Below are 72,089 nucleotides of genomic sequence, written 5' to 3'. Positions count from 1 at the left end.
CAGATGAAGTGTTATATAATTGCGTTTGGGAGACAAAGCGGTCTGGCAGACTCACAGTAATGTGTTCTGAACGATTTGAGTCACTTTCTGATTTTCGAAAGCTGCATTTCCCTTGACTAATTCAATGGTCACAAGAATATGACCCTTAAGCAGTCGCTGTCAGATCTTCACCTCGGACAGTGGAGATCTGATTGCAATCAGTTTGCAATAAAAGTGTAACATACATTAAAACGGAACAAATTTTTGAGTGCACCCCTCCTCTAAAATCAATGAAAATATAGAGTTAGTTTCCCTTTAATGGCCACTATAAAGTTATGCTTCAGCCTTTAGATTTTCTTGATGGCCTCGACACGTTTTAACTGCCATATTGTTTTCTTAATCATTATGTAGGTCATCGCAAGGGTCCATCGTTTTCTGTGCAATAGAGGATTTATGGGAAATCTCTGCATGTGTTCTGAGTAACACAGATAAGAGATATCAGGCAAGTAAAATTATTGGTGATATTTTAGAGATTATTGTCTACTTAATTACAGAATTATAAAAATACATGTAATTATCATCATTGCTATTATTGTTCTTGTTGTAGTTTCAAGTTCTCATCTATCGCTCGCTCACAGTTCGAATAATGATACCTTTAAGATGAACTTCACTATGTTCTCTTATTGCTCCAAGTCCACATATGCAAAGATATGTATTGAGTTTTGACGGTGCTTTTGACTTGGTATATATTTTATTTTAGTCTCTGCTCAGCCGTGCTGGTGTACTTAGTTGTCGCCGTGTGACGTCATCATTCATACAACAGCATAGCAGAAGTCCATGCTCGCTTCGACAGAAACAAGATGGCAGACACATAGAACCGCCATCTATAGCAGTTGTTAAAGTACTGAAGCAAGCTGGAAGACATGAGGTCTCCATCGTTGTTTCTGCTGAACCCGTTTTTGCACGTGAACAAGACCAGGTTTCTATTAAAGTAATTCTCGGGTCGGAACACACACCTCTATTTGAAGCGACAAAAGACAACATTAACAAAGGAAAGCAAAGTTGATAACCGAGGACGAAACATCACTCAATTTACCGAACATCGAATTAACTTAATAAATTTGTACATACTTGTAGGTTTCCAATTATATGAACCATTATATTTACTTCAATATATTTGTTTACTTTTGTGTTTTTCTTTCTCAAAGCAAAACAACTCCCCCAATACCCACCCCAAAACCCCACAACATACAACAAAAAGTTCCCAAACCAAAAAGGCACAAGAGGAATTGATACTCATCTGAAACTGTTCATTTTATTTGCCCTGGTAGTAGATTGTGATCTAGATCGCCATACTGACTGAATATACCGAAGTCGAGAAGACCCCGATCGGTCGAGTGGTCTAAAGCGCTCACCGTTAAGGATCACTGTCGTCTCAACTCTGTATGCATGGATTGAGTATCGGGCTCGGCCAATGTGGGTATGTGAGGAGGCTTGCCGGTAGTTTCTCGTGGGTTTGTGGTTTTTTAGGGGTTTTCCCGGGTTCTTCCTCCACCATTTATACTAGTCGCCATGTTTAGCCCTATCTTGTGCTGAAAATGGCGTTAAACCCTGTAACAATAACAATGACAAGACCCTCACATATCGAATACAACTTTTATTGTTGGCTATTTCCATATTTGAATACTCCTTATAACCAGAATCAAAACAACACATTTTAGTGAGATCAAGCTTTTGACAATTCCTTAATTCTCGAAAGTCTTTTTTTTTTATAACCTGATCTATTATTGTTGTTTAACACAGGATATAAATATTTCGAATAACCAACATCTTGACTGATCCACTTTCCTTTTCTTTTCTTGTACTCATATATTTTGACTGATAATGATAAATAATGAGGCCCAAGCTTCTGCGTTGAAAAGAACAGAAGAAAACTTTTTCAAAAAGTCAAACTATTCATACCGAGTCAAGCAAGGTCAAAGTTCTATTATGTAAGAAGTCATCACGTTGTTACATCAGTAAGAGGGTGAAGAGGGAGAACGAATGGAAACATAAAATCAGAGAGAGAGAGAGAGAGAGAGAGAGAGAGAGAGAGAGAATAATATAACTTTAGATTAAAGTTCTTCAAGATGTACATTGTTAGAAGATACGGCAATTGTTGATTGTATTGACTAGAAAAAGGCTTAGCAGGCGAAAAGTATAGTATATGTATTTTTGCTTCTCTGAAACTTCAGGTCGTATAAAACACAGAAGGGCCTGAAACTCTGTATCACACATGTTCGAAATCCTGACTTTATTCCTTAACGTAGCAGTGAATATCAGTTTCAACATATTTTTAAGTAACTTATTCCCACGCCTGCTGTAATTATTTCATAACCTTGTAAATATAGTTGTTCTATAAATATACTTACTGCATGTGTTTTGTTTTTTACATTATCATTAAGAAGGAACCTGCTTGTCTTGCATTCCATAGACTGAATTTCACGTCAAAACAGTTCTTGTTGAATACTTCAACCACATAAACGTTTGTTTCTTTCTTTCTGTTTGTCGTAAACAGACATAACAAACCCTTGTCGTAGTTACCCAATGTAGGCACGAAGGAGAAATGTTATTTCCTCCTGGCCCGTCTTAGTCATATTGATACCGATGCTGTCTGTCTGTCTCTCTTCCTTTCAAATTTGCATCCCTCTTTCTTTTTCATGCATTTGCAACTCTTTTTCGTTTTGCTGCATTTTCAGCTGCGTAATCCCGACAGCTGCAGATGTAAATTTCATACCTTTATCTGTATAAACTCTACAGTGGTAACGTTTCTTAGTGTATTCATCAGTGGCCTAGCTAGGGATACATACAGACGAACGCGCGTAACGTGAAAAACAATGAGGTTTTTAATTGTATCATTATCTTCCAAATCATGTCCATTATTTAGCCTAAATCACACGAAACTGCCTAGCTACAGTTTACATTTATATACTGTTGTGCATCAAGCGGTAACTTCGATGTTCTTTCGACCGCTCCGGTGGCCTAGTGGTTAGAGCATTCGCCTCGGATGCGGGAGGTCGTGGGTTCTATCGCCGGCCGAGACTTACAAAAATGGTACTAACAGCTACCTCGCTAGGCGCTCAGCATAAAGAGGTTAATGTTTGGACTGGTCGGCCTGGTGTCAGGATAATGTGACTGTTAGGGACATCATGCTACATGTTTGCAGCATGATGCCCCAGTGCTAGACATCACTATAAACTGCCACACTGCAGACATCGTAGCGATATAACTGAAAAATTGTTAAAGTTACGTTAAAAAAATCCAAATCACACACACACACACACACACACACACACGATGTTCTTTCTCAATAAATGATATATTGCATAAATGTGTTTGGTGTGCTGGTTAATGATTTGTCCTAATATCCCGGTTTTTTCCATGCTATTTCCAATGCCCAGTTTGAAGAAATTAATGAATGCAGTGAGTGATACATATAAAATTCTATAAGGCTATAAACGGACGCCATACTATTTATACCGCAGATATATTATCAAGAACACTGGAAGATTATGAATTGCGTGTCATAATTCTTTTCAAAGTTTATGCTACAAGAATAACATGGCATCGTATAGTAAAAGAAATAGATCGAGTGGCTAAACGACGAAAAGTTTTTTCTGCACTTTTATCATTAAAATTTGAAAATAGCATTGATTACAATAGTGTTTTTAAGGCACGGAATTGTATACACTGTATTGGTTGTTTCATTCCATCAGTTGCCATTCATATCATGAACAAGGAAATTTTAATGAAGAATTAACACGATGTTATTTCTGTCCTCACATTTCCAAGAAATCTGCATGCATCATCATGCCCTGGCTTAAGGAGTATCTTTCTGTGAAATCAGCCGCTACGCCTGTTACTGTAGTTTCCTGCATCCAGCCAACTGCAGTCAATCGGGACATTTCGCACATGTACAAGCTACTGAACAATGTCTAGGTGCTTCGAAGTTTCAAGATGTACATTACCTGTAGAAGGAAAATATCACAAAACCACACACCTGAAAACAAAACAGATGTTTGTAGGTATATAAAAAAAATGGCCTGAGAAACGCATTTAATGTTAAGTTCTCATACTATCGGATAAAACTGGTCTCTAGCATTATATGAACGACAAAATATCACGGCCGGATCGGGGTGGCGGGTGGGGGTTGGGTTTCCGGACCCCCACGCTAAAAAAATCCGCACATACACAAACGTATTGTCACTTGTGACTTGACATTTGGCCATCGGTGTATTCTTGCGCGAGTTGTTGGGTATTATGTACACTTTGAATAAATAGACACTGAATTTTGCTTTGATGCCCTTTCGAGGAAAGTCAGGGCCCTTTAAAAGTTTTGACACCCCCAACACTTGATTTGATCCTGTCCTGAATAGTATTCTTGCTTATTTTCCCAATTAGAGCCTAGCCGTTTAACTTAAATTGAGATAAAAGGTCTAATGGCCTTACTGAACGCCTAAACGGTGCAGTACACAAATACCTTTATCAGTCGACTTAGAATATGGCTGATTGTTTGAGAGTATCATAATTCTTTTAATATGCCTAATTCGTGTACACAAGGAACGCTCCGGTGGCCAAGTGGTTAGGCGGGAGGTCGCGGGTTCGAATCGCTGCCTCTCCTGGCGCTCAGCATTAAGTGTTAGTGTTAGAACTGGTCGACCTAATGTCAGGATAATGTGACTGGGTGGAACATCATGCTGCATGTCTGCGGCATTTTGCCCCAGTGGTAGACATCGCTACAAACTGCCACACTGCAGACATAGTTTCGATATAACTGAATTTTTTTAAAGCTACGTTAAAAATCGCTGGAAACCGATTGTATCCTTTTTAGGACAGTTGGATGAGGTGTAAAATTGAAATAGCATATACTCCTAATAAGAATTCGTATATACTGTCACTCAACATCCACGTTTGTTGCTGATTTGTGTACAGATCGAATGAACTGAAATTGAGGAAACATTTTCATGCATCAGCATTCAAGAAAACAATCTGAAGCAAATTTCTTCTCTTAATTATGTTCGTTATCGTCTGCAGTTTATGATTACTCTGTTAATGCGAATTATTCTTGTCTAGAGAGGAAACAGCCATATTGGCAAACTTGGCTGTGGTGTCGTGTGGCTATAACCGTATTGTCCAAGTTCAGATTCTTTAATTGCGGAAATTGCGTACAAACTGGAAGTGAATCACAAATCTCTGAAGTGGAAGTAAAACAAAGTAGGAGAATTTAGTAGTCGCCTGAATTTGAACGTGTTGACTTGAATAACTAAATGTTTACTTAGTAGGGTTCCATACTCCGATGATGTCATTGGAGGGATTATGGAGATAAAGGAGGCAGCAGAAAGATTGATTAAAAGCAACATTAACAATGCTTCTTAAACGTTATTTTCTTTCTTTCCATATCGCCTGCGTTAGCGAATGGGAAACACATGTAAACCATTTCCGACTGCAAGTGCGAAAAAATAAACATTATATATCATGTTTAAGGCTTGTACCACATTATATTTTAAGTCGGAATAGCGATGTACATGTTCACAGAAAGCTGTACAGGCGAAGCCCGTGATTTCGCAGAAACCACTTTTTAAATTGGAAGGCGAAATACTACGTCACTGAAACATTTAACAAGTTGTCTGCCAAGTTCATCTGTATGAGGTGTCTTTGGTTAGCTTGATGTTATCTTCTCGGGCTGTTTGTTTGTGCTACGCAACTCCGGCACACACTACCTTTGACATCATTTGTCGATGTTGATTTTTATATTATTTTGTTAAGCATTTCATTTATTTTAAAGAAATCTGTTTAAGTGATCTACATATAATCTGAAGGCGATACAATTGTTGCTTATACATCAGTCTGAAGTATAAGTGGTTGATAAACGAAATGGATTCTAAAAAGATGTAGTATGTGTGGAGACATTGGAAACAAATTAACTTAGATTTCCATCACTATTGTAAACCTTGTCAGAATGAATACATTAAAAATGTAATAGAAGAAAACAAAGAACTATGAAAAAAATCGAATATAAGCAACACACAAAAATGAAAACAGAAGCACGAATAAGTCTAGCAGATTATATGAAGCAAAGATATCCCAATGACGAAAACTTCAGATTAATTCACAATACAAGTAATACAACTTTAGGTGTATTACAACAAAATATTAAATCATATAAGCTATTCAAACCACTTAGTGTTACAACGATTTACTTCCGCATATGTTGGTTAATATTCACAAAACACAATGATGTGAGTAAAGATAATTTAACATCGATAATTTCATTAAATATTCACCATCTGATTTATATAATCTTGAGAAGCTCAGAAATTATCTTAATTGGTCAAATTCAACGTGTATAATAGCCAGTACAAACGAGCCCACAATTGCTAAAGTGCCAGTGAAGATAGAGACAGCATTTGACAAGGAATGGTTGAATCATTCAAATGGCAAACGTCATTAAATATTGAGGATACTGTAAACAATATTGTCTAGTATATTTGCCCTGTAAGATTTTATTTAATGGTAAGCAGTTTCTCTAGCAATAATAAGTTTTTCAACAATTGAGGATAAAGGCACAAATACGACAATAACAAGAATGGAACTATAGCGCATTTTTTATTAGATATTTTTAGTCTTTTATAATTCTTTGTTTTCTGTTGGTTGTTTTAAATCGATATGTTTGAATACAATCCAACCGTACGCAGTGCAGATAAAGATCTTCCCAACTAAATGAAAACAATCCAATGAAGTATCCGATTCTATTTGAAATCGTGTAAGCATCTTTCAGTGTGTTATGTAAACTTTCGAAATTATCGACTGGAATAAATTTGCTAATTATCGATGTCATGTGTAAATAATAATCTCAGAGATAATTTGGAAATCTAATCAGTTCTAGCATAGACAAAGATTTCAAGTGTCTTTGATCGTTTATTGTCTTCCTTTCCTAGTATTTGTAAGGTATGCTTTACGTGTTAAGTCTTGTCATGTGAAATTTACCACAGTTGTGTTAAATTCCTGTTTGTGATATTCAAATTGAATAGACTGTGCATTCTCTGCGGCCATATGTGAGGCGCAATTTCATTGTGTTGTAAGAAAATTCGACTTCTTTAAAACAGAATGATTTTGACCATTTATCAACGATAAAATCATGATTTACGTTGCCTTTATTGAGGTATGCCCTTAGATTTCCACGGGTGCTGGAGAGCGTGGTACGGGTACTTGCTGTTCAAATGTACAATATTCGCTACTAAAAGGAATAATAATGAGAGAAGGTGAAGGTTTTGAAGATTTAAAATTGAAATTATAATAACTTCTTATGAACTTGATGTATTGCAGATGCTAGAACTGCAGTAGAGATTGCTTTATAATCTTTCTAATTTTAGTCAAACCACTTCGAGTATTGTACAAACTATAATATAACACCAGGTGAATATGTTTCCCAACATCACGCAAAGTTTTACTTGAAGTTATAGACGGATGCAGGACGGAGCAGATAAAAAAGGACTTGACACGGATGAAGTGCAACACCACATGGGAGGAAATAAAATATAAAATATAAAAATAGAATAAAAATTAAAAGATTCTGTCACATTGTCCTGATTTTAAAAAGTCAGACTTTCCAAAATAGGGAGGATCAGATAATGTCAGTTCATAGCACTATAACAAGCCCGATTGTCCCTTGGTCATATTAGTTGAACAAAACGGCACTAAATTTGTAGGTCTTGTTGAGGAGATGTACCCTAATTGTCTTCAAAACATACCTTTGTACAATTGCGACAAATAAAAGTTACAAACGAAACAGAGATGCATTTAATAGAAATTAAATGAGCCAGTTCGTTCAACAGATCTGTAACATAACGTATTTTGCATAGGGTTAGAATTGTAAAGAAAAAGGATTTCTCCGGGCTTCCTCACTGATTATACTAGCTATTTAAAAAAGATCTTGTATATCTTAGGCATTATTCAAAGAACCTTAAATTCCCTTTATTTTGGTGTATGATTGATGGGTGTAATATGGGTTAAAGAGTATACAGCTTGGCCTTACTCCAGATGTGCACCTTTCAAAAAACTGCTAGTTCCACTTGGCCATTTTCACTTCCTGGACTTAATAGGTAAATTGTATTTAAAAAAAAACGATAACTTTTTTTTTACATTTTTTATATTTGGTAATTCATTCACTTTCAGAAGTTGGGCAAAATTAATTTTCACTATTTTAATAGGTGCTAAAGACAGTGTAGTTTAGACTAATTTAGGCTGATTTTTTTAGCTCAAGGGAGGAGTTATTTTATTTAGCAATGTGCTTAGATCATGTTGTTGTTATGTGGTTTAACGCCATTTTTCAGCACAAATTAGTCTATACATGGCGGCCAGTATTAATGGTGGAGGAAGAACCCGGGAAAACCCCGGAAAGAACCACCGACCCACGAGAAGCTACTGGCACGTTTTCTCACATACATCATAGGCTTAATCCGAGACTCGAACCCACGCAGACAGAGGTGAGATGGCAGTGATCCGTAACGGAGAGCGCTTTAGACCACTCGGCCACTCGGGGCCTCCGCTTAGATCATGCACAATTTCTATAAGTACAATATCCAAAGAAATGTCAGCCACATTACATCAAAGTAGCATAGAGGAATGTCAAGATTCTCTCCTTGGTACATGTTTCAAATGCAAACAATTTAACATTACATACGTCACTCTCTCAAAAGTATATAATAGCTGGTGAGCGCCACTTGTAATAAACAATTGCCACGAATTTTTCAAAGTAGAGGGCTACCACAGTAACGTAAAGATCATTCGGAACAACACAATAGGAAAGAGAATCAAGGGGTTATATAAATAGTGTTGAGTTTCTCGCATCAAAAATATAATCTATGATATCAGAATTTAAAATGTGTGAAAAACACTCTGAAAGCTTTAAAGAACGAGCTCAGTAGAGAAACATATACAGTAGTGAAATTCACTTAGTGCATTGCAAAAGCAGTTGAAAAATGTTGAAAGTAAAAACAAACTCGACTGCTTATAACGTTAGATGAGACATTTAGAGACAGTATTGAAAGAATCATTGAAAAGTTATTACCATTAGGTAAACGATTGTTTGAAGAAGACGCTGAAATAATAGCTTTTGTATTAATCTTTGTTATGACGAAATCAACTGTTCCTTTGCATGTTGCTAATTTGAAAACTATTTAGCTGGGCGTGGTGGAAGGACAAGAGACTGTAGTGTTGCCAGTATATGTTGGCAGTGTAACAAGCAGGCTTTGGAAAGCAACTTGCCATGTTGTTTATTTATGAGGAGAATATGATATTTGACATATTTTGGCATTAGTGGGTTTGTTACTTGCATGATGATGATTGGCGAAGCCCGTCGCCTTAGGTGATTTGTTTTTCTTAGAACAACCATCATTACAGTCGAATTCATGACCTATTTCGACAAGTAAACTGTAGCAGGTCCAGCACATGTTTGCATTAAGAAAACAAAGCAAACCCAAACCAGAAATAACAACAACAAAAGTAAATAAAATTATGCTATTTCCTGATAAATATTAGTGAACGTTTTCACATTTCCACGTGACATCGTTTTCTGCACATGTTACGAAGGCACAACCGTGTCAAAATAAAAGTTTGTTGTGAGCATATCATCATAGATCTTCCTCGCCTGGTAATTTTTACATGATTTTTCTTCATTTTTGGCCTTTAAAATTTCTTGTCCCACGGGGCGGATTCATGGTCACCCTTTGGAATACCCTACATCACTACGTTCGTATTAATAAAAAGGGTATAAATTTATCATATCTATGTTATTGTTGTTTATTTTTATTCTTCATCGTCAAGTAATGTGTATTTTGCATTCATATAACTCATATTTCTTATTTGAAATTTAGAATGAACTATTTATTCTGATTTTACTAGTTCTGTTCATGATTTTTTTTAAATGCGAGTAGGAATTTCACAGTGACATGTTGACATCTGCACTTTCATCACAATATGACATGTTGTCATCTACACTTTCATCCCAATATGACATGTCATCCACACTTTTCCATTTAGCTCATTCTACAAAATTTTCCTGCCACAATTGGATGTGCATCTGTTAATGTCCTCATTGTCAAATTTTAAAGTGTAATTATCAAATGTGTTTAATGGTTTGAATGAGAAATAAACTATTTTCCGTGTAACAATTGTAGCATCTCCAAATATGTTTGATGTGTTGCCTTCATTAAGTTTAATTAATGATTCTCTTCAAAAATTTTTCAAAGGCCAGGAGTTGAAATGTTTTTTTTTAAATCCCAAGTTCATCGTCAGTGCGAGGTATCCCGAATGGGTTAACATCAAATGCAAAATTGAGCAATTACTTCAGTACAACAGTCTATTATTTTATGAAGACAGTCTATTATTTTATGAAGACAGTCTATTATTTTATGAAGACAGTCTATTATTTCAGGAATGGAGTTTTCCAAAGTTTACATATAGGGTCTACACATGCAATAGTATGGCTGTTACTGTATCTGATGTCCATTATTTACATTTGATTAAAGTGAAATTACTTTGTATTGTGTAGAGACTTTGAGCCATCACTTGCTAATTTTTTTTATACATATTAACTTTGAATTGTTGGCTGACTTTATATCTCTCTCGCTCTCAAAAATCTTCTCATCTCGTCCACTATTATATCATTTAAAAACCCGTTAATTTTACAGTCTTCACATCTCTGGTGTTTTGTAGTTCGTTTTTTTTTTATTTTCTCTATTATTGTTTCTGTTGCATCTGTACCAGTTTACATCTTATTACCCCATTTGTTTGTAAAGTATAATTTTAATTTCGACTAAAAGTTAAAATGAACGTTCTGTGATAATTACATCTTAAAAATCTGTACATCTATATACTTTGCAATGTTTCTGGACTTTACTTTCATCCATGTGATGGAAAAACTCTTCTCATATGAACTGATTTGGAAGATCGATAACTGATTTTGGGAATGCTTTGTAAGACATAGTTTAATGGATTATTGAAATTGTACATTATTACATATTTGGTCCAGGAAAAATACATGTTTGATTATAACTTTGGAACGATTTAAATTGATGTCTATATAACATTTGAAAAAAGCTTCAAAGTTTCTATAATTGCATCTGCATTTAAGTAATTGTCAGTATCCGTTATTTATTTAAAATCCCATATACCAATTCTGTTGTCTTTTATGTTGTAACTCTTCAGCTTTATGTGTTATGTAGTTGGAATCAACTTCATGTTTTTGACGTTATGTATATCCACGTATTCTGTAATATAATTTCTTACCCTGTCATAGTCTTCTCTACATTTTATTTGCCGTATTCCATTTTCCTATCTCCCGTTTTATTATTTAACTACGATATTTTTTCTGTCTTTTCTTTTACCCTATGTTTTTAATATCGACATCAAAACAAATTCAAATGTCATGCATTTTTTAAACTCTTTTAATTTTGTAATGCGCTGTTCTTTCCAGAATCTGAGTGTGTTACGTATATAAAGTTAAGTGCGACAATTGTATCGGTGTCATTTAATTTAATATGCTTATGCATAATTTAGGTCTGTTTGCTGTAAGAGGATGAAACTGAATTGGAATTTGTTTTGCGAAGACACTTAACACAAGCTCGTGAATGAGCTTTCTTAAACAAATAAATAAATACAAGTTATAGATGAACGAATCGCTGACGTCCTAGTTCACATGTTTACTTTCACCTCTCACAAACTGTACTATAATAATCGGAAACCCTACCCTGTCCATACCCACAACAACGTTCAACAACGGATATAATCGAATTATATCGTTTTCCAATAGATACGATTAAAAATGGATTTTTAACAAATAATTACAACTAATAATGTTTGGCAACGGACATGATCAATGCATGGATTTTATCAACGTATGTGATAAATAATTATCGACAGATATGATCAATGTTTGGAATTATTAACAAATAATTTTTCATCAGCAAGTGGCATCCAGGCGATGGGTACAAAATATTCTCGATCTACACTGTTCCTAACAAATGGTCAACTCCTCCCAGGTTACTAAAGCATCCCCCTAAGAACCTCCCTATCTCACAGACCAGTTGGTCCACAACCTTTGGCTTCTGACACTACGTTAACCGGTCTAGTCTCTCGATCCAATGTGACTAATGACCGCATTATACGGGTCATACAACCGCCATAGAGGTCGACAAATCGCCGTAAAAAGTAAATAATGCACTAAACGATCCGTGTAGAACACGATACCTGTATGAGTGCGTATATATTAATGCACATGAACTGACTTCGTTACACGTTAAATCCTTTGATAAAAACGACTGTGCAACTATTATTATTATTATTATTATTATTATTATAACCACACTCACGCATGAATATGTCTCCGACAAGAATATTTGCATTTCTTACGTAATGCGTACAGCTTATAATTTAATTCAAATTGTCTGTTTAACTTTCAAATGTGAAATTGGAGCAGCCTATATTCTATAAGGTAGAACGGCCTCTTTTGACATAGGTCTGTCTTGAAAATTAAGAACAATTCCGAAACATTCAATATAAAAAACAATGCTATCACATAGAACGTAAAGCAACGTAAAGAATTCAGTTTTCATTTTCACATACTTCCACCGCTGAAGATTGCTTCCTTTCTATAAAACCGTACCAAATCCCTACTACCCCAAAAAGCGATCGAACCTGTTTCTTGAATTCTGGTTTAGAGTCTTCTTTTTCAGAGTGGGGATTTAACTCTTCTGAACAACTTACTTGATCGCTCAAGCATTCTAAGTTACAATATGCCATATTACATTTGGTAGGTCTCACTGTGAGATTTCCTTTCCGGAGTTTGTTGAACAGGTTGATCAAGAGCGTAATATGATCTTCCCAGCTATGCATATACACAAGTAGTGTAGTGGGGCGATAGGGAGACAATGGGAATTAACATCGTCAACAGAATTATCTACGTTTTGTATGCCTTTAAACAATTTGCACACAAGACCACAGCAGTAAGCGCCAATATTGACAAAAAGTCATGAGTCTAAAGTGATATAGACCATAAGAGGTCGCAAATGCTGTCAACGAGGCTCGAATCATCAGCAATGGGCACCTGGCAATATCGGCTGGTCACATCTAATTGTGAAATATATTGATGCCCTGCCACTTTTGAAAACAATCTATATATGGTATCGGTTCCTCAACGAACACAGTAGCTATATTCAATTGACGATAGTCTATGCAAAAATGGTTTGTGACATCTTTCTTTCTGACCAGCTCCACAGAGAACGAATACAAGGAGTTTGAATTTCAGTCACCCCCAGATTCAGTATTTACTTTCTTCCTCTTTGATTGTCCACGGTGCATGAAAACCGTATTAGATAGCTTTTACTTAACGTCGACACTGACTTTGGAAAAACTCTGGACACACGTTAACCTTATCTGCTTCTTTTTTCTTACCACATGGGATATTTTTTTTACCGTAGTTTCTTTTTTTAGTTCGCCACCTGATTCGTTCACTTTCAATTTCCCCTTTTTGTTGTTTCTTCATACCTCTCTACGTATGATTTCAACATATTTGGATCAGACATTGTCGATCATGCCCCATGTCTTTTTTGTCGTCCATTTCGCCTTTGACCTGCTTGACTTCATAGGACCATTACTAATTTTAAAAATTTTGCATACTCACAACCCGACTGCGTGTTCTCGTCGCGTACCATCCGACATGACTCTCTAATCTTTCGCGCAAGTCGATAACGCATTGATATGTCAACACGCGAGCAGCTCGAACGGCGAGAATCCCAACTTTCCTGAAGTACCTAGCGGTAACCGAACAAAATCCCATTTCAAAATCGTTCCCAACCTTGTGGTCCTCCCGCTCCTATCGGACGTAGCATTTGCATTAACGTCGCGTACATTTTCTTGACCATGCGATAACATATGGGATGATACGGTGTTGTATTCGACTGCTTAATTGATAGCAATCTACTTATTTCTGCCATAAGTTCTAGAATAAATTCGGTCACTGAATCCGTGAGAAGTTGAGCTAATAATGTATTCTGTCTTCTGGCATCCAAGATCTGTGTCACTCAATGTGTTGGCCTAATCGTGTAATTCATACAGCGAAAAGAATAATCACAAAAGCCGAATTAGTAACAAAAATTACCGCGAAAGTCTCCAGCCATTACAAGTCGACTGAACATTCAGTCGAGTCCCTCGAGATGCTACCAGTTGAATCAAACCTGTGGTGCACTGACACTGAACGCATAAGTAAGGAAGATAAAGGATACCACAATTGAAAACTCTGCCTAAGTGCAACAATTTGACCTTTAAGTTGCAGTCTTAAAAAGAAATTACTGGTAGTAGCCATTTTTTTTAATCGTACGCAAGTTTTGTGATTATATTTGCCCAAGTAATTACATTTATTATTTTTATTATTGTATTTTCATCATCATCACCACCATCGTAGTCATCATTGTCATTATTATATTTGTTATTATTATTATTATTATTATTATTCTGCTACACCATTCATCTAACGGGTTACTTTTAGAACTTGCATGCATAACTCTACCGGGATATAATTTATTTTCGAAATCTTGTAGATGGCGCTGGTTTTTCGTCACGGTGTGTTTCTTACCTTTATTCAAAACTTGGCATTAGGTGAAAACATGTAGGTCTTCTATGTGACAGACACAATAACCCGCTCATTTATTATTCCAAAAGTTTCGTTTTTATTTTAATATCTGTTGTAAATATCCCCAACCCCGAAGATAACATATAGGAGCCCATAATTTGCATTGCCCTGACGAGAAGCTTGTTTAGATCGAAACGTAGGGAAACCTTTTTGAATTTGCGCCGTTATCTATCTATCTATCTATCTTATCTATCTATCTATCTATCTATCTATCACTGATATAAAAGCTGCTGAATTCCATACAATGTATCTCTTTGTCATAATGCCATAATTTACTTGGTGTCAAAAATGTCAAATTAGTGTTCTTCTCCGCAGCTTCGCCGTTTAGATTCGCATGGGATCATTCCCTTATATCAGTCAGGTCGTCGACTATGCCATACATGCTCTCTGTGTCTAAGTCATTTTTTGGAGGGTGAATGGGTTACGTCGGCATAACATTTATATTTTCTATCATTCGTTTTTATCTTGCTTATGATATAATCGGCATTTTGTGTTGCATTGTTGTTTTAGCATCATGATTTTAATTGTTGTCACATAAATACTTAAATGTTACGATGATATTCTTTAATTGGTAGAAATGTCCCTTTTTTCTTAACAAAATCAAGCTGCTTCCCAAATTAGCAATGCTTGCAATGTTGGTGTCTGGGCTTTCTTTTGTTCCATTTCATTTGGTGATATCTCATTGCCAGAATTGTAGCATATTATCACTTCCATTTATTGTAGTAGTACGATTTCAAATAGCACGATACATGGTGACTAAAATAGGTGCCAGAACACTGGTCTTGGTCTCGTAGAATGTCACCAAGTCTAAGTGGTCTCTTAATTGTTAGTGTAACTAAATAATTAAGCCTCTATTTCGGTTGTATTTTATGATGTTAATTAAATAGTTTAACTAAATGGTGAGGAGCCAGTCTCATATTTCTAATTAAAACAAATGACTTTGCACATACACATACACAATCGTAGCCTATTGGTTAGAGCGTCCGCCTCGAATGCGGTAGGTCGTGGGTCCGATCCCCGGCCGAGTCGTGCCAAAGACTTACAAAAATGATACTAACAGCTGCCTCGCATGGCGCTCAGCATTAAGAGGTTAGTTAGGACTGGTCGGCCTGGTGTCAGAATAATGTGACTGGGTGGAACATAATGCTACATGTCTGCGGCATGATGCCCCCAGTGTTAGACATCACTATAAACTGCCACACTGTAGACATCGTAGGGATATGACTGAAAAATTGTTAAAGCTACGCTAAAAATCCAAATCACACACACACACACACATACACAATCATTACCTTCCGCGTGCCTTGTTTTCACATTTCAGGACAGTTATAGTCTTTGTCTTCGACATTGGTCTGTACATTATGGGTGACGAGTACATGGCCGAATGGAGTAAGACGCGGGTGTATGAAAGATTCACGATACGTGCTGTGACTAGCGACACAGGTTCGATTTCTCCCATGTAAAATTATAACTTTCTTATCTGTCTCATATAGTAACATTTTTTGGTGAAGATTGTACAGCAGAGATACAAAACAAAAACGTGTTTCATAGTGAGTTATTCCTGATTTGTTATGATTTTCTCTTCTAAAGCCATTTTTAAAATTTATTTAAAAGTTTTACTTATTTTGTTAATTTAATAAATGACTATCAAATTCCAGCTATTTATTTTCATTTTTCCCAGTGCCGTATTTTCCCAGTGCCAGAATTGTAGCATTTTATCATTTCTATTTATTGTGGTGGTGCGATTTCAAATAGCACGATACATTTGACTAAGGTATGTACCGGAGCACTGGTGTCGGCTGTAAGCGACCCATGGTCCACTTTGTAGAAACCTTACACATAGTTCCCTCTTCTTGCAAGAGGTTTGTGGGTTGGCAGATTGTACCTTCTTTCAAGGTGTCCGCTTAGTTTGGTTCTCGTTGTCTAGAGGTTGACCACCCTCAATGTTATTGCTCGGTTCGAGTAAATATAAATGTAAGTGGTGAAACGTATAGGTGGAATAGATAGAGATGTGAGCAGAGATATAGAACCGACCAACACGAGCCATTTGCAGTCCGAGTCGCATGACTATTCAAATCCCGCAACCTATATGTCAATGACATCAGGGGTCATATAGTCATTTGATATCAACAATGAAGAAATTTCCAAAGTTGTTGTACATAGAATTTGGACATATTATATAGAAGTGGAGTAAGCCATTTTCAACAAGTACCGAACATGTATCAGCGATGCTTTTGTTGGTATCACGTAACTACCGCATTGACATGTGGTCTCTGCTTAGTGAATTTGCTTTTACTTTAAGTTGTTTCAGTATTTACAGATTTCCGGTCGTTGTTTTACAAAAAATTTATTTTGAGAAGTTTGTGTTCTTTCATTTTTATATAAAGATTACGTGACTTTCATTCATTTGTTCGTTTGCTTTCCTGTAGTCCGATAAATCGACCCCACAAATCTGTGTTGGTACTGATGGACGATGCTGTGGGTATGATGTCACCTGTTCATTAAAATATGCAATTTCGATGCATGCAAATCATTCCAGAATTAACCCGCGTACAGTTTAGAGACATACCGGTAATTGGTAACAGCTATATCAAGCGCGAAATTCAAAATGGCCACAGGACAGATGGTTGTGCTATTCAAGGTGGATTCACAAGTCACCAAACATATGGTTTGCTCGGGAAATATAATCTGCATGTCACCAAAAGAAAACTTCAGCCGACGGTAGCTGCACAGCCACGAGAAATACCGGAAAGTGTATAAAATATACATCGATGTTTGCAGACAAATTTGAATGCAGATAATTGCAGCTTTTAATGAATACGTGATATCAGCCCCTCACCCGAGAATCAATATCATGTTGGGTGAAGGGCTGATTTATTGGGCTAGTTTTCCTGCGTGACTATATGACCTCTTACGTCATTGACATGTATGTTGCGAGATCTGTATAAGCATGGGTTATTGTTGATGTTACGTGAGTATATGACCTCTTACGTCATTGACATATAAGTTGCTAGATTTGTATAGTCATGTGACTTGAAATGCAAATGATGAGATCCAGGTCAAATTTCAGCAACGATGTACTTTCGTCTTGTCTGTCAGCGGATTAAAGACCTAACAAATGCTATGCTTGCAATTTCTGAGGAAATAAATCATATTCCTATCGATTTCATGCAGGTATATCTCGATGAAAGGTCATTCAAATTTGCTAGGCCGTCTACGAAGCAGCTACCCTATGCCGACACCAAATGGTGTCGGCGAATTCCAACTTTTCGATAGGCAGTGACTCTGACCCAACACCCCAACATCAATATCCAAATATACAAATGGGGTGGCAAGGGTCAGAGGAAACTCGGACTATTACGCGGAGAGTGCAGATCAGTGGTTTCACCGCACTTGGCAAGACAAAACTGGGTAACTTGCGGGACGTTGCTCTTGACTGTATGGGTCTTTAAGATGATGATATAATGTTACACAAACGCGTTTCGGCGAAAGCTAAAGTAGAAAGGTCGGTGCTTTTCAAGAAAATGAACGTTTTCCACGAAAGCATAAACTGAAGCGGAGTTATTAAAGAGCAACTTCGTTTATCAAACATTCAGACCGCAGCCGGTTGCAGTAGCAACAAATATACTAAAAGAGGTAAACACACTCAGAGCGCAGCTTTATTACCGGATGCAGTAACATCAGATAGACTGAAAAAGGTAAACTCTCTCTCTCTCTCTCTCTCTCTCTCTCTCTCTCATATATTTATTCATCACGAACCCTGTCCTAGGATTACACATATTTTGTACATATGGGTCTTAACAGCTAGGAAACGAGTAATGAATTGAAGTCGCTATGGAATTAAAAAAATATTTACAAATTGAAGGTAGATTTAGATTAAAGATAGAATTCCAGCGTTACACCACATTGTAAAACATTCTTTAAATCGAAATGAACGATTTTGGTGTGTGTAATTATGATGTTTTTTTTTTTGTTGCATGAATTAGATATCAATCAGAATTTTTGGGTCTCCTTCTTACAAATATCACTGTGTTATGTTGCGTGTGATTTCTTTTTATACCTTTGACTTGGAAGTTACCTACTTTACCAGTTTTATTGTTACGTCGAAGACGGTTTAGAGCCAGTTAACTGCATGTGACATCTGTGCATCTGATTCTGTCAACGTTCATGTCACCTAATTGTTGCGAAAGTTTTACAAACTTTTATCGAGAGAGAAAAACATTTTGGTCTTTTACCCATGTACTGGAGTGTTTGTATTTGTCAAGAATAGAATGATCGTATCCGTCACTGCGAGAAAAGGTAATTACTGGTTAATTTCGACCACACGCCGACAAAATCACTGCTTTTTGTTTGTTTGTTTACTGTATTCTTTAACTGTGTAGATGAATATTCACTAATGGCTGCACAAAATGTTTATCAAAAGAAGCAGTATATCTATTTATGGGGATTTCGTATTCTGTATCTGTATAGCAACGTATCCGAAGTTAACATTATGTAACGGTATCTATGGGGATTTCATATTTTGTATCGGTATAGCAATGTATCCCAAGTTACATTATGTTACGGTATTTATCTATGGGGATTTAACATTCTGTATCGGTATAAAGGTCGCTGATGACCTTCACAGCAGCGATCACTTCCCAATCTCCCTTGTAAATCATAACTCTACAATTGATGAAGTAATTCCACAATGGAATTTAAAGAAGGCCGACTGGGCCAAATTCGAAACACTCTGTAAAACCAGGCTGAATGAGGATACAGTTTTCAATGTTAACGACCCCATTCAGCATTTTACATCTATTTTAACCGACATTGCAGAAGAATCTATCCCCAAGTCCTCAGCAAACTGTAAAAGAACCCGAAAACCTTGGCTCACTAAGGAATGTAAGGAAGCCATACGGCAACGCCGAGAAGCCTTGAAAAAATTTAACAATCATCCGACGCCCGAGAATTTAAGTAAATATCGTATTCTCCGGGCCAAAGCTCGCCGCACAATCAAAGAAAGTAAACGAGCATCATGGATGAAATATGTTTCCTCTTTAAACTCTCGTTCCTCAATTAAGAAAGTTTGGGACACGATCCGAAAAATAAACGGAAAGAGAAAACACAATTCTTTCCGACATCTAAAAGTGAACAATAACAATCTTAGCTCAAAACGTGACATAGCAAATGTTCTTGCTGATACCTTCTCTAAAAATTCGTCATCATCTAATTATTCCGAAGCCTTCCAAAAATTGAAAACTCAAAAAGAAAAGTCACGTTTAAAATTCACATCCAACAACTCGGAAAGCTACAACCAGCTGTTTTCACTATCAGAACTTATGGAGGCTTTAGACAAGGCCCATGATACTTCCGCTGGGCCTGACAAAATACATTACCAGTTTTTAAAACATCTTCCAGAATCATCTTTAACATCTCTTTTAAAACTCTTCAATGATTTATGGATTACTGGTAACCTACCTAAAATATGGAAAGAAGCAACAGTAATACCAGTTCCCAAACCCGATAAAGATAGTGAAGATCCTACCAACTATCGACCTATTGCACTCACAAGCTGCATGTGCAAAACAATGGAACGAATGATCAATTCTCGGCTTGTATGGTACCTGGAAACCAACAATTTAATATCTCCTTTCCAAAGTGGCTCCCCCTGCGGGTCCGGGGTTGTAGAATTGGCCCGACGTGCCTCGCTACGTGTCGTAAAAGGCGACTAAGTAGAGGCAACCTGTTTGCCGTGGGTTGCGTCCCGTGTCGGGGGAGGAAAGGATCCTGGTAGTTGAGCAGTTCCCTGCAATACACTATTTTGGCCTCTACTTCTCTTAGACGGGTGGTCGGGATGGGCCCGGTTCCGACAAATCGGCTGGTCACGCCGAGCCCTAGGAGGTCTTTATTAACTTTCTCACCTTCTTTCTCTCTCTCCTTGTATCTCTCTTGATACCACCGTTGCCCCTATATTCTTTTCCTTTATATTTCCCTTTTCCAAGTCTTAGAAGGCTTCCTAGAAGGCGGTGGCTTAACGGGTCAATCGGGGGGTAATTTTACCGACCTTAGAAATTGGCGACTTCAGGGTCATTCAAAGGTAATTTTATCAACTGAGTATGGCATCTGTGTATCCCTGACACTTGAAAAGTGTCCCCTTGTTGGGCTCCTTGGTGGGTGGGGAGCACGGGTGCTGAATTTTTAATCTAGCCATCATGGATAATTCCAAAAAAAATCAAAATAAAAGATCGAAACCCTTATCAGAGTCTGACGATGAACCATGTAGTGTGGAGTCATTTCCACGCTTCATGGTCATACAGTCAAAAGATGCCACGAAACCGCTTGCCGCACTATCTCCATTTGTCATCGAAAAGACTATCACAGGATCGATTGGCACACCTAAAAGTGTTTAAAAGTTGAAATCGGGTTGTCTTCTTATTGAGTGTGAGCGACGAGGTCAATCAGACAATATCAGGAAAATGAAAACGTTCTTTGATATCCCAGTAACCTCATTCGCTCACACCACACTGAATACGTCCAAAGGCGTGATTCGCTGCCGTGACTTGGCTGGAGTCACCGACGCTGACATCATCGAAGGAATGAAAGATGAAGGTGTCACTGCAGTCCGACGAATACGTATTAAACGTAATAACAATCTGCAGGACACCAACACCATTGTACTCACCTTCAACAGGCCAACTGTACCCAAAGTGGTGAAAGTTGGCTTTTTGCAAGTAAAGGTAGAGATTTACATTCCCAACCCCTTTCGGTGTTATAAGTGTCAAAAATACGGCCATCACGAAGACCGCTGCTCCAAGAGCCAAATATGTGGCCGATGCGGAGACAATGCTCATCAGGAATCTGATTGTAGAGCAACTCCGCATTGTGTCAACTGCGGAAAAGAGCACCACGCAAATTCCAAGGATTGCGATACCTGGAAACAGGAGAAGGAAATTCAGAGGGTAAAATACACAAATAATATTCCCTATCCAGAAGCCAGAAAAATTGTACAGGCAAAAACAGCCCATCCTGGCCCATCCTTCTCCACTGTAGTGAAGAGCAATCCTAAAACAACGAAGGACGCTCAAACACAAACAGAAGCACCCGATTCAACACCAAATTAAAACACCCCCCATTACCAAGCACAGAAAAACACGGCATCTACTCAGACTACATTTAATAATACCCAACAACCTAAATCACCAAAGAATAAAAAATCTCACGGAAACAGGCAACAAAAGGGGTCAGATGACCCCATCAAACTTTATAACAGGTTTGGAGACATCGAGAGCATGGATGCAGAAGAATCTGCTCCATGCGTCCAAGGGAACTCCAGACCTACAAACAAAAAATTCACCCCCGTACTTCCTCCAGAGAAATAACAAAACAAATTCCGTCTGCGAGAGGTCTAACCTAGCTCCACAATCTTTAATTTAAATTTATAATGAAAAACACTATCATACAATGGAATTGTCGAGGACTTAAAGCAAATTACAATGATATTCTCCTGCTTTTAAACGAACATGATCCTGCGGTACTATGCCTTCAAGAAACCTTCTTGAAAGATACAGACAATATCACATTTAAAAACTACTCCCTGTTTAACACCTGCTCTGCAAATGTTGACAGGGCATCAGGAGGAGTTTCTGTTATTGTGAACAACAGAGCTCCTCATAGTTTCATTACTTTAAACACCAATTTACAAGCCATTGCTGTAAGCGTCACTTTACATGGAGTGATTACATTTTGTTCTATTTATTTACCACCAAACACTAACCTAGTACCAAACGAACTCGATAATCTTGTTCAACAGCTTCCCGCACCCTTTGTTTTACTCGGGGATTTTAATGCCCATAACATTTTATGGGGATCGAATCATGTAAGTGACAGAGGTCACAAAGTTGAAGACTTTATTTCTAGACACGATCTGTGTCTATATAATACCAAAACACCTACATATTTACACCCAGGCACGGGTACATACACATGCATCGATTTGACAATTTGTTCTCCTTCTCTGCTTTTGGACTATGAATGGAAGGTCGCTGATGACCTTCACAGCAGCGATCACTTCCCAATCTCCCTTGTAAATCATAACTCTACAATTGATGAAGTAATTCCACAATGGAATTTAAAGAAGGCCGACTGGGCCAAATTCGAAACACTCTGTAAAACCAGGCTGAATGAGGATACAGTTTTCAATGTTAACGACCCCATTCAGCATTTTACATCTATTTTAACCGACATTGCAGAAGAATCTATCCCCAAGTCCTCAGCAAACTGTAAAAGAACCCTAAAACCTTGGCTCACTAAGGAATGTAAGGAAGCCATACGGCAACGCCGAGAAGCCTTGAAAAAATTTAACAATCATCCGACGCCCGAGAATTTAAGTAAATATCGTATTCTCCGGGCCAAAGCTCGCCGCACAATCAAAGAAAGTAAACGAGCATCATGGATGAAATATGTTTCCTCTTTAAACTCTCGTTCCTCAATTAAGAAAGTTTGGGACACGATCCGAAAAATAAACGGAAAGAGAAAACACAATTCTTTCCGACATCTAAAAGTGAACAATAACAATCTTAGCTCAAAACGTGACATAGCAAATGTTCTTGCTGATACATTCTCTAAAAATTCGTCATCATCTAATTATTCCGAAGCCTTCCAAAAATTGAAAACTCAAAAAGAAAAGTCACGTTTAAAATTCACATCCAACAACTCGGAAAGCTACAACCAGCTGTTTTCACTATCAGAACTTATGGAGGCTTTAGACAAGGCCCATGATACTTCCGCTGGGCCTGACAAAATACATTACCAGTTTTTAAAACATCTTCCAGAATCATCTTTAACATCTCTTTTGAAACTCTTCAATGATTTATGGATTACTGGTAACCTACCTAAAATATGGAAAGAAGCAACAGTAATACCATTTCCCAAACCCGGTAAAGATAGTGAAGATCCTACCAACTATCGACCTATTGCACTCACAAGCTGCATGTGCAAAACAATGGAACGAATGATCAATTCTCGGCTTGTATGGTACCTGAAAACTAACAATTTAATATCTCCTTTCCAAAGTGGCTTTCGTTATGGACGGAGCACCAACGATCATCTGGTTAGACTAGAAACATTCATTCGCGATGCATTTATCAAGAAAGAACATTTAGTAGCGGTTTTCTTTGATTTAGAAAAGGCCTATGACACAACATGGAAGTACGGGATACTAAAAGACCTGCACGATCTAGGTCTAAAAGGCCGTCTGCCCTCTTTCATATCCAACTTCCTCTCCGACAGAGAATTCAAGGTACGAGTGGGCTGTACTCTCTCAGATTTGCACGAGCAAGAGATGGGTGTGCCCCAGGGCAGTATTTTATCTGTGACACTTTTCAATATCAAAATGAATAACATCACCAAGTGTTTGACTCCTGGTGTGGATTGCTCACTATATGTTGATGATTTTCTCATATGTTATCGGTCAAAGCACATGCATACAATTGAAAGACAACTACAGCAAAATATCAACAAGATTCAAAATTGGTCTAGTACGAATGGTTTCAAATTCTCGAAATCAAAAACGGTATGTATGCATTTCTGTCAATTACGACGACACCACGATGAACCTAAACTCACGCTGGACGGAACACCTATTCCAGTTGTTGAGGAAACAAAATTTTTGGGTATTATCTTTGACAGAAAACTGACCTTTATTCCACACCTAAAAAACTTGAAAGCCAAATGCTTAAAAGCACTTGACCTACTTAAAGTAGTAGCACACACTGACTGGGGTGCTGATAGAAAAGTCATCCTGAATTTATATAGAACGTTTATTCGCTCCAAACTAGACTATGTTTGCGTTGTGTATGGTTCTGCCAGAAAATCGTATCTTAAAATGCTTGATCCAATTCATCATCAGGGAATAAGACTGGCTCTGGGAGCATTTAAAACATCCCCGTGTGAAAGCCTTCTAGCTGAGGCGAATGAACCACCGTTATCGCATCGTAGAGAAATGTTTTCAGCACAGTATGCTCTGAAATTAAAATCAAACCCTCTGAATCCTGCTTTTTCGGCTGTTTTTCAACCCAAATACAAAACTTTATACGAAAATAAACCAAACGCCATACCTTCCTTTGGCATTAGAATATCATCCAGCCTTGACACTACAAATATAGATCTTTCAAAAATTCAGAAAACATCCATCTCCGAAACACCACCCTGGCTAATTAAACAACCAAAAGTACGTTTTACGCTACACGATGGAAAAAAATCCGAAACAAACCCTTCTATCTTCCACAACTCTTACCATGAACTCCTCACCGAATTTAAAAACTACACGAGAATTTACACTGATGGATCAAAGGATGAGGAAAAGGCTGCTGCAGCCTTTGTTTGTGGAAATCACACAACGCAAGTTCGCTTACCAAATGGAGCATCAATTTTTACAGCCGAAATCAGAGCAATAGACCTTGCTCTGCAACATATAGAAAAGAATCGTATTTCAAACTGTATCATCTTCTCCGACTCGCTATCAGTACTTCAGTCACTACACAATAGAAAACTGGAGAACCCATTATTGAAAAACATACTCGTAAAAAATACCGAGCTGAGTGTCTCCCACAATATAATATACTGTTGGTTACCTAGCCACATTGGTATTAAAGGTAACGAAAAAGCAGATCGCGCTGCTAAAATGGCCCTTTCTCAAGAACCATCTGATTTTAAAATACCATATACAGATTTTAAACCTTGTATCAGAAAGTTCTTACGTCAGAAGTGGCAGGCATCATGGAATGATGCTGTAAATAACAAACTTCATGCAATCAAACCAACTCTAGGAGAATGGACTCCTTCCTACAGAACCATTCGTAGGGAGGAGGTAGTCATTGCAAGAATCCGAATTGGTCATACTTATATCACCCACACCCACATACTAAAAGGTGAAGACCCACCAGAGTGCGTTTCTTGCAATGAACCATTCACTGTCAAGCACTTTATGATAGAGTGCTTTGACCTACAACCTACGCGCGATCGTTATTACGTTGTGCATGATATGAAAGAACTTTTTGATAATATAAACATCACTCGTATTATCGAGTTCTTGAAAGCCGTAAATATTTACTCTAAACTCTGACTTTTATGCTATCACCTTGTGCAGTTTTATGCAATATACATTCCGTCCCATTTTAATACCTATTCATCTTTTTTACATCTCCCGTTGATCGGGAAGCTTTATTTTGCACCGTTACCATCTTACCGTTTTTAATTTCAACCATTTGTTCTTTTATATCGCTGGTCGATGTAGAACCTTTTATAAGTTTTAAAAGATTATACAAGTAACACTTTGTTTGGCGCTAAATAGCCTAAGAGTGCTGATGCGCCGTTAAAAAAAAACAATCAATCAATCAATCAATCCAAAGTGGCTTTCGTTATGGACGGAGCACCAACGATCATCTGGTTAGACTAGAAACATTCATTCGCGATGCATTTATCAAGAAAGAACATTTAGTAGCGGTTTTCTTTGATTTAGAAAAGGCCTATGACACAACATGGAAGTACGGGATACTAAAAGACCTGCACGATCTAGGTCTAAAAGGCCGTCTGCCCTCTTTCATATCCAACTTCCTCTCCGACAGAGAATTCAAGGTACGAGTGGGCTGTACTCTCTCAGATTTGCACGAGCAAGAGATGGGTGTGCCCCAGGGCAGTATTTTATCTGTGACACTTTTCAATATCAAAATGAATAACATCACCAAGTGTTTGACTCCTGGTGTGGATTGCTCACTATATGTTGATGATTTTCTCATATGTTATCGGTCAAAGCACATGCATACAATTGAAAGACAACTACAGCAAAATATCAACAAGATTCAAAATTGGGCTAGTACGAACGGTTTCAAATTCTCGAAATCAAAAACGGTATGTATGCATTTCTGTCAATTACGACGACACCACGATGAACCTAAACTCACGCTGGACGGAACACCTATTCCAGTTGTTGAGGAAACAAAATTTTTGGGTATTATCTTTGACAGAAAACTGACTTTTATTCCACACCTAAAAAACTTGAAAGCCAAATGCTTAAAAGCACTTGACCTACTTAAAGTAGTAGCGCACACTGACTGGGGTGCTGATAGAAAAGTCATCCTGAATTTATATAGAACGTTTATTCGCTCCAAACTAGACTATGGTTGCGTTGTGTATGGTTCTGCCAGAAAATCGTATCTTAAAATGCTTGATCCAATTCATCATCAGGGAATAAGACTGGCTCTGGGAGCATTTAAAACATCCCCGTGTGAAAGCCTTCTAGCTGAGGCGAATGAACCACCGTTATCGCATCGTAGAGAAATGCTTTCCGCACAGTATGCTCTGAAATTAAAATCAAACCCTCTGAATCCTGCTTTTTCGGCTGTTTTTCAACCCAAATACAAAACTTTAACAAGTAACACTTTGTTTGGCGCTAAATAGCCTAAAAGTGCTGATGCGCCGTTAAAAAACAAACAATCAATCAATCAATCTGTATCGGTATAGCAACGTATCCGAAGTTAACATTATGTAACGGTATCCATGGGGATTTCATATTCTGTATCTGTATAGCAACGAATCCGAAGTTAACATTATGTAACGGTATCTATCTATGGGGATTTCATATTCTGTATCTGTATAGCAACGTATCCGAAGTTACATTATGTAACGGTATCTATGGGGATTTAACATTTTGTATCGGTATAGCAATGTATCCCAAGTTACATTATGTTACGGTATTTATCTATGGGGATTTAACATTCTGTATCGGTATAGCAATGTATCCGAAGTTAACATTATGTTACGGTATTTATCTATGGGGATTTAACATTCTGTATCGGTATAGCAATGTATCCGAAGTTAACATTATGTGACGGTATCTATCTATGGGGATTTCACATTCTGTATCGGTATAGCAATGCATCCAGATTTAACATTACGGGATGCTATGGCGTTTACGTGAATTTATCATTATGGCAAATTAAAATAGTAATAATAATAACGAGGACTTCCAATAGCGTCTAATCTTTAGAAGCTCTAAGCGCTTTACAACATTAGACAACACATATAAGATAAAAAAACACATACTGATATGATTACAAAAACAAACACCATGAAATTAGAAAACATTAAAAAAAACATGCTGAGAATATTTAAGGTAGGAAACATTATTAGGTCTTTAAGTTTGTTCTTGCAGTCGAATTAAGTGAGTTTTGAGAGCACTCTTGAATGGGATCACTGTGCCTTTGTGTCTAAGTTCAGATGGCAATTCATTCCACTTTGCTGGGCCCTGATATGCAAAAGAACGCTGTCCATATGACTTTGTTTTCATATGGGAATAATGAGTATATGATTGTCAGAAGAGGAGCGTAGGTATGTTGCTGGTGTGTACACCTGGGTGAGGTCGGATAGGTATGTTGGACTAGAGTCCGACAGTGAAACGTAGCACAGAGAACAAATTTAGTTTTTGATTCTGGATCGAATGGATAGCCAGTGTTGGGTACAGAGCAGCGGGGAGGAGTGCTCTGATCTTGGTACTCCAAGTATGATCCGAGCAGCTGTGTTTTAAACTTTTTAAAGTTTCTGGAGCAGATATTGAGATGAACCAGACAGAATTGAGTTACAATAGTCCAGTCTTGAAAGTACTAATGAACACACGTGTTTTAGTGGCATCAACTGAAAGATATTTGCGAATTGAGCTGATGCGTCTCAGCTCAAGATATGCAGCCTTGCATATGTTCATGACATGTTGGTGCAATGTGAGAGTACTGGATGATGATCTATGACACTTGAGTGCGACTGAGTGTACATATCCCTGTGGAACACCACAACGTAGATCAACTGGGCTGGAGTGTATTCCATTTGCAGATACAATTTGTGTCCTGTTGACCGAGTAGGACTTGAACCACAGTAAGGCTGTATCATGAATGCCAAATATAATGCGGAGTTGGATACAAAGATGGGAACTGAACATGACGGGACTATGGAAAGCCATCACAACCAAAAACATTAAATTATAACAAAATAAGTAACTTTAAATTAAATCAAGAAAAAATGAAGTGTGACAAGCATAATTGTAAAACCAAAATATGAAAGCTCACACAATAAGAGCAATCGTCAAAAAAAAAAAAAAAAAAAAAAAAAATAACGAGGCGCGAACGAAACAAACGACTATCAAAAGAAACAAAAACAAAAATACAAATGAAACAAACAAACGCCAAACGAAATAAATATAATTTAAAGTGTGATAAGCTAACGTGAAATAAAACAAAGATATCACAGAAAATGTAAAGAAACACCCTTGCGCAAACACTATTGACAACTGAACAAAACAAATAATTAACTGCCTGAAAAGAACACAGGGCGCCCCTGCATTAAGGGGGGATTGCATTTATTGGGCCAAGGGAACAAAATTGAGAAGTTCGGACTTTTTTGTATTTTTTTGTTTGTTTTAAACCCATCACGTTTATTTATGCATTATGGGATTGCCAACTACAAGCAAGATTTACTTACCTCCGAATTGAAGAGCTTTACAAGATTATTCCGCACATGAGGATATCAGGTCTGTAGTGTTAAAACTTTTCAGGCATACAAAATTGTGAGAGACAAAAGAAATTAATAAAAACCATCATATTTTAGTCCTCATAGTAATCATTACAATAATTATTATTTTCGTGGTTAATTAATTTGATTGTCTAATAATATAAGGACCATGGGAAAACTTTAGGATATTACTAATTACATTGTTTCTTCTTTGCATGGACAAAAACTTATAGATATATGAAAGTATAAACTTTGCGGTGGGGGTGGAGCATAAAAACTTAGACTGAAGATCTTAGTTCCTTGTTTAGAGAAATGTAGATATTATTAATTCATCAATTGAATTAGCAAACATAAGAGGTAATTTCATATAGTTTTAATGTATGTCAAGTTGTGAATTTTAAGAGAAGTTTTTTGGAAAACTCAAATATTCAATTTAAAAAGACTTATTTAACGAGGACTGATTGATTGATTGATTGATTTTATTTTTAACGGCGCATCAGCACTGTTAGGCTATTTAGCGCCAAACAAAATGTTATTTGTATAATCTTTTAAAAAGTTATAAAAGGTCCTATATCGACCAGCGATATAAAAGAACAAATGGTTGAAATTAAAAACGGAAAGATGGTAACGGTTCAAAATAAAGCTTCCCGATCAACGGGAGATGTAAATGTTCTATGTTAATGAAAAACTATTAAATGGTATTAAAATGGGACGGTATATATATTGCATAAAACTGCACAAGGTGATAGCATAAAAGTCAGAGTTTAGAGTAAATATTTACGGCTTTCAGGAACTCTATAATACGAGTGATGTTTATAGTATCAAAAAGTTCTTTCATGTCAAGAACAATGTAATAACGATCGCGCGTAGATTTCGGGTCAAACCATTCTATCATAAAGTGCTTGACAGTGAATGGTTCATTGCAAGAAACGCACTCTGGTGGGTCTTCACCTTTTAGTATGTGGGAGTGGGTGATATAAGTATGACCAATTCGGATACTTGCAATGACTATCTCCTCACTACGAATGGTTCTGTAGGAAGGAGTCCATTGTCCTAGAGCTGGCTTGATTGCATGAAGTTTGTTATTTACAGCATCATTTCATGATGCCTGCCACTTCTGACGAAAGGACTTTCTGATACTAGGTTTAAAAACAGTATAGCTCCATGTCCTCAAGGTGGCTCCAGACCTAACAACAAAAAATTCACCCCCGTACTTCCTCCAGATAAATAACCAAAGACATTGCCTCCGCGAAAGGACTAATCTAGCTCCAGAATCTTCAATATTAACTTGTAATGAAGAACACCATCATACAATGGAACTGTAGAGGACTTAAAGCCAACTACAATGATATTCTTTTGCTCTTAAACGAACGTGATCCTGCAGTACTATGTCTTCAGGAAACATTTTTGAAAGATACAGATAACATCACACTTAAAAACTACTCCCTGTTTAACAACTACTCTCATAATGTTGATAGGGCATCAGGAGGAGTTTCTGTTATTGTGAACAACAGAGCTCCTCATAGCTTCATTCATTTAAACACCAATTTACAAGCCATTGCTGTAAGCGTCACTCTACATAGAGTGATTACATTTTGCTCTATTTATTTACCACCAAACACTAACCTAGTACCAAACGAACTCGACAATCTTGTTCAACAGCTTCCCGCACCCTTTGTTTTACTCGGGGATTTTAATGCCCATAACATTTTATGGGGATCGAATCATATAAGTGACAGAGGTCACAAAGTTGAAGACTTTATTTCTAGACACGATCTGTGTCTATATAATACCAAAACACCTACATATTTACACCCAGGCACGGGTACATACACAAGCATCGATTTGACAATTTGTTCTCCTTCTCTGCTTTTGGACTATGAATGGAAGGTCGCTGATGACCTTCATAGCAGCGATCACTTCCCAATCTTTCTTGTAAATCTTAACTCTACAGTCGATGAAGTAATTCCACAATGGAATTTAAAGAAGGCCGACTGGGCCAAGTTTGAAACACTGTGTAAAACTAGGCTGAATGAGGATACAGTTTTCAATGTTGACGACACCATTCAGCATTTTACATCTATTTTAATAGAGATTGCAGAAGAATCCATTCCCAAGTCCTCGCCATATTGTAAAAGAACCCAAAAACCTTGGGTCACTAAGGAATGTAAGGAAGCCATTAAACTACGCCGAGAAGCATTAAGGAAATTTAATAATCAACCGACGCCCGAAAACTTAAATATATATCGTATTGCCCGGGCCAAAGCTCGCCGCATAATCAAAGAAAGTAAAAGAGCATCATGGAAGAAGTATGTTTCTTCTTTAAACTCTCGTTCCTCTGTTAAAAAAGTTTGGGACACTATACGCAAAATAAACGGAAAGAGAAAGCAAAACCCTCTCCGACACCTGACACTGAACAATAAGAACTTTAGTTCAAAACGTGACATTGCAAATATTCTTGCTGACAGTTTCTCGAAAAATTCCTCATCGTCTAATTATTCAGAAGCCTTCCGAAAACTTAAAACTCAAAAAGAAAAGTCACGTTTAAAATTCACATCCAACAACTCGGAAAGTTATAATCAATTGTTCTCACTATCGGAGCTTAGGGAGGCTTTAGATAAGGCCCATGATACATCCGCTGGGCCTGACGAGATACATTACCAGTTTCTGAAACACCTTCCAGAATCATCATTAACATCTCTTTTGAAACTCTTCAATGATTTATGGATTACTGGTAATGTACGAAAAATCTGGAAAGAAGCAACTGTAATACCAGTCCCCAAACCCGGTAAAGATAGCGAAGACCCCAACAGCTATCGACCTATTGCACTCACAAGCTGTGTGTGCAAAACAATGGAACGAATGATCAATTCTCGGCTTGTCTGGTATTTGGAAACTAACAATTTAATATCTCCTTTCCAAAGTGGCTTTCGATATGGCCGGAGCACCAATGATCATCTGGTTAGACTAGAAACATTCATTCGCGATGCATTTATTAAGAAAGAACATTTAGTAGCGGTTTTCTTTGATTTAGAAAAGGCCTATGACACGACATGGAAGTACGGGATACTAAATGACCTGAACGATCTAGGTCTAAAAGGCCGTCTGCCCTCTTTCATATCCAGCTTTCTCTCCGACAGAGAATTCAAAGTACGAGTGGGCTCTACCCTCTCAGATCTGCACGAACAAGAGATGGGTGTGCCCCAGGGCAGTATTTTATCTGTGACGCTCTTTAACATCAAAATTAATAGCATCACCAAGTGTTTGACTCCTGGTGTGGATTGCTCGTTATACGTTGATGATTTTCTCATATGTTATCGGTCAAAGCACATGCATACAATTGAAAGACAACTGCAGCAAAATATAAACAAAATTCAAAATTGGGCCAGTGGAAACGGTTTCAAATTCTCGAAATCAAAAACGGTATGCATGCATTTCTGTCAGTTACGAAAACATCACGATGAACCGAACCTCACGCTGGATGGAACACCTATTCCAGTTGTTGAGGAAACCAAATTTTTAGGTATAATCTTTGACAGAAAACTGACCTTTATTCCACACCTAAAGAACTTGAAAGCTAAATGCTTAAAAGCACTTAACCTACTTAAAGTAGTAGCGCACACTGACTGGGGTGCTGATAGAAAAGTCATCCTAAATTTATACAGAACGTTTATTCGCTCCAAAGTGGACTATGGTTGCGTTGTGTATGGTTCAGCCAGAAAATCGTATCTTAAAATGCTTGATCCAATTCATCATCAGGGAATAAGACTGGCTCTGGGAGCATTTAAAACATCCCCGTGTGAAAGCCTTCTAGCTGAGGCGAATGAACCACCGTTATCGCATCGTAGAGAAATGCTTTCCGCACAGTATGCTCTGAAATTAAAATCAAACCCTCTGAATCCTGCTTTTTCGGCTGTTTTTCAACCCAAATACAAAACTTTATACGAAAATAAACCAAACGCCATACCTTCCTTTGGCATTAGAATATCATCCAGCCTTGACACTACAAATATAGATCTTTCTAAAATTCAGAAAACATCGATCTCTGAAACACCACCCTGGCTAATTAAACAACCAAAAGTACGTTTTACGCTACACGATGGAAAAAAATCCGAAACAAACCCTTCTATCTTCCACAACTCTTACCATGAACTCCTCACCGAATTTAAAAACTACACGAGAATTTACACTGATGGATCAAAGGATGAGGAAAAGGCTGCTGCAGCCTTTGTTTGTGGAAATCACACAACGCAAGTTCGCTTACCAAATGGAGCATCAATTTTTACAGCCGAAATCAGAGCAATAGACCTTGCTCTGCAACATATAGAAAAGAACCGTATTTCAAACTGTATCATCTTCTCCGACTCGCTATCAGTACTCCAGTCACTACACAATAGAAAACTGGAGAACCCATTATTAAAAAACATACTTGTAAAAAATACCGAGTTGAGTGTCTCCCACAATATAATATACTGTTGGTTACCTAGCCACATTGGTATTAAAGGTAACGAAAAAGCAGATCGCGCTGCTAAAATGGCCCTTTCTCAAGAACCATCTGATTTTAAAATACCATATACTGATTTTAAACCTTGTATCAGAAAGTTCTTACGTCAGAAGTGGCAGGCATCATGGAATGATGCTGTAAATAACAAACTTCACGCAATCAAACCGACTCTAGGAGAATGGACTCCTTCCTACAGAACCATTCGTAGGGAGGAGGTAGTCATTGCAAGAATCCGAATTGGTCATACTTTTATCACCCACACCCACATACTAAAAGGTGACGACCCACCAGAGTGCGTTTCTTGCAATGAACCATTCACTGTCAAGCACTTTATGATAGAGTGCTTTGACCTACAACCAACGCGCGATCGTTATTACATTGTGCATGACATGAAAGAACTTTTTGATAATATAAACATCACTCGTATTATAGAGTTCTTGAAAGCCGTAAATATTTACTCTAAACTCTGACTTTTATGCTATCACCTTGTGCAGTTTTATGCAATATATATACCGTCCCATTTTAATACCTATTGATCATTTTTACATCTCCCGTTGAGCGGGAAGCTTTATTTTGCACCGTTATCATCTTACCGTTTTTTAATTTCAACCATTTGTTCTTTTATATCGCTGGTCGATATAGGACCTTTTATAAGTTTTAAAAGATTATAGAAATAACACTTTGTTTGGCGCTAAATAGCCTAAAAGTGCTGATGCGCCGTTAAAAATCAATCAATCAATCAATCAATCAATCAATCATTAAAAACAGTATACGGTATTTTAAAATCAGATGGTTCTAGAGTAAGGGCCATTTTAGCAGCGCGATCAGTTTTTTCGTTACCTTTAATACCAATATGGCTAGGTAACCAACAGAATATTATATCGTGGGAGACACTCATCTCGGTATTTTTGACGAGTATGTTTTTCAATAATGGATTCTCCAGTTTTCTATTGTGTAGTGACTGAAGTACTGATAGTGAGTCGGAGAAGATGATACTGTTTAAAATACGTTTGCTTGCTATATGTTGCAGAGCAAGGTCTATTGCTCTGATTTCGGCTGAAAAAATTGACGTTCCATTTGGTAAGCGAACTTGCGTTGTGTGATTTCCACAAACGAAGGCTGCAGCAGCCTTTTCCTCATCCTTTGAGCCGTCGGTATAAATTCTTGTGTAGTTTTTATATCCGGTGAGAAGTTCTTGATAACAGTTGTGGAAGACGGAAGGGTTTGTCTCCGATTTTATTCCATCGTGTAGCGTAAAAAGTACTTTTGGTTGTTTAAGTAGGCAGGGTGGTGTTTCGGAGATGGACGTTTTCAGGATGTTAGAAAGATCAAGTTTTGTACTGCCAAGGCTGGATGATATTCTAATGCCAAAGGAAGGTATGGCATTTGGTTTATTTTCGTACAAGGTTTTGTATTTGGGTTGAAAAACAGCCGGAAAAGCAGGATTCAGAGGGTTTGATTGTAATTTGAGTGCATACTGTGCGGAAAGCATTTCTCTACGATGCGATAACGGTGGTTCGTTCGCCTCAGCTAGAAGGCTTTCACACGGGGATGTTTTAAATGCTCCCAGAGCCAGTCTTATTCCTTGATGATGAATTGGATCAAGCATTTTAAGATATGACTTTCGGGCTGAAACATACACAACGCAACCATAGTCTAGTTTGGAGCGAATAAACGTTCTATATATATATATATATATATATATATATATATATATATATATATATATCTTTTATATTGCTGGTCGATATAGGACCTTTTATAAGTTTTAAAAGATTATACAAATAACACTTTGTTTGGCGCTAAATAGCCTAAAAGTGCTGATGCGCCGTTAAAAAATAAACAATCAATCAATCATTGTCTCTCAATTGTATGCATATGCTTTGACCGATAACATATGAGAAAATCATCAACATCCAGTGAGCAATCCACACCAGGAGTCAAACAGTGGTGTTATAATTTTGATATTGAAAAGTGTCACAGATAAAATACTGCCCTGGGGCACACCCATCTCTTGCTCGTGCAAATCTGAGAGAGTAGAGCCCACTCGTACCTTGAATTCTCTCTCTGAGAGGAAGTTGGATATGAAAGAGGGCAGACGGCCTTTTAGACCTAGATCGTGCAGGTCTTTTAGTATCCCGTACTTCCATGTTGTGTCATAGGCCTTTTCTAAATCAAAGAAAACCGCTACTAAATGTTCTTTGTTGATAAATGCATCGCGAATGAATGTTTCTAGTCTAACCAGATGATCGTTGGTGCTCCGTCCATAACGAAAGCCACTTTGGAAAGGAGATATTAAATTGTTAGTTTCCAGGTACCATACAAGCCGAGAATTTATCATTCGTTCCATTGTTTTGCACATGCAGCTTGTGAGTGCAATAGGTCGATGGTTGGTAGGATCTTCGCTATCTTTACCGGGTTTGGGAACTGGTATTACTGTTCCTTCTTTCCATATCTTAGGTAGATTACCAGTAATCCATAAATCATTGAAGAGTTTCAAAAGAGATGTTAAAGATGATTCTGGAAGATGTTTTAAATTCTGGTAATGTATTTTGTCAGGCCCAGCGGAAGTATCATGGGCCTTGTCTAAAGCCTCCATAAGTTCTGATAGTGAAAACAGTTGGTTGTAACTTTCCGAGTTGTTGGATGTGAATTTTAAACGTGACTTTTCTTTTTGAGTTTTCAATGTTTGGAAGGTTTCGGAATAATTAGATGATGACGAATTTTTAGAGAATGTATCAGCAAGAATATTTGCTATGTCACGTTTTGAGCTAAAAGTGTTATTGTTCACTTTCAGATGTCGGAAAGAATTGTGTTTTCTCCTTCCGTTTATTTTGCGGTTCGTGTCCCAGACTTTCTTAATTGAGGAACGAGAGTTTAAAGAGGAAACATATTTCTTCCATGATGCTCGTTTACTTTCTTTGATTGTGCGGCGAGCTTTGGCCCGGAGAATACGATATTTACTTAAATTCTCGGGCGTCGGATGATTGTTAAATTTTTTCAAATCTTCTCGGCGTTGTCGTATGGCTTCCTTTCATTCCTTAGTGAGCCAAGGTTTTAGGGTTCTTTTACAGTTTGTTGAGGACTTGGGGGATAGATTCTTCTGCAATGTCGGTTAAAATAGATGTAAAATGCTGAATGGGGTCGTTAACATTGAAAACTGTATCCTCATTCAGCCTAGTTTTACAGAGTGTTTCAAACTTGGCCCAGTTGGCCTTCTTTAAATTCCATTGTGGAATTACTTCATCAATCGTAGAGTTAAGATTTGCAAGGGAGATTGGGAAGTGATCGCTGCTGTGAAGGTCATCAGCGACCTTCCATTCATTGTCCAAAAGCAGCGAAGGAGAACATATTGTCAAATCGATGCATGTGTATGTACCCGTGCCTGGGTGTAAATATGTAGGTGTTTTGGTATTATATAGACACAGATCGTGTCTAGAAATAAAGTCTTGAACTTTGTGACCTCTGTCACTTATATGATTTGATCCCCATAAAATGTTATGGGCATTAAAGTCCCCGAGTAAAACAAATGGCGCGGGAAGCTGTTGAACAAGGTTGTCTAATTCGTTTGGTACTAGATTAGTGTTTGGTGCTAAGTAAATAGAGCAAAATGTAATCACTCGATGAAGAGTGACGCTTACAGCAATGGCTTGTAAATTTGTGTTTAAATGGATGACGCTATGAGGGGCTCTGTTGTTCACAATAACAGAAACTCCTGATGTCCTATCAACATTTTGAGATCAGGCGTTAAACAGGGAGTAGTTTTTAAATGTGATATTGTCCGTATCTTTCAAGAATGTTTCTTGAAGGCATAGTACCGCAGGATGATGTTCGTTTAAAAGCAGGAGAATATCATTGTGATTTGCTTTAAGTCCTCGACAATTCCATTGTATGATAGTGCTTTTCATTATAAATTTAAATTAAAGATTGTGGAGCTAGGTTAGACCTTTCGCAGAGGGAATTTGTTTGGTTATTTCTCTGGAGGACGGGGGTGAATTTTTTATTTGTAGGTCTGGAGCTCCCTTGTACGCATGGAGCAGTTTCTTCTGCATCCATGCTCTCGATGTCTCCAAACCTGTTTTAAAGTTTGATGGGGTCATCTGACCCCTTTTGTTGCCTGTTTCAATGAGATTTGTTTTTGTTTATTGGTGATTTCGGTTGTTTAGTATTGCTGAAAGTAGTTTGTGTAGATGCCGTGTTTTTCTGTGACTGGTAATGAGGGGTGTTTGAGCTTGGTGTTGAATCGGGTGCTTCTGTTTGTGTTTGAGCGTCCTTCGTTGTTTTAGGATTGCTCTTCACTACAGTGGAGAAGGATGGGCTGTTTTCGCCTGTAAAAGTTTTCTGGCTTCTGGATAGGGAATATTATTTGTGTATTTTACCCTCTGAATTTCCTTCTCCTGTTTCCAGGTATCGCAATCCTTGGAATTTGCGTGGTGCTCTTTCCCACAGTTGACACAATGCGGAGTTGCTCTACAATCGGATTCCTGATGAGAATGGTCTCCGCATCGGCCACATATTTGGCTTTTTGAGCAGCGGTCTTCGTGATGGCCGTATTTTTGACACTTATAACATCGAATGGGGTTTGGAATGTAGATCTCAGCCTTCACTTGCAAGAAGCCAACTTTGACCACATTGGGTACTGTTGGCTTGTTGAAGGTGAGAACAATGGTGTTGGTGTCATGTAGGTTGTTATTACGTTTAATACGTATTCTGCGTACTGCAGTGACACCTTCATTTTTTATTCCTTCAGTGATATCTGTGTCGCTGACTCCAGCCAAGTCGCGACAACGAATTACACCTTTGGATGTATTGAGTGTGGTGTGAGCGAATGAGGTCACTGGAATATCGAAGAAAGTTTTTATTTTATTGATATTCTCTGTCTGACCTCGTCGCTCACACTCCACAAATAGGCAACCCGATTTCATCTTTTTTACGCTCTTTGGCGTACCAATCAATCCTGTTATAGCTTTCTCTGTTACAAACGGAGAGAGTGAAGCAAGGGATTTTGTGGCATCTTTAGATTGTATCACCATGAAGCGTGGAAATGAGTCCACACTACATGGTTCGTCATCCGAGTCAGATAAAGTTTTCGTACGTTTATTTTGATTTTTTTTGGAAATATCCATCTTGGCTTAAATAAAATTCAGCACCCGTGCTCCCTACCCACCAAGGAGCCCAACAAGGGGACACTTTTCAAGTGTCGGGGATACACAGATGCCATACTCAGTTGATAAAATTACCTTTGATTGACCCTGAAGTCGCCAATTTCTAAGGTCGGTAAAATTACACCCCGATTGACCCGTTAAGCCACCGCCTTCTAGGAAGTCTTCTAAGACTTGGAAAAGGGAAAGATAAAGGAATATAATATAGGGGCAACGGTGGTATCAAGAGAGATACAAGGAGAAAGATAAAGAAGGTGAGAGAGTAAATAAAGACTTCCTAGGGCTCGGCGTGACCAGCCGATTTGTCGGAACCGGGCCCATCCCGATCACCCGTCTAAGAGAAGTAGAGGCCAAAGTAGTGTATTGCATGGAAAGCCTCTGCTCAACTACCAGGATCCTTTCCTCCCCCAACACGGGACGCAACCCACGGCAAACAGGTTGCCTCTACTTAGTCGCCTTTTACGACACGTAGCGAGGCACGTCGGGCCAATTCTACAACCCCGGACCCGCAGGGGGATATAACGAGGACTAAATACAACAAAAACCTTTATTATTAAGTCTAATGAATGATAATATTAAAATACAATGGTCATATTCAAATATATTGGGTGAAAATAAACGGTTAATTCATGATATGTATCCAAAATAATCATTATGTTAATTACATAGACCTGGTATGAGAATTCCAACACTATTTTTGGTACACCAGACAGGAAAAAAAAAGTTTACGCCAGGCTAGATGACTCTGTGTAATACGATTTGTAATAGATACGATAAGGTGCACTTATTACACCCTAAACTTTCATTATAACGTTATTCTTGCAGATGACGAAAAGATCCTCACAAAACTTTGAATTAATTCAGTATATACGGCAGAGAACGGAGATTAAAGATGAATTTTTAATGGAAAGAGCAGCAATAAAGATAGTAATTTTTAAGAACAAGGCAGAATTATTTTTAAAGAAATACAGCAGTGGGAAATGGTTAATTAATTTGCACGTTTAGCGTTATTTCTTAAATACAGTTGTTCCTTTTTTATTAGGCAGAAAAGGGAATCGCTGATCAAGCAAATCAAATCATAGTTTTAGTAAGAACAGAAACTTTTACACAGTACTGTTTTGCCGTTATTGTTATGTAAATATGAGAGCATCACTTTTATGGATAATTCCGTTGTGGAAAATATACCCAAGATTATTTTTTTCTCTCAAAAAATAACCCCGCACAAATATATACGTGTTTATTGGAGAGACCGGTAGGTTTTCTATGAATATTTATATCAAAATTCGGGCCCTTATATTTTGAGGTAGAATTGTTACTGAAGAAATCAAAATTTTAGAAATATGATACGGTATTATGTCAGACTATGGTGCTGCTGGTATATGCAATTTTAAATGACTTTCATTGTATATGTATATATATATATATATATATATATATATATATATATATATATATATATATATATATATATATACAACTGATATCATGTAAACTCAGATGAAGAGTTACGTCAATGCCGTTTCATCCCTTTGTCATACATGACCAAAACAATGATCATAATATCTCTCTATCCTTACATTACCTATCGGCTAGGGGCCCCGAGTGGCCGAGTGGTCTAAAGCGCTCACCGTTCCGGATCACTGCCATCTCACCTCTGTCTGCGTGGGTTCGAGTCCAAGTATCGGCAAGCGTGGGCACGCGGGAAAGCCTGTCAGTAGCTTCTCGTGTTTGGGTGGTTCTTCCCTGGGTTTTCCAGGGTTCTTCCTCCACCAGTTATACTGGCCACCATGTATAGCCTATCTTGTGCTGAAAAATGGCGTTAAACCTTACAACAACAACAGAATATGTGTGCCACGATAAATGTAATCTATCAAGGTCGGCTGCTTTGTCTCTATTGAACAACAGCAACAACCTATCGGCTATATCAATACTATTACTAATTTGTATTTTACTTAATTTGTTGGGGGCCCCGAGTGGCCGAGTGGTCTAAAGCGTTCGCCGTTACGGATCACTGCCATCTCACCTCTGTCTGCGCCGGTTCGAGACTCAGATTCAGCCAATGTAGATATGTGAGAAAGCATGCCAGTAGCTTCTCGTGGGTCGGTGGTTCTTTCCGGGGTTTTCCCGGGTTCTTCCTCCACCATTAATACTGGCCGCCATATATGGCCTATCGTGTGCTGAAAAATGGCGTTAAACCCCACAACAACCAACCAACTTAATTTGTTATGTTTATTGTTAGACCTGTGTTGGCAATATATTTCAGTTCGTTTAGTTCTGTTGGAAGTGCTTTATTGTTTCTGCATTTTAACAGCGTAAACGAGTTAAAGCTTTGCAAAGGATACTATATTAACAAGACTTTGTTGTTGTTTAATGGATAGGAGAATGAACTGGCGAGAAAGAAAGAAAGAAATTCTAACCCGATGTGCATGGGAGCTACTTGTATTTCTGCTCTGTATATTTTCACCCAATATATTTGTATATCACCATTGTATTTTAATGTTAACATTGATTAGATTTATAGTAAAAGTGTATGTTGCATTTTGTCCTCATTATATATCAGTTATGTTGAAGGTTCAGGTTGAATTATTGAAATTTCCACAAAACATTCTCTGAAAACTCGTAACTTGACATACATTAAAACTATCCGAAATTACCGGTTATGCTTGTTAATTCGACAAATGGGTCATGTTTGTTAATTGGCCATATGGGTTAGTTTTGTTTATTCGACATCTATGATGTCAAGATTTTAGAAAAGGGAAACGTCTTTCTAGATTTTAATATCCCCCACGAACCAAAAGGTTTATAATCTCATATATGTTCATGCATGGAAGAACTCAATATAATTAGTAGTATCGGTTAGCTTCTAGATGGACCTAATATTATTAGACACTCAAATCTAATAACCTTTCAAATAATAATGTTTGTTACGATTATTACGAAGACTAAAATACGTTCGTTAGTTTTTACAAATCGGCAGCCTGATTGCGTAAGTTATATCATTTTGTCCATTCTAATGCGTCACGCTGATATGTTTTGCGCTCCTGGCCCGATAAAGGTGATAAGTGTAATCTCTCCTTTCAATGCAGAATCGCCCTCTGTTCACAAAGTTGATCATTTGACTATTGTGTTTCGTTCAGTTGTCAATAGTGTTTTCGCGTGGGTGTTTATGTTTGTGTTTTTTTTTTTTTACGTGTTCTGTACATTTGCTTATACTGCTTGATTTTTGGTTGTTTTATCTAAATTATGTTATTTCGTTTAGCGTTTCATTGTTTCATTCGTTTTTTTTAATTTATTTGTTTTTTTCTGACATTTGTCTTTTTTGTTTGCACCTCGTTTCTTTTATTTGAATACTGATCACATTATATCAGACGTTGTTATTTTCTTTGATTGTTTCGTCTGTTTTCTTTTTCACCTGTCTGTTTCGTTTATGCCTCGCTTGAATAATTTGAGTTTTAATCTTTTTATTTCAAATGCCGTTTCTTCGTTAGGCATTTTCCTGTTTCATTCGCAATTTATTTGTTTCTTTTGATATTTTTCTGTTTCATTTGAGAATTGATCTTATTGTCTGAGCTTTATTATTTGTATTTTACAAGCATGCTTATTTCATTTTATTTTTTGTTGGCTTGTTTGAGTTTTACTTAACGCGTTTTAAGTTTATATTTTTGGCGGCGTTGGCCTTTCATACGGGACCAAATACCGTTTATAGGGTTTAAATATGAGAATAGTCGATATAACCATTTCGGGGAATTAAGTTATGAACGACAAATTGGAACAGGAGTGGTCTAATAAGATAGAGAGATGGATAAACGCACACCTAATGACAGACAAGAACTTTATATGCAATCCAACCTTGATTGACTAACTCTGACTCTAACTTAGCAAGACTATTCACCTCACACATCCAAACACCAAGGGGGGGGGGAGGGTGCGAGCAAGGCATTATCCACCGACTAACCTTCACTTACTGACCAAGAAACACGCATCCTTATTGACCAATACCATACATGCCGACATAAAAGATGGATTTGGCCCGAATATCGTTCACACAATACCATTTAGCTGCTATGTTAGCACATGTGATACTTGTCGAACATGTGATAAAAGGATGTGTGATGTGTTTTGGATTTTAAACGTAGCTTTTAACAATGTTTCAGTCATATCTCTACGATGTCTGCAATGTGGCAGTTTATAGTGATGTCTAGCACTGGGGCATCATGCCGCAGACATGTAGCATGATGTCCCACCCAGTCACATTATCCTGACACCAGGCCGACCAGTCCTAACACTAACCTCTTAATGCTGAGCGCCAAGCGAGGCAGCTGTATGTACCATTTTTGTAAGTCTTTGGTATGACTCGGCCGGGGATCGAACCCACGACCTCCCTCATTCGAGGCGGACGATCTAACCACTAGTCCACCGGAGCGGTCGTGATTAAAAGAGCATAAATATATTTGCAATATTCAAAATTAATTTCTAACAAGTTCAGCGGTTTCGTACCAGAACTAATACTATTTTTTTAATTTACTTTGTCATGAAAAATAAAAATATGATGTTAATATCTTCAAATTCGTAACACTTGTACTCGTGAAAACTCCGTATATTCTCCTCTCAAGGAAACTAACAGTACAGTGAACAAGTACCGTATCATGTACTATCGGAAAAAATACTACGGTAAACCGTTATACCCCTAATGCTGCTCACTTCTGCTATTCAAACTCCGTTACTTCCCTTATTATATGTATTGTGTCTTTTTCTATCCATTTTTCCCCCTAATCGTTGTTCTGCAAAATACTGTATGAGGTCTACGATAAAGTACCCGGATACTGCCGAAAAAGGAACTTATTTAATGGCTCTGAAAGATTATCTTCTGTTTTTGATATTGTTTGATTCAGCAATGGTATTGTTTCCTCCACATCATCGAATCCAAGCAGCGCTAATTAAACATTGTGCATCAGATGTTTTTACACGCGGCAAGTATTTAAGAGCATTCCATATCTGCGATTCATATCTGCGATTCATAGTTGCTGTAGTCGTATTACATGCCACACTAAGGCCAACGGTTGTTGTTGCTACGAGTACATATATATCAGCAACAACAACACACACGCTTTTGTATTTTGCGAGCAAAACGGTTTTCTTGGTGATTAAATATCTCAGCTGTTGTTCCGCATCGACTGTTTTCGCGTTGGTAACTTTGAGGATCAAAATAGGTCTTGTAATAATACTGTCACCATCGAGTAGTATTGCTCAGCGCGTTATCCTTGTCCGGGTGCAAGACGCACACGCACTTTCAACCAAGTATTTGTCTTCGCTGGTACAACCGTCATACAATTATAGAAAATATTCTTGTTTGAAAATATTTAAATCTCCTGTGATTGTGCGTTCGGGGTTTGGCACAAGGTTGATTCAGAAACAAGACAAATACGCATTTGCTTTGTGCTTCTGAAGATCATTTTCTTCTAAGAACTGTTACGCGGACAATTGCGTCTCTGGTGAATATCAGTCGACTTGGTCTTTCTTTTCCTGGCCGAGTCAATATTGGTTCGGCATACCTTTGATAACTATTCCTATTGTGAATCCGTAGGTTAATCTCAATTCATGGTTATATAAAGAGAATCTGATAGTATTCGCGCCCGATGGTGACATATCTTCCCGCGCTAATGCAATGATTTCACGTTTGCCTCGATCTCGTAGTGGCACATCAGTGTGGTCCCAACGGTTGATTTCTATCTAACCCTTACGTAGATTACATTTCAGAATATACAAGGGTCTGGTAAGACAACCTTGAAGCAGATATTCATCGACAAGTGGAGCAAAATTACTACTGCTGTTAGCATCCCCTGTCATAGTGTCTAACGTCCCGTTGGTAAATTCCGCAACATTGTCATCACGTGACTCCTCAGAATCCATGATGTATATATAAAGATAAATCCTAAACACAAACTACCAAAGACAGTAAGAACCCGTCTAGATAGAACAAGGTCCTTCAAACTGTAGTTTTATCTCCACCAAGTAACGACCCCAATATTGCATATGTGAAGATTCTGTAACATAGTCGCTTTCGATGGCACGCAATACTGATGTATCATCAAACTGCTTATTATTTATCAATATTGTTACTGTACCCCACCCGATTCTAGTTCAGGTTAAGATGAACAAGTACGATCCGGATTCCTGCACCTATAAGATGTGAAGTTGAGGTATAGCAAAGCCATCCCCATTTGTAATGAGTATTTCGTACGATTAGCTCGTTCACATTCATTTAACTACGTCCAAAAAGTTACAATGCTTATTAATGAGGATGGGGCTAATACCACATAGGCAGACTTTACATCTAGATTTTGTTTGATAACATTATTTAGCATCATTTACATAATTTCGATGAACTACACTGACACACCAGAGTTCGTTCATCTCATTTATTTCAGAAGGGTTTCGTAGTTGGTCCTCGTAGCTTTAATATCCACGTTTGCAGTTTTGGAAAATCACAAACTTTCCCCGGTGGACATCAACAAAAACTATGTTGCTGAACTCGATTAATTCGGTTTCCGTGGAAAACCTGCTCGGATACACATCAGCGCTGTGTAGGGTAGCTACGCTTGCGCATTTGTAAAGGTCAACAGGCATTTTGTATATGCTTCAAGAGTGGCTTCTAAGTGACAATGCAAAATCAACAAGTGCGTGAGGGGTTGCGCTTGAGGATGCTTTGCTTTCCGTGAGGGCATGCAATGCTTTAATGAAACGTTGTCCACTTATTGGGCAGATTGTTTGAGTTTGCAAAGACGGTTTTGAATCAAGCAGAGCTTGTTCCATCCAGGGAAAGTCTCTGTAAATAATAAACAACTGATCGTGAAAGTCCGTACGAGTCTTAATACAATTTAAGTTGATGCGTTACCATATAGTCTACACAAAGCGTTCCTAGTGCGTCGGGTATCATCGATTTAAGTTCAATCCGCACACAGACACGCCAATAATGTCTGAACAACTTTTGTCATAGCCAGTAAAATCAAAATCGACTAAAGTATGTACTTTAGTAGCCGTCAAGTCTAGACCACAACCGAGAGACCGCTTCCGCTCTGGAAACTTTGCTTCGAATGGGGAGTCAAAGTCCTTTTCCTTATTTCATGCGTGAGTAAGAGTCTACATTGTGCCCATCTCCTGTTTTTTTCCCCAAGCTACCCCGAATGCCGTTCTGATAACCCTAACTCAGCTACGTTTTGAAACTGGGGGAGCTTCAGCCATAATCAACTTTGGAATGGCCAAGAGAAATTAAAATATTCCGCGGTCGATTTTCATCACGGCATAACGTTAGTTATTCCGTGGCGTTGATGGTTGGCAAATTCAAACTGAGGTACCTGCGTTGGTGTTAGCATCAGTTGGATGGTCCTGGATAACTTGTCCGGGGAAGGTTTCAAATGAACTCCGGTTTGTTTCTTCATTGCAGCGAAGATCTTTTTGAGCTTTCTTCAGCTCTGTGCCAAATTTACTGGGAAGTAAAATTTTATTTCAAATGTAACAGGTTCAACTACAGCAACGTCGAGTTCTCTACAGGCGCGTGAAATGACTCTCATTCAGCCTCTTAAGCTCTGAAACAACAGTCTTCTCCGAGAGTATCGCTGCAATAATCTACAAATTGCGTCCTCACCTACACATATTTTGAAGCATAAAACAACCAAGGACTGCTTCAGACTATATGCTCCAGAAAAAAAATGCGATAAATCGCTGCAACCGTATTAAAGTCTTTTGGGTAAATCTACAAGCTTGTGTCAACATTTTTGGCCTCGTCCCATGTAATTCAGTAGCCGATGATACACACGCGTGTCTTGATTGCTTTTGAAAATCGAGCAAAATGTCTTGGATGGGTCCTTGTAGTGACCGCAGCCATTGCCAGTTTTGAAATTATCATCAAAGTTACTAGTTGGGGTTCCCGATCGTACCTGATTTGAAATGCCAGTTATCCTGGCGAAGAGTTTCTCGGATCTGTGGGAACTACAGATCCGAGAAATTCTTTGCCAGAAATTCTTTGCAAGAACACATTCAAGACATTTTACTCGACTTTCAAAGCAATGAAGTCACGCGTGTTGTTGACCAAACACCGTGTGCATGTACTTGTTGGGCATGTCGATGTGCCACGCGACTAAGCTATTGTGGAACAATTTAATCGCACATGCGGAAACATTATTCGGTCGTCGGTACGCTCAAGAATTCCTGGTAAGACCAGAACGGTCTCAGGAATGGGTATCTCAACTTCCATTCGTCATGGCAGCCTTGAACAATGAAGTCACACGCACGATGGGATTCAAACCAGCCAGTGCGATTCAAATAAACACTGACGGTTACTCATAACATTATTTCACAGTCAGCACCGTTACAACGACTCGGATACCAGTTTGTTCGGTATTTGTATGTACCAGCAGAAGTGGAAGGTTGGCCACAACTACTTGCTATTGGCCAGGCATGGTCCGAATATGTGTTTGCCTTTTCGAAACGGATTGATACTTCAGGACAACCAACCCGTTACCGATTGGTGCCATTATATTCCGGTGCGAGAAGTTCTTGCAGCAGACACGAAACTGCAACCAGGATTTGTGCAACACGTATTTAACTTGTATCATTTGCACTAGTTCGATGTCCAAACGCGTAAGAGGTGATGCCTTCTGGGAGTATCCATCACTAGCTAGTCAGTGGATAAAATCCGCCTTGGTACATCAGTATACGTTCATGTGATGATTCTTGGATCGGATCATATTTGTCGTTTGTGCCAACTCGTGAAGGTCTCGAGAACACTCCATATGCAGCGCATGTTTGAGATTTTTAGGCTCAGTGACTCACGAGACACCTTTTGCCTTTTTTATGCTTTTGGATCCGACCTTAATCGAGTAAAGTTCGGGTCACAGTCCCACACACTCTTCGATCGGTTTCCAGAGCATTCATCTTTCAACTTGCCAACCGCCTTTTCGTTCTTGGTGGAGTACAGCGGATGTTTTTTTTCGGATACTCGCTGGTATCAAACTCGTTGGCAACACTTGGCTGTGCCACGTCTACGTACAGGTCATCGCTGGTGATATGCATCAGAAACGAGTAAGTGTCGGTGTACTGTACAGCATCTTGACCCGATCTCGGCTAAACAGTTTGATGTTGTGATAGTAAAACTTGAATACGAACAGCTTCGACAAGTCCAGCACCGACGATCCCAAATAGATTGGTTATTTTTTTCCGTGTGAGTTTCGATTTTTACTGTGAACTTCAACAAGCCCACGATGACATATATTTATTGACTCGAAGGTCTGGTAGACAATGTGCCTTCGAAATTTGTCCTGCTTGCTATTTTCACGGACAAGATCGACGCGGATTTGTTTGAACAGATCTTCCATGGTCTTCCCAATCAAGGCATTGTTCATGAACTTGAATAAGTCCTTCTCAGAGTCGTTAGTGGCTTTGCTGCGTAGGTGTCTATATTCATTTGAATGTAGGGGCGGTGACATCCAAGCTTGTTATAGAAATTTGAGTACCCGATATTTCTACGCATTGTGTATACCCAGTCATAAATAAAACTGAAGATTTCTCACGTTCAACACATAGTTGTGCTCGGTAAAGACGCAGGACAAGTTGGTGCTTTCGGTGTACTTGCGGTCGGACTCATCCACGATCGGGCAAATATATGGGGACAACCACGTCCCGGGCACCTACAGCGCTTCTGGGCCAGCAGGTAATGGTTGTAGGCCTCGTGTAAATGTTCCAGGTCGACTTCAAAGAAGTATTCGTTGTCACTGTTGTGATTGTTCATATCCTTGCAGAGATTAATATGTAGAGGATCGGTCCACTGAAATCCACCCACTGGCAACGACGCATCATTGCCCATTTATACAGATTATGTTTCGTCGATGTACATGATATAACTGTTGGGGTCTGAGTGCCTATACCCGGACACGTTGGGGTTCATGGCACGAGCGTGTTTGTGACTGGACATAGATATTCCGCCACGAAGCGGTCGCTCGAGAAACAGATGCTGATCAATGTCCGTGATCAGTTTCGGCTCGATGGTAGCATGTTGGATAATAGTATATCCCAGTCTATATCAGGTGACGAGAAGTAATGGACGGTTTCAAGCATGAGCATGTGCATGGCAGTATCATGAAATAATCAAATATGTCATCGAGCAACAGTACGCCCGTGCGCAGGTAACAGATTGTGATAGTCACGGCGGTTTCAGCACTCGAGCGCAGACCAGACTTTCTTTGCATGTTCGTAGTTGGAGTCGGAAATAAATTTGCATGATAAAGACGGATAAAGCGCTTTGATCGGTGGCAGCTGAGTTTCGGTAAATTTGCTCCAGTCTTCCATGTTCTCGAAATCAGGTCTGTATTGGTGGGACATCATCGATTAGTGATTTTCAAATTCTCCGCCATCATATTGGTCGCTAAGATCTCAAAGGACTAGTTCATGAACTGGATCGAATCGATAAACTGCACTTGTACCAGCCGAAACGTCGTGTATTTTTCCATGTTGTTGGGGATGAATCACGCTTATCGACGTGTCGGATGATCTGGTTACAGCTTGCCTGATTAAATGGCCATCGTAAGGCCTGCCTTCATTATGACTGGCCGGGTTTATTGCCGACAAGATTGCATACTAAAAACAACGATTATCAAAATCTTCACGTTGAGCACTGACCCTGGCGAACTCATTTCGTTGTTGCTCTGTAAATGGATCCACGAAACGGGTGATATGGTGAGAGGAATCAGATTTGTCAGGAGTTGTAAAGCATTTTTGCCTGGTGTACATGTGGGCGGGATATTGGCAATGTGTTTAACAAGTCACCAGTACTGAAATTTGAATTCAGACACTTCTGATTGATGTATGATGTATGTTTGTATGAACGTACTAGGCCGCTTCAGTAGCGATATCAGAGGTAAGACTGCATTTACGTTCTTCCTCAGCACGAAGACGTTTTTTTTTTCTTGATACCAGTCTACTATCGCGAAGTTTTCGGCTTTTGTTGCGCCTCTATTCCGATATGATGCTCGTGCGCAAATTGTTTTAGTTGTTTAACCGTTGTTTTGTTGGTTTTGTAGTTGTTGTTGCTGCTGCATTGGCAGTTACAACTGGTGGTGGCTGTTGCGATTGCGAATTCATGGTAAACATGGGACTCTGAAATTCAAGTATGTCTGCGTTTCTTATATGACTAGGCATGCGTATGCCGTGTTGCTGTGCAAACTGTTTAAGCTGTGGCACTGTAGGCATAGTTACACTTGGGGAGGGTGAAGCGTCTTTGTAATTGAGAAATTGTGTCGGTGATTTGTTTTATTTTTCCAGGATCAGAAACTGCGATCGCTTCAATCCTAGTGATTATTTCAACTATTTATGTTGTTGTAGTATCTATTTGTATTTGGGAAGCCACAGGCGTTTGTAGTTTTAATATTTCTCTAGGCAGTTTATAGTGCTCACGAAGAGATCAACAGAGCTGGCAAAATTGGTTACATGATTTGTCTCTGATGCCGCATTTCCGGCATGGTCGTGCCCCTGGGCCTTCACGTAATATTTGCATGTGTGTGCTGCAGTACTCGTAATTGCATATTCTGTCACACAGTTCGTATTCCCCAAGGCAGGTCGCCTTGCATTTGTTGCGTCCCAATGCCATGGGGCTTCTGCATTTAAACGCCATGGAGCTTCATATTTACATACGTATTAACGTTTATCTAATTAACAAAAACACTGAAATATGTTTCTGTTAGTAGCTCTTCTAATCGTACTATCAGTGGCGAACACAAAGCTGTAAAACCAATCCGTGCCAAATAATTGACCACGCCTATCTCAAGCTACCCACAGAGAAAACCTGTGGTGTTGAGTAAAACATCTCTCGGAAAGGAGTCCGCCTCAGTAATCGCAAATGAGTCATCATAGGGTATGAGAGCGGCATACATTTTGTTAAGAGACTGCCGCATGTATCCAATAATGTTAAACCTCCCATCGTAAATTTCATCCACTTTATGTCTGAAGAGAGCGTCTAGAAATAGTATCATATAGGTGCGTTGCCTCTCTCTTATTCGATACCCTATGGGGACACGGACAGCCGAATGAGATTCTAACTCCCATGTTTGGCACACTCATAACACGTGTATATTTACTTCTCTACCAACCCTTCAAAACAAAAAAAAAAGAAACCAAATCTCGGTGGGTTGCGTTGGGGATAACTTATCATGAGGGTTAACGGCGAGAACTGGTGTCCAGGTACTTATAGGGTATCGAATGAGCAAAAACACTATTTACGTTCTACTGAATAAATTGATTGCATGATCTCTGCGAAGAAACTGATATGATAACACTGTTTATCTGTAACAATATGAGATTTACCGATAAAGTTGTACTTTCTGAACAGCAATTGTCACAATTTGTGAGATTTACAGTTACAGTTTTGACATTAAAGTTTACGATAAAAGTAGATTCAGAAATATTTTCATGTAATGGTAACTCAGCTTTCAGAGTCATTGGTAAATGTCACATTTTGATATTTAATCGGTAAATGTAACATTGTGACATTTCATCGGTAAATGTCACATTGTGACATTTAAAGGCATTGCATTAACTGTAAGCCGCTTATTTTAAATTCCTCTAGGGGTATATACATTTCCATCATGCTCAAGTCCCATACGTCCCCCATACTGACCTATAAGTGTTAAAATCCCATACAAGTCCACAGTGACATCAGAAATGTCAAAGTTCCCTTATGACATCAGTGACATCAGTAATGTTAATTTCCCATAAAATGCAATATCGACCCCTTGTTAATTTCCACAGGTGGCTATAAGACCCCCAACGGCAAACTCACAAAAAGGGCTATCGTGATATGCTTTGTTATTTCATCCATTCATTTACTAATCTTCATTTTTTTCTTTTTAAATTTCTGAAATAGTGATGGTGTGAACAAAATCAACAATTATCACACTTTTTCTGCAGTAAGAATCAAGACCATTCTATTCTTGAAAATATAAACCCACCAATATATTTGTAACAAAGCGAAGAGCAAAGCTGCTTTCCTCTTTCCATTAAACAGTCAAGTAGTAGAACATTGTATGCTGTTGTTTTTTAAAAGCACAAACAAAAAGTGTAACTTCCTCAAAGTTTACGAAAACTGCTTCTCACGCCGCTGTCTGACCTTGCTGGCTGTGAAGCTGTTTCACTGTTTTTTTTTTTACACGGATCAGCGCATTTCAGATTCAGAAAGAATTGCATATTAAACTTCTTCTGACATGAAATTTACTTTTGGATTGTAAGAATCAGTCAGTGTATATCATTAGATGTGTGGTTCTTTGCTCCTTCCCCTTGTAATGCTCAATGTGTATTGAAGTTTATAGTGTCCCACAGTACATAATTCCTATAAAGCATGTCAGGTTCACATAGGGGTCATAGTGACCAATAGAGATAAATTTCACTAGTGGGTCATACAGTCCCTTCGTGATAAATCTTAATAGTGATCCATAGTGCTACATAACTCCCTCCGCCCTTCAATGTTGAATCCCAATAGCCTTCTTAACGTCCCAGATTTTGTGGTAATGTTAAACTCACATAGGTTGTTTAGCATCCCAAATGATTAATTTTATATGGACTCCACAGTATCACCTGTAGTGTTGAATTCTCATAGACACGTAGTGGACCCCTTAAAATGTAAATTACCATATCATACATTCCAAACCAGCTATACTGTTCAATTTCTATAGACTCAATAACATTCCACAACATTACAGTCACACAGACCCATTAAGGTCATACGTAGCTTTAACTATTCCTATAGGTTTCATACAATGTTAAATTGCCATAGACTTAATAGCATCTCATAGTGTTATCCGTAGTGTTATGGAAGCCTTTAACGCTAATTCCATTAGATTCCATTGGGTTATCCGTAGCGTTATGGAAGCCTTTAACGCTAATTCCATTAGATTTCATAGTGGCCTCCATATAATTTTTGATTCCTATAGACTACAAAACATGTTAACTTCCAATAGACTCCATACCAGACAGATCATAAAGTTAATTTCCAATAGTCTCCATAGTGGTAACATACAATGTTGAATTACCATATGCTTCATACCAGCTGAACTGTAATGTTAAATTTCCATTTCTCCATACCAGTCCACAATGTTAAAATTTCCATATACTCTCTAGCGTCATCCGTAATGTTAAATTCCCAAAGACTCCATAATGGATCCCTATAATCATTAATTCCCATAGCTATCATACTGGCCTCATAGTATATACATGTAGCTATTCTCCAACTGTGAAATTTACGACTTGCTTGAAGCTTTGAATACGTTGAATTCATCTATGCAGTAAGGACGTTTGCTTCTTAACATGACCTAATAATTAAACATGTCTCTTGTTAAGTGAGGACAACAACAACACTCTTTAGGCATCCTAAGTATGTATGCACGTTAAAAAATAAGTATATAAACATGGAAATTGGCTCACAAAATGTCACTCACAAGCACTAAATCTAACTGGATGCTATGGGCTGCTCATTTTGTTTATAAAAGGTACATTTAGGCACAACAGTGACTTAAAATCAGTTACTGAAAATTCATAATGTCTGGCATGTTTAATTAAGTTTTCGAAAGTTACGACATTTGTTAAAGTGTCCGAGCTCTATGAATTACTATGGGAGTAATGGGATTATCGGCAGAGAAACGTTCACTTAAATCAATCAAATCGTAGACTATGAACATTTGCTATATGTATCCGGCTCCCTTTATTGTGTGGTTGGTTGATATCGGCATATATTTCTTTTCTATTTTCCATCATTCGTTCTATCTAGTTCTGATTGTGTCCTTCATTTCCCTTTTCCTATTTTGCTAAAACTTGTTTTAAAAATTATCCTTAACTAATTGTTCTGCCACATATAATAGACTTTCAGTCTTCCACAGTAAGGCTAAATAAACAATTTTTAATATGTTGATAACTGATATTCCTTTCTCTATTTAGTTTAGTGATTTTGTAGAATTGCAAATATAGAATTTATCATCTCCACTTGTTTTAGTAGTATGTTTTAAACAGCACGATGTTACTGTTCCAACACTGTCATTACTTACATACATAGATGTTTTAAAATAATTAATTTTGTCAACAAATCATGTATAGATTCGGAAAAATATATGCCATTAACGTGAAGTAAAAATGAAAACATTATAAATTTCAGTAATGATACAGGGCACTAAAGAGTGACAAATGTTTGTTTAGTTGAAGAGTAGCTTGAGAAAGCTAAAATATTAAGTAACAAATATAAAATTTAGACAAACTATTTTCAAGCAGTCTTCTGAATAATTGCTATTATTATAATGATAAAAAATCAATTAGAAAAATGTTATTAATAATGATTACTCGTACGAATCAGTGGCCAGACTGTTTAATATACTGCCCTTGACAATGTGATTCCAATCTGTAAATGACTGTTTTGTGTATTACTTAAGATCACATGTTGAAATCTGTCTTACAGAGATGTCGTCAAAGAGGAACAAACGATTGGTCGTTGTTTGGTGCTGTCTCCTCCTACTACAGGAATTCAACGTAGTTCTTCTCCTCAACATAGACGAAATGAAAGCATCATCTACAAGGATCCCTGACGCTACAGAATGGAGCAGTGGAAAAGGCACGTCGACTGGAAGTATATCTCGGCAGCTGAGGAAGGTTCTGGGTGCATTACGGTCACTTGGCAACCGTGTTAAAGAGAGAAATGCATCAATTGTTGAAAATGTAAACGCTTGGCTTATGGATTGTGAATCAAATGACGAAAAGGCAGCGTACCATTTTTGGAGAGACAATCCTACTTTTAGCTTTGTCTACATTTTAATATCCTCTGTCCTATTTTACATCGCTGAATGCGATGCTCAGATGGAGAAGAGAGCTAAAGAACTTGTCGATCATTTAGGTTTTAAGACGACGATCCATCTTCTCAAGGTTTTGGCTGAATTCGATGATGCAATACGTTTATTAAATGATGCTGAACATGATATGGAGAAAAGTTCCACCCGAGAGCAGGAATCTGGTCCTGTTGAAAAGTATGATCGTGACGTTTTATCAAACCTAACAAGTAGTGTCCTGGACCTTTTGACACTAAATTTGTTTAATACAGGAGAGATTAATGGTATCTTCAATGCTTTCGCTAGTAACTACATGATCGGAAATGAGACTGAACTGGAAGATATGTTGCAATACGCATATGAATCAGCAGTGGAAGAAATTAAACTTTTTGATTCAGGAACGGAGGATCCACCAGAGACTGAAAATCGTGGACTGACCGCAAACATTGACGCTTTGCAAACACCACTACAATATGATCAAAAGAAATTAAAATCTCAGAAGAGTCTACAAACAAAGAATACAATTACGAGTGCTCTCAACATTTTAAAATCTCAGTTGAGCCCAGAAAATAGCACAATGGTGAAACGTAATCACACAACAGAAGTTTCTATCAAATCACTCAGGTCAGAGACTCTAAACGCTTATCAAGACCTGTTTGAAAAAGACTATTCGACAGAATCTACTGGCATGCCGATGCGTACGAAACGCGCTGCAGGCACTGTAGAACATTACATTATGTACCTGAGTTCAAATCCTTGCTTCGTAATGACAAGTTCTAAAGACAGTAACTTCTCGATTTTCAAAAGGTTTTTAAATCAACAGGAGCAGGAATGGAAATATGAATTAAAACACTTAATAAATTCAGAGACTAGTCGTGCTGTGTCTGTAGATACATTTTCTGGATATTTTCAGAACGTTATGATGCTCGAGGAACCCATCTGGGATGCAGAGTCACAAAGTTGGGAGATCAGCAATAAAAATAGATTAGTACATATCGGAAAAACCAATTGCAAACTGGATATTCACAATGGATATGTATCCGTGTACTGCAGTGATTCGCACCCCTTGGTTGAAATTTTGGTTGTACCCAAAGAGGAATATCAAAGAATACATTGGCAGGCTGAATGCGACAGCATTGATTCACACAAGTTTTTTTTCCTCAAATCGAACAGTAGTGCACATGCATGCAAAGTACTTACATTAACCGATCAGAAGGAGCATCTGACTTACCAGGAGGTGTATGACAGGGATATTTCGTGGCAACTTTGGAGGATATCGAATGACCACCTCATCAACAAGGGATCCGGCCTGGCTCTACATTTAACGAAAAGCGGATTAGAATTATTTGACTTGAACCGAACTACGGTGCTTGAAAAGTCTACGAAAAGCCGTGTATGGCACGATTCTTTGCACATTACATTATTACAAAAGGAAGTATGTAAACCAATGAACACAAGTCAGGAGTACAGCTATGCTATGGAATATAAAGATAACGATGTTGACTTTGAATACTATTTGTATTCAATGGATGATATAAAAAATGCAGATCAAAACATGTGCCAGGATGAACACGAGATGAATATGACTTGGACTTACGTTGCTTTGGAAAGCGCACGAAATGATCTTGAACGCATTTCCTGCTTTTACATCTTATCCAATGCCAATTCTCCTTGTGAACTTTTGATAGTGGATGAAGCAAACAATAATACTCTCATCCTGACAACACCAGAAATGGAACAGATGGATCAAGGGGCAGGATTGTGGTATTACAGCGAAAATTATTTAATACACGCCAGTACAGGACTGGCCCTAACTTCAGAAATTGAAATTATATTTTCTGCTATTGGACTGACACATGGTTTAGTCCAACGCCGCGTGGATATGGACGAGAATCAACTATGGCTTCTGATTGGTCACGAAATATTGACATTTGACTCAAAGCTGCTTTTAACAATGCAGTCCCAAGCAACTGATGTGCATACGAGTGAGTGGTTGGTCTCAGAGCGCCGAGCTGTCATTGATAATGATATCAGGAAAAGTTGTGATGACTACAGACCCTTTCAAGATCTCTTTGAAGATAATGAATTTTTTGATTATGGTGGATATGATGATGAAACAACTAAGCGCTATTTTATTAGAAATAAAGCTACTACTTGTAAATTTCTCACGGTATCGCAGACATATTTTCCAGACTTCGAGTACTTCGCTACTCAGAAGGTTGAAAAATTTATATGGACGATAACGAAGAATGTTATAATGCACGAAAACTCTCAATTAGTCCTTTCTTTTATAAATTCGGGAAGTCCTCGTCTAGAACTTATTGCCACAGATCAATTCAATGCATCTGAGTCGTTCCATGAGTGGGTTGTAAATGAAAATCGAATAATATCCAAACAATATGAAAGTTGTGAGATTGGACTGTACGAACCAAACTTTGATTTAATTGGATTATTCTGCGATAAGGGCGATGATGCTTACAAGGAATGGGACATTATACCTGTCTCAGAGCACACTGAAATAAAAGATTTATTTTGTCCTTTTTTTCTTCGAAATGATGACAAAAATTGTTTCTTTTTGACACACTTAGATCGGTCAGACCGTGTCATTGCTATGCCGATGTACCCTAAAGTTATGAATTCACAACTTTGGTATTGGGATGGCAGTCAGATTAAGGGGCTTATAAGCGGCAAGTACCTCTCTGTTTCAAATAGTGATGATGTAACCCTTGTAAGTGACGGCGAGGGAAATAACTTCGTGAAGGACTGGGTATTCAACCAAAAGCGACTATCCCCTTTTAACAATTTAAGCATGCATGTTGAGAAGCAACCCGACGGAACAGTCAGCCTTCGTGACAGGAATAACGAGGACACTCAAGTTTGGTCCATGCTGTTCCAAAAGGACCTCGAACTCAATTCATCAATTCTGCATTGTGACAATCCTGATGATGAAGAAGTGTTCTTGATAACAAACGATAAGTTTCCTTGCGTTGTACTAACAAGTGTAAGGGCTAATGAACCGCCAATTTTCATTCCTTTTGCTGACAGTATCATGGCCGATCAATTATGGTGGTGGAAAGAAGGGACACTTGTGAATGTAGGTACTCGAATGTACCTCATCCATCACAGTAGTGATCATAATTCGGAGATCTTAATGATGCAGAAAGATTCTTTGATTCAGGAAATTTCCCATATAGAGTTTCGCTCAAATACTTTCTTTGTACAGACTGGAGTGGACACATTAAGACTCAAAGCCATTTTAAACATAGACGATACCATTTCCCTAGCAACAGACGACACAACAAACACATTGACGGAGGACAAATTCGAACTTTTAAAACTGAACAATCTCGAAGAGAACATGGATCGGTTGGTGTGTACCTATTTCATACGCAGTAACCTTTTCCCATGTCAGTATTTGACTGGAAAAGGGAATCTTAGGCGAGTTATGGTAGAGCCTTTGTCAGACGAAAGGATAGAAGATCAGATCTGGTTTTGGGAAGAGAGTAATTTGATTCACGCCAGAACAGGTTTAATGCTCTCAGTCTCTGAATCAGACCGTTACCTTGTTCTCCGTTCTGAAGCTAACGCAACCTGGGTGAAGTCAAAATATAATATGGTACAAGGAAGACGTCTTATCAGTAGACATACGTGGGAGGTTGACCCTATAAGTGAGGGAGCTATCAAATTAGAAAACCCATCTTACTTACCCAATCAACAATGGACATTTATACGGACAGGGGAGTCATTACAAAACCCGGAGATGCTTGAGTGTCCAGATAAAAGTTCTGAAAAACAAGAGTTCTTTTTCTTGAAAAACATGCAATATCCATGTGTCCTGTTGACTGCTACAGACGAAAGCGAATATCCGAAATTTCAGCATTTAGACAGTGGATCAGTTGAAAAGCAGCTTTGGTATCAAGATAATAATAACATTATAAATGTAGGAAGTGGTCTTGCTCTTAAAGCATTGCCAAATAGAAAAGTTGATCTTTGGCACAGAAATGCTTTTAAGATGGATCAGAAGTGGTTTACAAGAGAAAATCGAATCTTATCTGAGCATAACAGAGATATCTGCCTTGGATTTGCCCAAAGCATCGTGCCCTTACAGCTGTCCAATTGCGACGCCGGAATATTATCACAACAGTGGGAATGGATTCCAATGGAAAACTTTGAAAATGTGACATGTTTTTACTTTATCAGGAACGAACTTCAACCTTGCGAGTTCCTAACAGGTTCTATTGAGAATACAGCGGTGTCAGTAAAACCACTTGTCCATGACCTGATGGAAAACCAGATATGGTATTGGAATGCAACGAGACTAGTTCATCATAAAACAGGACTTTACTTATCGATTGAAAATGGCATAATCGTGATTCAGTCGTCGCGAAGTGCATTGAATGGGCAGTTCTGGGAATATCATCACTACCAAAATTTTATCCATGCACTAAATGACAGTTTAAATGCAGTAACAATGAACCCAGAGGAAAATGGATTGCTGTATATCACAACATATCATCAAAGTAGAGCTCAAAAGTGGAAGTTTTACGAGGTTGTCTCTTCTTTGGAAGATATAGATCATTTGTTCTGTCCAATGGATGAGTCAGCTCCAACTGAGCTGTTTTTCATTCTAAACGATGACGTACCATGTCATATTTTGACGGCTCGCCAAAAAGGGCAGCCCCCCGAATTCATACACTTCAGTGAGGAAAATATCAGTCACCAACTGTGGTACATGCATGGTGAGTCAATTGTCAATTCTGCAACCTCTCTAGCACTGGATATTGATTATGCCATGCGATCGCAAGTGATTCTAAATGATCATTTTGCGTTTGTGAAATCTCAAAAATGGGTGAAAGACGGTTACTTTATAGTGTCCAAAGTTGATGCAAATTGTGTCCTTGATGCAATACGGGCGACGCCGCGCATACCAATCTCATATTGTTCGAAACATGGAGGCCCAAACCAAAGGTGGTCATTTGTGCTTTTCGACGATTCATTTTCTAATTTTGAAAAAGTAGTTTGTTTGACATTTATCCAAAATAGGAGAGCTCCATGCGAACTGCTTACTGGATTTGGAAAAAATGAGGAAGTTCGAACACGCCCAGTATCTCAAGATCTGATATCCAGTCAGGTATGGTTTTGGAGCGGAGATAAGCTGATCAGTGCAAATACTGGTTTGGCACTGGACATGGAAAACGTCAATTCAGGAGCGAAGATTATACTGAGAGACAAAGGCAATTTTATCACACAAAATTGGGTGCGAGAAATGAATTTTATAAGGTCAAAGGCTAATAACTATGTTGCTGATTTAGCAGTTTCACACGGAAATGTAATTATTTATGCCCATTCACATGGTGGGCCGAGCCAACAATGGTATTTTGTGAGCAAGGATGACGGCTTAAAAAACTTAGACCTCCTTCATTGTGCAACAATGGACAATCCCGATCTCTTTTTTGTAAAAAGTGAAGAAGATCCTTGTCCGTTGTTGACGCATGAAGGATATGATCAAATTGGAAGGAGAACAGTTGACACAAATGCACCTTCCAAACAGTTATGGTTTTGGATTGAGAACCACATTGTAAACGTGGAGACAGGAAAGGCATTGAGTTTAAGAAATAGTTGGTATAACGGAGCCCCTGTTGTCTTAGAAACACGATATGCATTTGAACGTTACCAACAATGGACAAGGTCTAGCGGTCGAATCCAGTCCCTGTTCAAGGATCAGTCAAAGGTTTTGGATTTCTATTCCAATGCTTTGAGGATATATTATACAGATGACACCAGTACTCAAATGTGGACTTGGCTAACAACAGAAGACGTGAACAACGACAGAAACCTCCTAAGATGTGCTCATTGTTATGATAGATCTGAAGAAAAGGCAGCCGAAATTATTAGTTATATACCGATATTTTCAAGTATTTATAATACAATTCGAGCTAGTGTTTATGCAGGAAAAGGCTGTGACGAAGTCGCATTGGAAGCATTGCAGTCCGCTTTACTAGATATAGCAATCGACGTTGTGGTCGTTTTGACAGCTGGCACGGCTGCTGCTGCTGCGTACGGAATGAAGACAGGAATCAAACTTGGCGTAAAAGCTGGAATAAAAGCAGTGGCAAATGCTATAAAAACATCGATACAAGTTAATGTTAACGCCATCAAAGTTGGTGTGAAAACAGTACTTAAAAATGGTCTTGCTTGGACAATAAAACAACAGGTAAAAAAGTCCATCTTATCGTGGAAAAATATTTTAAAGTCCTCCGTCAGGGCCATAAAAAATATACCATTCGCGTCTAGGATTGTACTAACTCGATCATGGAAAAAACTTCACTTCGCTTTACGATCAGGAAAGTTCATATCGTTGTCCTTGAATACTAATCTGAAGAGGTTGAATATGTTAAGAAAATCTTCAGGATATAAGGCATCAGTATCACACTTAGTAATGTCAGCAAGTAAGGCCAGCCAATCGCTCTTACATAGTATATCCAAAAAACTGGTGGACATTGGCAAAGCAGTAAAATCGAAATTAAAACAAATAGTCGTCAGCTTAGCAGTAAAAGCACAGAAAAATATTAAATTGGCAAAAAGTAACGACAAAGATAACACGCGAATTACTAGATGCAAGCGCATGATCGGTGTACGTGACCTGAAGAAAAGTTGTAGTGATATCAGAGAAAAAACTATCTCCATAGCCAATGATGACGTAAAATACTTACATTCTGTTAGTGACACTAGAATTATTAGAGCCAATGACGTTATTAAAGGTGATGTGAAAAAAATGTTGTCATCCGTGGGCATTTCAGAAAATCGTGAGCTTGGGGGACAATATGCTATTGTTGGCCTGAAGAATGGAGACACAATAAATACAAATGAAGTATCGCTTATGTCTGTGAGTGATATCAGGAAGACGGACCCTCGTCCTCCCCCACTGGGTGCAGACATGAAGCCCTTGGAACTTAAAGATGCTGACGTTGAAGCAAGTTTTAACGTTCAACATGCGGAACAGTTTTTGCTTGAAAAACGTTTAAATATTCAATATCTTGAGGAATGTAGCAGACGTAACAGCCCATGTGAAATCGTTCTCTATACGAAGTATAGTCCATGTACTAGCCATGCGAGATCAGACGCTTTGTCTTGTATGGACTATCTGTCTAAAAAGTGTACTGAACTCTTCGAAAAATACCACATTAAATGTAATGTCGTCTTCAAAGAATGGTGGGGTGACAATCCTCAATGGCTAAATGATGTGGATGTTAAAAAGGCATTAGGTGATGATGCCAAGGCCCTTGAAAATCTAACGAAAGCTGGATTATCGAGTGCTGCTTTCGACACCATCACTGCATTTCTCTCGAAAGATATTAACCAAGAAAAGGTCGTCAAAACTTTTAAAACCCTAATAGTGGACACCGGAGAAGGCCGATTCAAAAACGAATATAGAGAATATATAAATAAGAAGAAAAATTGGTATTGTGCTTTCTCAAAGGAGGAGGAGAAGGAGCTTACAAAGCAGTGGGAGTATTTTCATTCTTCCTTGAGAAATGATGGTACTAGGGATGTAAAAGTGCTTATAAAAAGCATTGAGGACTCTTTCAAGAACACATTTGAAGCAGCCTTGAAAGAATCAGGAAGTAAATTAGAGGAAGATTACGTGCAGAAGTTTGGGCAATATTTTAAAGAAAATCGGCCATTTGAAAAAATTGAATTTCGCACATTCTTGCTTTCGACAGAGGACCGATCTCTGCAACTTTCTTTACTTAACTGGTTCAGGACACATGAAGAATTATCTGATATCGAAGCATTAGTTACCCAAAAAGTCAAGGGTGTTTTTCACGAGAGATACAAATTGAAAGCTGAACATTCGTTTAGCGTATTTTCTGCATTTTTGAAAGATATACATGGTGATGCAGCCATAAGTGTCATTCGAGAAGAACTTGCAATAAGGAAAACCATGGATACTCTGAGGAAGACCGACATGGATAATAAAATTATTGAATTTTTTCATCTGAGCTAAAGAAGCCTTTCATGACTTGACCAGTAGTTGCTCGTGGATCAGATTCTGATGCAGATATTTAGGGCATAGGTCATAAACATAGAAAGTAGAGGGTTGCGTACGTTGGGGATCACGCACCAGGAGAGAGAGAGAGAGAGAGAGAGAATGGGCAACCATGTAGGATAGAGAAACTATACGTAATAAATTGCATAACTTCAGCAAGAATATATTGTTTTTGTTCAGTTCTCTCCACATTCAAAATTATATTTGTGGATAACACAGGATATAATAATCCCTAGGTTGGATATTGAATTAACGGGGTGGGGTGGGCAAAACAACTTCGTTTACCTATGACGATTCTGTGGTGATCTTATTCAGTGATTTTTTTATTATCCTTTTCTCAAAATACACGTTTTCTTTGTTTAAGTTTGATGCTTGACATGATTGGGTCGACTTGGTATGCATAACAACTAATGAAAAGTAAGATCTGTTGTGCTTACCATTTTCGCTAGCCAAGGTTCCGATATGTTAACCCTATCTACACTGTGGACAATGGAACAGATACTTTAGTACTTTGTTCTAGGAACATCAATTGGATATCGTGAGTTGCCTCCCGTAGTATGTAATGCCAACTAACCAATAGCATTTAAAAGCGATGCATTGTACATCGGAGGAAATGGTGGAGGTAATTAACTTTAAAAGGATAAATTGTAAGTCGCTGCATCCAATGAAATTCACAGACCCGAGGCACAGAAATATCTCCTCGATACGCCAAGGTGCAGATAGGTTATGATATATATATATATATATATATATATATATATATTTATATATATATGAGAAAGAGATCTTAAGATCTTTAAATAACCCAGTTTTATGGAAAATAAATTCAGTAAGTCAGGTTGACTTACGCAAGTAAAATTTGCTAAATGATTATTTTGCAATATAGATTACAACCTTCCATATCATTACAGTACAAATCGTGAAATATATTTATTTTACAATAATTTTAACACTCTACGTAAATACACAAATTTGCGTGAATATAGAATATATAAAAGCAGCACTTACATATTTTAACTATATTTCTGAATCACGGTGTACTTCAGTCTTTATAACGGATACTCAACTGCTAACAGTAGTAGATGAAATTGGGGTTTCTGGCTCACTTTCATCACTGCGTCATAAAAGAGTGAGATATCCCCCATGGTTTATTTACTTCTGGGTTATGAGGGTTCTGGCTCACTTTGTGATCGAGATTGTCTCCTTCTACTCGGGTTTCGGTTTCACTCACCTTTTTATGTCTGTCGTCCATGTGCGAGTGTGTGTATACCATCGGTGGAGTAACGTTTATCTTCGAAGGAGCATAGTCCTTTTTTGTTGATGAGCATAGTAACGAGATGATGCCGTTTTGAATGGTTCATCGTTCGAAAGTGCTGAATCGTCGTCGTTGTTGCTTAGTCCGGCAGTCACCCCATACGCGTCGTGAATTTTGAGAAGTGGTTCCAGAGGTCGGTGAGGACATCACCAGATCGCTTGCGACCTGAGTAGCTACGGAAACCGTTCCAGCCACGTGCACATTTCCACCGCTAGATCCACCCGTTTTATCGTATTTTCCAGCCAGCGACACCTCGAGATCGGAAGCTGTCACGGGTTGAGATGATCTGTCGGTGGAAGTCCGTACAAACTCAGTCCACCCATGTTGATATTTCCCCTCATGGTTCCACCGGTTCAACATTAGGTAGTCTGCGCGAGTGTGCTCACGTGATGCCATAGTGCATCATTAGCATCTGGTGGTAGATAACTCAAGTCGTCGAGATTGGTGTGGCTGTGACCGATGATGTTGAGGTTTTCCTGCATGAAATTCTCAGCGCAGGTGACTTTTTTGCCTAGGTTATCCTAACTTGTCTATGAACTGCCTCCAGAGCCGATTAGGGTTCAAAAGGACGTGTAGGACCTGATTATATCTAAATGAACGTCATTAACTTCGACACAAAGGAGAAAACAAAAGAGCATCCGCACCATATGTTTGATGCCGGATTGCTATTACATGGGCCCCACCGGCCGTGGAAAACAAATCTCTTCATGAGCATACTCCTGAATAACATTCTGAAGTATGATCTCGTGATGATTTATAAGCTCAGTTCTCACCAGGACAAGTACAACACACTGCATGAGTTTGGAGATTGGTTTTCCGATGTTTTCACAATAGCAGATCCAGAAGAGATCCAAATTCATGGATTCGGATACACATACAATCATCGTGTTGGACGACATTAAGATCGACCGAGAGAACATGAATAAGTATTTTTCGTTGTCGAGAAACAAGCACAGAAATAGTCTCTACCTCACTCAGTCTTACTATTGCGTGTCTAAATACATCCAAGGGAACACGGAATGCTTTGACTTGACGTCGACGTGATCGAGAGAGATCATTGCAGTGATATCACCGCCAAAGAATTCAAAGACTGATTTTCCGCAGCAACGTCGAGTTCAAAGCTGCCACCATGCCGTTCGAAAAAGTCTGCACCCATTGTCACCGCGAAAACGTTCTCAAAAAGTTTATCGATCAGCGGGAGTCTTTACGTCAGCGCATCCTCGAGGATAAGATAGGCCATCAATCCTTTCAGCGCGATGTGGATGGAGTACTGTTTAAGCCCATCCTGACGAAATTCGACGAAGCCAAAACGACGCACGATGTCAAGCAAGATCTGATGATGAACACGCTCTAAACCAGCAAAGACTGCTGGAGACCCTAGAGCTACCTCGGGAAGAACCGATTTTTGAGGACTTCGACTTCGCCTCGGAGACCACGGATGAACTAAAACAATATGAAGCAAAAGAAAAAAGAGGAATCTGAAGAAATTCTTGAAGATGAAACAAGAAGATCCGGACGGAAAACGAAGTTTAATGGAGATGACAAGATAATTAGGATCGGAAGTAGATAAGAAACTAGAGAAAGTGGTTGTGAAAACAACTATCCATTCCTAATTTCGAGGTGCAAAAGAAACAAGAAGCTCAAGAAACCCTAGTAAACATGAAGGGGGAGAACGACCTGTTAAGTCATATATCGCATGACTCGAAAAATTGTCAGGGAAGAGATTCCCTTGGTACAGGAGTTTATCAAGCCCACCACGTCCTGAACCAACGATTACTTTACCTCAAAGTTAGCCCAGTAAATCCTGACCATCGTCAGTAAAAGGTTTGAGACCTCCGCTAGGATGAAAACAGACGAAGTTGAGAAGGAACACATGATGAATTTTGTTATGGCGGTCACAGACCTTGCTGCACAAATCTGGGAGAGGGAAAACTCAGAAAAAAGGACTACCGTCTCGAAAGCAGACCTCCCATCTTTTACACGCCAGGCATCACAGTCCATCCGAGATCGTCTTGCGGCTCAAGTTGCTGATCGTTTCTAAACAAGCGGGAAATGTCGGCGTGGACGTCGATAACGAGATGGTGGAGATCCTCAATCATCTTCTTGATAACAAGCTGGTGACATCGGATTTGAATCATATTTTGCACGAGGACTTGATATAGACAGAGCTCTCGACGACACTACGTTGCTATTCAATTTGCTCTCGGTCACCTCCACGGTGCAATAGTATACTCCTCTGAGATTAGAACAGCAGTCGTCGTACGAGATGGCACTGATCTCCGCTGAAATCTGGAACAGTTTCTTAAATGTCACCACGAAAAACGATCAGTTTTCGTACGTGACCTCGTCGCCTTATATTCAGCAAAAAACGATCGCCGTATCGTCACAGAAATTTCCAGGCTGTTCACCGCTAATGGAGACACTCCGTGAACTTTATAATCGAACCCAGTTATTCCATGCTGGGTGCCAGAATCATCCTCTCGGGAAATTAACCTCATGCAATTCGACATCGCCAACTCGATCAGATCTATTCTCGGTTTTAATGCGGGTACATCTCTATCACAAAATGAAGTGTACGATGGAGATCTTTCCGTCAACATCACCGACTTAAACAGCACTCTCATCAACTGTTCAATCGCTCAGGGATCATTATCGTCGGTCGGATCGGATTCCAACGAGATTTATTCGACATCGATTAACGTTGCCCCCGTTATCACTCATGCAACAGCTTTTCCAGGCATTCCAGCCAAAGCCACCAAAGCCGCTCCGATTGCCCTCAAAGCAGCTGGAAGCGGGATCTACCGGATTAGTTTCATCCGCTTAAACGGCCGTGGGACAAAAAATAGCCAGCAAGATCATGCCACAGTCATTCCCAGCAATATGGTTGGTAGCAGCAAAGTTGCCATCGCAGCTGCCAGATCTCTTTAGATAGACTACCTTTGTCTGAACGACGACTCCACCATCGAGTAAGAGTACTTCCAGTATCAAGACAAGAACATCTCCAATCTCATCGCGAGCAACCATCGAAAAATAGAAACGCATGACGAAGATGTGTACCTGCTTCCCCATAAGACCTTTCTGGAAAGCCGCGTAAAATACAGACTAACGCAAACCCGCCAGTTGACTATGAAGCCAATGCACAGATCACGCTGAAAATAACGGATGGTCGTTATTAAAGTCTGCGCAATAGAAGCTGAAGAATCAGACTGGAGGAAATCAATGGCTGCTTACCCCAAACCAGCACGATCCTGAATCCGATTATGGTCAGCACTGATTGCATGCGTCCGTGCGCTACCAACATGTGTTGGTTCAGGGATACCAACATGAAAGAGACAGTCAGTTCCGAGTTCTAAACCGCTGAAGACATGGTTCCTGTGGCTGTTGCTGGTAATGCAGATGTAGGAAACGGAGCTTATTTCGGGACTAATGTTAAAATTGTACTTCAAGCTATAAGTTTAGCAGTTAGATAAGCGTTATCATGGAAATTACGTACTGTCATCAATGTTACAAATATTTTTAATCCAGATCATTCGAAAGTAGAAACGATTAGTTATATTTCATTTAGATCAATCAATACAATTCTGCAAATTAGAAATCCCTTATCATTACCGCTTCAATATTCGGATGGAAATTATGCAATTCAGTTGTTTTTTCCGCGGATGCATACACATACTCTCAGTGTCTCTTTGTTTATATCAAATAAAGTACAAAATCCGATGCGCCGAAATCGAATTCATCACCTTTACATTACTCTGAATTTAATTACTTTGGTGTCATTATTATGATATCGCAATCTTGCTCAACTAGCAAATAATATACACATTTCTAAAGTGTAAGTAAAATATAATGGCGACAGTAATCAATTTGCTATAGACTATTCGTCAGAAGACTCTAAGTGAACGTAGATTTATAGAATCTATGTTGTTATTTTCACTGGAAACAACGGTTGCATTGTTTGTTACCCAGCGAGCCTCTGCTGAATGGAGAGACAGATTAGGCAACCCAGCGACTGTGATTTTCTTGCTTAGGGGCAAAACGCAACGTAAATTATTTTTCTCATCCATTTTGTTCCCATTGAAAGTAAACTGAAGTCTAAAGCCACACGTAGGCATCATATGAGAGCAACGTTGTTGAACGTGTTGGGGTTTACCGAATATGAAACAATATAATCAAAGACACGATTTGTTTCCTATAATTAAAGACATGATGGGTTCACCAGAATCAAAGATATGATTGGTTTCAAAGAACTGAATGATTTATGGGAATATAACATACAAAACTATTTCAGATATTAAAACAACCATCGCGGTTTGGACATATGAAGATGTTGTTGTGTCGACATTATCGCTTTTATGAAATACTCTAGTTCATGTATCTAGAAGTACAGCTGTGTTCATGCCGGTGTCCCTGAGATCAGATCTGATATTTATAATCGTCTTGTTATTACCACGTATACGGAAGTTCAAGTAAAAAAATAACTATGATTTAAACTATCGATCCAGATGTTGATTAATAAGGAATCGATAGTAGTGGGAGGTATAGTAGAATGTCATCTTTGATGCAAAAGTATATATATATATATATATATATATATATATATATATATATATATATTTCGAGAACAGTAGTGAACGGGACTGATGTTAATGAATAGAACTACTTTCATTTTAAACTGCATTTTCTCCAACAGGTACTAAAATATTTGAGGGTTGGACTGATGTTCTGAAATTAGGTGTTCTTTTCAAAATGAAAATTTTACTATTATTTAATCTTTATTTATCCAGGGTATATTTTAGCAGCTTGGGAGGCGAACAGACCTTTTGCTGAAACGTCATTTATAAAAAATAAACCTTCCTACGTAAAGGAAATAAAATAAAGTCAATAACGTCAAAATCAAAACCTCTATCCAACCGAGAGTTTTTCTCCAAGAATCTCTCTCCAAGAGTGTCTCTCTGGGTTTAGTTTTTTTTGTTACTTTATATTTTGTTGTTCGTGTTTATAAAAAGTATATATGTTGTCGTTTACCCACCGAACGTCTCACTGAGGTCGTACCTCCCATGCGGCTATAATTAGATGAACCAAATATTTTATCAAGATCTACGCGATATTGTGATTGGGTGTCATGTAATTTTATTGTTATAAATTCACGCCCGGGTTGACTGTGCCCCTGAAAAGAAGTTTCTAAATTTATTTATATCCTTATCTCCTGAACACTAAGTCTAATGAATATTTCTAGGTGTATGTGTATCAACTCCATTAAACACAACTAAAATATTACAGGTGTCTCTGGTCAATTGAGGAATTTGTGTACATCGCTGAGTAACATAAATTATATCATTATTTTCATGTCTGCCTCGGGAAAATATTCTAGCTGGATTTGATTGCATATCCATCATCACATAATCATATACAATTAAATAGTTAATAAATACATCAAGTTCATCAACACTCGGCGCTTCATCAATATCGGTTATAAAATTAATAATATCATCACCTTCATTTAATAATTTTGCGTTCTCATTTAAATCTTTAAGAACATCGTAGCATCTTTGATCATCTACAGATGGTGCAACTAAATATAATTTATCCAACTTGAGCCATCTCATTATTAAACTGAGTAATAATTGTTTCTTTCCACTTCCAGACGGACCGATTATAATTATTCTGATAGAATTCAGTAATGCTGGATGTTGTTTTACTGCCTCTTGTTTTTCATGTCTCTGAGAAATCAATTACATCCATATTATAAATATACATGAATCTATATTGCTTACGTTGTAGTGTTAAAAAACTCCAACCACTGATTTAGCAACGGTTACGACAAACAATGGAAAAATAGCATATGGTGGAAAATGTACATAATGTAACAGATTTTTTTCTCGTTTTTACCTAAAATTCAACATAAAGATGTTGGTGATATTGCTACATTAATGTCAAAATTGTTTGGAACACCATGGGCTAAATACCCAGGAGAAAAATATCTTCCTGGATATAGTTATTGTGGACATAGAACCCGACTTGATATCCGACTAGATACACAAGATCAACCAAGACCTGGAGAGTATCCTATAAATGATATTGTTCGAGCATATCACGCCCATGATTCAGCTTATAAAAGTAAAAACCTACAAGATAGACATATTGAAGACGTAAAAGTAATTCATGCCTTAAATTCCATAAAAAATAAATCTTACAGAAAATCATTAGCTAATTGGTTAGTAAGACCCGCGATGAAAGGTAAGCTAGTATTAGAAGCTGGTAATTAATCAACTAATTATTAAAATAATGGAATCAATTTTTTTATAGCGCAAGAGGATATTGGAAAGGCAGATCAGCATTTAGTAAACTCGCTGATGCAGCAAATGCTACAAGTTCTGCTGCTGAAAAATGGTTAGCACGACAGGCAGTATGGAAAATTTAGCTACCACCACCTAAAACCATTCAGCAGGCACATTTTGATGTCAGCGTGCCAAATGAACTTCATCAAGCAGATATTTTATTTTTACCACATGATACTATCAAAATAGGTAGACGCCAATTAACATACAAGTACTCGTTAATTGTCGTTGATGTTGCAAGTAGGTATAAAGAAGCGTTACCATTATCAACTGAAACAGCAACTGAAGTCGTATCTGCTTTTGAACTAATTTGTCAACGAGGACCCTTACGATGGCCATAACTATTACAGGTTGATCCTTCCAAGGAATTTATTGGTGCAGTATCATCTCTGATGAAAAACTTAACGTCAAAAATAGACAAGGACATACTGCAATACATCGTTATGAAGCAATTGTTGAACGATTTAATCGACCACTTACTGAGAGATTGTTTGGATATCAATACGTAAAGGAAATAATTCAAGATACGAGATCTCGCGAATGGGTTGCAAGATTACCAAGTGTGGTAAATGCGTTAAAAAATGAAATTACTCGAACAACTTCTATGAAACCCATTATTGCAATGACAAAAATATATACCAATACAACGACATGACTTTTTAAAACAACCAGTATTAGGTAATGTGACTGTAAGATATTTACTTGAACCCGTCGAACTTAAAGACGGTAAAAAAGAGCGACTGATCCTATTTGAAGTATTACGACACATAAAAGTTCTAGCGTGGTAAGATCTACAAGTAGACTTGCAATCTACAGATTAGATTCAACTGCTGCACAACGTGGATTCGTACGCGAGCAATCACAAGTAATTTTCGCGTGTATAACCAAGACTGCTATTCTGTCTACGGTAAATTGTCTTTACTATTACTCGAGTATCGCCATAACATTACTTTATTACAGCTCGAACAATGATTATTTTGCTGTTGTTTCAGCATCATGATATTTTCAACATTAAGATCAAAGTCGCGTTTATTTTTTGTCGCACTGTTAATAAACAACTGATTTTTTTCTTAGTATATCATTGTTAATAACATCGCTATTACCAGTAGTTTCTGTAAGGTCTATGATAACCCTCCGCAGCTGAGGTATTTTTCTGACTCGAGACACTTCGAGATAAACTAAATTTGACCATTCGATACGATCGTCGACGATCCAAACTCGCGTGTCAGAAATAGTTAATCAAAGAGATGAATGAATTGTGATTACGTAGTTTTGTTAATAGATAACGCGACATCAACAACATTTAAAAGAACCAAAACAACATTATTTAATACAAGATTTTGTCTTTCTGATGATCCTGGTATATAAACTTTAATATTCTGCTGTCGCGTATCTGCTATTCGATAACACAACGGTACGGGTAGATTTGAAAACTTTTCTTTATGTAACATAAATAATTGTTGTTGAAGTGTATCACGAGCTATCTTTCTACTCTTGCAACTATCAAACCGTTTGGTCTTAATAAATTCCAAAAGTTATTAATAGGAGTTTCTGAAATTATTTCACGCATTATTTCACACTGAATTTTATTCTGTCGGAGTCTAATTCATTTCTTAAGCTGTCT

The 72,089-nt window shown here is 38.2% G+C and overlaps 1 protein-coding gene and 1 long non-coding RNA gene across 3 annotated transcripts in view; both read left to right on the top strand.

Annotated features, from left to right (window-relative positions):
• Positions 1–1,155, top strand: part of LOC149803085 (uncharacterized) — a 1,653-nt gene extending 498 nt beyond the window's left edge. Inside the window, exons 2-3 of the long non-coding RNA XR_016419947.1 lie at positions 391–481; positions 740–1,155. This is a non-coding gene — a long non-coding RNA (uncharacterized LOC149803085). The remainder of the gene's footprint in view (positions 1–390; positions 482–739) is intronic.
• Positions 1,156–18,240: 17,085 nt separating this feature from the next.
• Positions 18,241–62,974, top strand: LOC149803084 (uncharacterized). 2 transcript variants are annotated; one of them, XM_089952669.1, is made up of 2 exons: positions 18,241–18,405; positions 54,399–62,974. In XM_089952669.1, exon 2 carries the CDS (start codon positions 54,401–54,403, stop codon positions 62,768–62,770), a length of 8,370 nt encoding a protein of 2,789 aa, XP_089808795.1. In that variant the 5' UTR covers positions 18,241–18,405; positions 54,399–54,400; the 3' UTR covers positions 62,771–62,974. The 2 variants fall into 2 exon arrangements, with proteins under 2 accessions (XP_089808795.1, XP_089808796.1); XM_089952670.1 differs by having other exon boundaries at positions 54,373–62,974.
• Positions 62,975–72,089: the final 9,115 nt, after the last annotated feature.

The sequence above is a fragment of the Sinohyriopsis cumingii genome, chromosome 3 (assembly GCF_028554795.1).
Source record: "Sinohyriopsis cumingii isolate HCF-2022 chromosome 3, ASM2855479v2, whole genome shotgun sequence".
Classification (NCBI taxonomy): domain Eukaryota; kingdom Metazoa; phylum Mollusca; class Bivalvia; order Unionida; family Unionidae; genus Sinohyriopsis; species Sinohyriopsis cumingii.
This window is presented reverse-complemented; position numbering and strand designations above follow the sequence as displayed.

Bases quoted from the DNA above. Each gene is read 5' to 3' on its own strand.
- LOC149803084 (XM_089952669.1), top strand. From the start codon at position 54,401: ATGTCGTCAAAGAGGAACAAACGATTGGTCGTTGTTTGGTGCTGTCTC.